The sequence below is a fragment of the Agelaius phoeniceus genome, chromosome 3 (genome assembly GCF_051311805.1).
Source record: "Agelaius phoeniceus isolate bAgePho1 chromosome 3, bAgePho1.hap1, whole genome shotgun sequence".
NCBI classification, from domain to species: Eukaryota; Metazoa; Chordata; class Aves; order Passeriformes; family Icteridae; genus Agelaius; species Agelaius phoeniceus.
In genome coordinates, this window is record NC_135267.1 from 61348044 (window position 1) to 61420132 (window position 72089).

General features: G+C 38.1%; 1 protein-coding gene across 1 annotated transcript; it reads right to left on the reverse strand.

Moving 5' to 3' along the window:
- Nucleotides 1-9573: 9573 nt before the first annotated feature.
- On the reverse strand, nt 9574-49112 carry NOX3 (NADPH oxidase 3). Its single transcript, XM_054629855.2, has 13 exons — nt 49068-49112; nt 48293-48388; nt 47980-48090; nt 46123-46207; nt 37385-37530; nt 34179-34360; nt 31285-31414; nt 28057-28149; nt 26732-26985; nt 23112-23274; nt 15322-15468; nt 11935-12059; nt 9574-9700 (listed from the first exon to the last, which is right to left on the reverse strand). The coding sequence occupies exons 1-13, from the start codon at nt 49110-49112 to the stop codon at nt 9574-9576; spliced, it is 1704 nt and encodes a 567-aa protein (XP_054485830.2).
- Nucleotides 49113-72089: the final 22977 nt, after the last annotated feature.

The following is a 72089-nucleotide window of genomic DNA, read 5'->3' on the forward strand; positions in this document are numbered from 1 at the left end:
GAATATGAGTCTGAAAAGAATGTTCCCTGCTTAAATTACCAGTAGACATCTGCAATCACTTTTCTACAGACAGGCATGGCACCCCTATGCCCTGTGCTGTGCACAAAAACAACTCGTTCACATCTGGGACTTTTATGGGCCTCAGAGATCACTCTAAAACATCTGTAAAGGAGCTTCTGCCATGTTAATACTCCCTCTCTTTGTGTGACATACCTGAAAAAGAATTATTGCTAGGGCCTCCACCTACTTTACAGCCTCCTGCAGCTTATATTGCCCTACCACCCATTTTGCCACTGAGCAAGGCCTTGTTGTCCATGTTCTCCACCAAGGGACTGATCTTTGTCTCTTCTGACTGTGACAGAGGATTGCCAAAGCCATGCTGGTTTGAATCTCTTAAACTGGCTCAGTTTGCATGTCACAACAAATAACACCAAGAAGACAATAATCCCACAAGGCAGCCTGAGTAAGACTTCCAGCTACTCCTGGTAGGAGGAAGAACTATGCTTCAATGAACAATGGTCTCTGGAAATGCTGTGCCCCCTCTTGCACTTCCTCTGCCTCTCCCTTTCCTTTGACATCTTCACAATTACAGTGTGCTGGTTCCCAACACTGCGAAAGCCCTCATGCCTTTGACATGGCTTAGTATTGAAAATACTAATCTATATATGTCACATGTTTATGTCCCATGGATGCCTGCATCGCATTGAAAGTCAATGTGATTTAGGCTCTTAACTCAATTCCTTTTGAAATGTTACCTTTGATGATCCCATGCATTTGATGAAAAATCCAGTTCTAAATATAATTTTGATGTAGTTGATAACCTAGACAACTAAATGTTATGATTTTCAGCAGCTGTAGCGTCATTTAAAGACATTAGCAGATGTGGGTTTTATAGCCATATTCATCTGATCATCTTCCAGCCTAAACACACACTGAAATCTTACTCTTGTCTATTTCACAAAGCAAAGTATCCAAACAAGAGCATCGAGGAATGCAAACGAAACATAAAGGCTTGTGAAAGCACTGTCATGGACAATATCCCAAGTTAAAGTCATTTTGCTAAATGTGAAAATATCTTGCAAATACTGTAGATTCATAGTTATTATAAGAATGGTCTATGCTTTTTCCTACTCCTAAGGTGAAGGGGTCTGCCTAGTCTAGCCTTGGTTTTTATTTTCATATTTTCATATTTAAATTCTTCCAGACATCTGCACACAAAAATCATTCTGCTTAAAAAAATTGCATGGTTCACACTGTCAATGCTGTCGTTGGACCTTGATACTTGGATATTCAAGTCCTCTACTGAAGCAGCTATGTAAGACTGAGCTGACGAAAATACCTTTTCTAGATCCTCTAAGCAGGGATGTACAAGGAGTAACTCTGTGAAGATAATTAAAGGATGTTTTTTGCAGAAAGAGCTTTTGCAATATAAAGTCATTCTGTATTTAAATATCTTAGGTAATCTCTGGGTTTAGGGAGATTTTTACTTTAATTGTTCATTTTTTCCCTTTCTATATCACAGTTTAATCATGTGCTCCATCCTTTTAAAGTGACTGGGTGGAATTTTAAGTGGCAGCATACTAAAAAAGTAATTCAGCTGTGGAGCTGCTATAATTCTGATAGTTTGGGTTCAACCCGACATACAAGCATTAATTAGCTTCAGTTCATGAAGCAGGCTTTCAATGACTGAATTTCTAGATTGATATTGTCTTTTAGAATAGTTTTCATTCCTCATTTTAACAGTATGCTCCAGTGCTTTGTGGCAGCTAGTGGAGTTGAACTTACTATGTAAGGTATGAATGTCTTCCCCCCCCTCAAATTTATTTTATTAAAAGCAAATTTTGAAAATGCATAGATCCCTTTCCTCTGATGAGCCTTGGATCTTTGTATGCTAGTTAACAACAATCAAAAGAAAAAGGATGAAGTCAGCATAATAAAATGCCTTCTGTTCTGTTCTTCCCATCACAACTGCAAGTGTTCATAAATGTTTTCTGATTAGTTCTGCAGAGGGTGAAGTGTTCTAAATCCTTCCTTCCCTAGCATCAATACAATAGAAAATACTAGAGAATAGAGTGAGAAGGAATGAATTTACTCTTGTAAATAGTATTATTGCAGACACAGCTTTAATATACCTTTAAGTTGGGCAATAACCAAAAACATTAGTCTGGGTGACTATGGAGCCAATAAGTGAAGTGATAAAGAGTCATAATGAAGACTCCATATCTGGTTATGTTAGAATTTATTTTAAGCTGTTAATAGAGGATTTTCATAAGAAATAACTGGGTGCCCCTTTGCAATCTTAGAAAATTCTGGAAGTACAGGCAAAGTGACAGAAATCAGAAAGCAAACAAATGTGGTGTTGCCTCAAAATGGTCATAGACACAATGAGTGCATCCCAGGAAGCTGAAGCAGAATGTTGCTTATTTACCTAGCTTTATTATTTTTATTGTATATTCTTGACAGGAATTGTTTAAAGAGGAGGTTTAATAATTGAAAATTTTCTGATCTGCCCTAACTGAAAATGAAATCTTGGCTTTCCTGACAGTACAATGCTGTGCTGTCTGGTATTTAGCTGGATCTTCTTATGGGAGGCAACAAGCATTTTCCTGTGTTCTTTCTTCAGAGTAGGATCAGGCTTGAGTCCAGTGTCAAAATCTATGTTCAGATATTTAATAATATTTCTTAGTAATAACCCCAAACCTTGTTTCTTTTCTAATAAATATTTTTGTTGTTTGTTTTAGATCTCCTATTTTAACACAGAAATCATTCATTGTCTTCCAGAGGATCTACTTTTCAAGCGCATGCGTTATATCACAGATAGAATTCTAGTAGTAAGCAAGTGTGAATCATACTGGTCCTGAGAATCAAAACACCTGCCTTTCAAACCATGCTGCTCAAATAACAATAGAACAGAAAATAATTCAAATCAGTTTTGTGTTTATTCAGAAAGCTCACAGATATTTTTAAGGGTCATGTCATATATATGTAATACAGTCTATAGGAGAGGGAGATTGCTGTAACAGTTCAAGCTATGGTCTTTGTCCTGAAAGCCTGTTTAGTCCTTGTCCTGACATTCTTTTGAGAGCTTGAGGCAAACCACTTAGCATTACCATGACTAAGTTCCTCAACTAAAACTGGAAGTAATAAATTTTCCACCTGGCAATGAAATTGTGAGAAAATGTACATTCAAAGCATTTTGAACTCCACTTAGACTTTATTCATGGCTATCTATATGCATAGCAATACAACAATCAGCATGTAACAAAGCAATGGCTACTTCATTATAAACAAGTCAGACAGTTTAGAATTTTTTTTCCTTTGAAGTTCAGTGTTCAGTATTTGCAATATATTATTCAGCACCAGTATTGACTAACATCCAAATTCTACTGTCCTCATTCTGGCGAAAACTCTGGTTAATTTTGTTGTCTGGACTCTAAATTTGATTCTGCAGAATGCTGAGCAGATACAGTTTCTTTTAGTTTTGCTAAAAGCATTTTCAATTCAACACCTCCCAGCAGCAGACCATTTTTAAAGCATTTTCAGGCTCCTTCATGAAAGCACAATGTTATAGAAGGATGATGGACTTGCTTAGATAGATGTTGGGTGGCCAGCATTTGTTATTATGCTTGATGTTTCTTACTATAGATACATCTTTGTAATGCCAAACACATAATAAGATAGTTGATGTACATTCCTGTCAGAGAAATTGTACTTGGGCATATTTGTATTACACAAAGTCCAGTTCAGTGAAATCTATCTGTTCTCCCCATGATTTGTATTTGAAGTAACTTCAGTGTTGACCAGTATCACAGCATACATTTGTTTGTTTAGTCCTCAAAGCTTTGATATTAAATTCAAAGTTGTCCAACTGTGCCTCTTAACTATCTTCCTCTTGCCAGTGTGGTAAGGAATCTAAAAAAGAGTGATCTTAAATGGCTCACTCTGCATTGATATGCATTCTGCATAGCCCTCTGAATTTTCTTAGCTGCACAAAAACTCAGAAAATTACATGGATATTTTACTAATATTAATGAGAAAATAGTGGGCATTCTTAAATTTAAACATTTTTATCTAAATGTAATGTAATTGTATGGTAATGTATAATTAATGTGTGTGATATGTTGCAGGTTGATTATGTGCCTGAGACCTTTTGAATTTATCTTTGATTTTTTTAACCTTGGTAAATTCCTAGATACATGAGAACAAATACATTGTGCTTGTTACAGTAAGAGGGAATTGTGTGTGTGATATCTAAAGCAGATAGGTATCTGCAAATTTCCTGTGTGCATCCACGCTGCAACTACTGTGTGTTAGCTTCGGCTTGGGCACACATCCTTATCTTTGCTCACAAAGTCCCATTTAGTTCAGGGTTTTGACAGTAATGATTTCTGTGAAGGTTTTTGCAGCCTTAGACAGCAGCAGGAGGAAAAATGTTGCTTTTGTGCAAAGAACCTGTCTCAAGCAAGGGCACAGGAGGTTCAGCGTTTAAGGCAGCGATACTGGGGAATGGTCTGCAGTATGCTGAAGACCAGGAATTTTGTCTCAGAGGACAGGCTCTTATTTGCCCCCTCTCCTCCTTATTTGCATATATCCACAGAATAAAATGTTCAGATCTGCATATTCATCATTTGGCCAAAATAAAAGAAGATAAAAGCTCCCTCCCCAAGCCCACTTTTTTTTTTTTTTCCTTAATAAAAGCTGCAAGACCATTAGAAACTAGGCCTTTTATTAGAGTGTATAAATGCAATCTTATCTGTGTACCTTAAGGCGAGCGTGAGTGTAAGTTATCTTTCATATTCAGAATTACTGTACCAGAGAATTGGTCTCTAGACAAGTATCAAGACAGTCTGGTAGTGCAATAGCTGAATAATAGAGATCAGCCTTCAGGACCCAGCCTTGAGCCTGACATCAGTCCTCTGTGCATGAGCTTCAAAGGAAACCATATTTAGTCCTCTAGGATAGTAAAAAGATTGTTTGAAGTTAGTAAAGCACATGTGTAAGTATTGGCAGGCTCAGGGCTTTTATCCTCAATGAATACAAATGTCTTACCATGTTAGAAGTCATTATTGTTTAGAGATAATAGATGCAAATATTTGAAGCAGATAGCCTTTGAAAAAATATGCTGGTTTGAGTGGTTCATTATACTATACAACTTTTGTTTCCTTCTGTGTATTCTGAAAGGATGCTAATATATCTTTTAAAGAGTTTAAGCTTTTTTTGTCCTTTCTTGCTTTTGAGAAAAAGTGTGTTTCCATGTCAACTAGCACATTTGTTCCCATATATTAAGACCCATTGTGTAATTGAGATTTTTTTTCACTGCAAGATATGACTTGTTGAAGGACAAGTAGACTCCTGTTAAATAGACCTAACTGGTTAGAGTTTTAAAATGCAAATCATCAGCCCACTCTCATTTGAACATATTCAGTAACATGTAAATAGATATTCTTGAAAAATGTGGCTGCAGCTTTAATGAAATGGACACCCATTTTTATTCTGCAGAAATGCAGAATTTCTCAGACAATTAAGTGATCACACAGGAGGAGTCAGAGTTGCTGCTGCAGAATAGAGGATCTGACTGAGGTGGGAAAGCCCCAACTGAGCCAGGTTACAGCACTAGGAAGGGTCAGGACAGCCAGTCCTTGATAGGGTGTCCTGCACTTTTTTTGTGGTCACCAAGTTGACTTCATGCATGGTATGTGATTGCCTGAGAAGTGTGAGGAGATGCAATGAAGTATTGCACCTTCCAGCCCATCACCTACTATGCTGCTTTGACCCTCAAAGGTTTGCATTCCTCCTTACTTGGTTGACTATCCATGCTTCATTTAAGCATTTTGTATTTATAGAGTGAGCTGGGTGGAAGCATTGTCACTTTTTTCTTTTTCTTCTCTCTGTTGCTGAAGAAATTCAGGTAATTTTCCATCAAGAAAAAAAAATCACTGAAATTGTTAACCAGTTGAGATTATAAATCTACCATATAATTTAGTTTATTGCTTTTTTGAAGGCAACTAAGCTGCCTTTAAGGCAGTTCTTATAAAATCTCCTGCTAATCAGAAGCACTCAAACCTTTGAAAAGTTTGTCACTTTTTTGCAGTTAACAGTATTTCCACTAAGCCATTTGATTATACCTAAAAGCAAGAAAGAAGCAGGAGAGTCCTTGTAATAGTGTTGATATGGCACAGACATCCTATGATGGATTTTCTGTTAAGAGTGGCAGTTTCTCTTCAATATTTTAGTGTAAACTAAGGAACAAATTTACTAAAATAGTTTCTACTACATAGAACTTAGGAGAAGGGGGAGAGGGGGGAAAGCCAGAACATATAAGCCCATGTATTTCAATTTACGATTCCTAGTGAATAAACTTAAATTATCATAACAAAACTTCAATCATTATAATAGCACTCTTTTTATTGTAAGAGCGAAAGTAATTAATCTGTATATTTATGATCCTTGTCTATGATTAGTTTTCTGTCACAGGATGTGGTGAGTCTGTGCTGTTATGACTATATTTTATTTAATAATATTTTCCTACACAGTGCTGAACACTTCCTGCTGAAGCAGCTGAATGGACAAATCCATGAAGATATCTTTCATTTTCCCTGACAGTGAATGATGTTTCCATATATAAACATAATAATAGAGTCGTTACATATGCACTCACATTATCATAGCTGCTGTGTGCTCAGTGTTATTCAAAACAAGGCAGGAAGCCAAATTTTCCTAGTTCCCATTTTGATTCAAATTGTATTTGTAATAAAGGGATTTTCATTCAACCTAAATGCAGTTTCATCCTCGTCCAACAAACCTCCCCAGTTTTTTTTTATTATTATTATTATTTTTCCTTTATTCTAGGTCACTCAGTCTTGATGCAAGAGAAATTCTCCTCTGGTGGTGATAACAGCAGTGCTACTCAATGAACTATAACAAGGGCTCTAAATGCATCTCCTGTAGCATACCACAGTGATTTGCAAAAGTGGGAATAAATCAAAGCAGTGAAGAGATGCCATGTTGAGCCAGAAGCTAAATGTTACATCTTGTTGCATGAGGCTGGGGGGAGAACAGATCCTGTTTTTCTGGCAGCACAATATCTTTGTGCTTGTTACCTCCGATCCAACCCCATTAAGACAATCATTCAGAATCTGCAGGAAATTGTCACCTCTTTCTTTCATGCAATGGCAGCTGTTATTGGTGCCTACACACATTTCTCATTTCCTTCAAGATTTTCAACACACATAAAAAAAAAAGCTTAATTTATATTAGAAAATGTGTCAGCTTACCCTGAGGCTCAGCATGGGCACCAGGGGAAAAAATAAAAGATAAATGCCTCTAGGTGAACTGGCAGAGGCTCTAATTCTCTCCTCACTCTACTGCTAACACAGTATGCTCTGCATTAATCATTTCACATAGGCAGACATTTAAAAAAACTTAAACTATTTTAAAACAAAGATGTGTTGCCCTAAACTTAACAATAATAATACAACTGTATATTGTGGAACAATTTCAGTTCACACACACCATATCCCCTAGTAGAAGACAAATAAAACAAATTATCTGTCATAATTTTTATTGTTCTGTTTCTTTTGTCTATACGGTTATGTCCCCTCTAGTGGGCATTTTTTGCCTGTGGGGAAGGATACATATATAATGTTGTCATCTGTTTGTCATTCAAATGCTGACATACGCAGGATGTTTCCTATCTCCCATTTTTATAATGTGGCTGGATAAATGCATTTTGTGATCCTAGTGAACTGCTACACCTCAGTCCAACTCAAATACGAAGTGGTTTTACTCTCTGTGCTGTGATAGAAGGAAATATTTTTTCTCCCTTTTGTAGCTTATGGAATGTTGTGTCATGGGAAGGGAGTGGATGACAATCAAATGAGGAGGTGGTGGACTGGAGCAACAAATAAAGTGTACAGGATAGATGTGAACAGGAGAGATGTCACAACCAAAAAAATCAGGGCAGAAGGGAAGTCTACCCCTAGGTATCCACACAAACTAGAAAGTGTCTACAGAAAAGCAGGGTGAGGAAAGATCTAACACCTCTTTTGGAAAACTCACATGACTGGATGCCTTTCTCAAGTGCATGTTCACTAATACATGTGGCATGGAGAGGACACAGGAGGAATTCAATGCCTAGAAGTTTCCCATGCAGTGTGGTCCTGTGAGAGGACCTGAGAGAAGAGGGGTCCAGGGGAACTGGAAGATTTTCAAGAATCACCTTCTGCAGGTTCGAATATAATCCCTCTTGCTGTGGACTAAGCCAAAGATGGTAGGAGATCCATAGGGTCGAACAATTCCCTCCAGACAGAACTGAAGCACAAAAGGAGGCATACAAGAGGTGGAAGCAAGGGCAGATGATGCAGGGAATATAGAGACAATGAGTGTGCAGGGATGGGGTCAGCAAAGCCAAAGCCCATTGGGAGTTAAATCTGGTGAGGGAAGTGAAGGGCAAGAAGAAGAGCTGCTGTGCATGCATCAGTAGCAAAAGGAAGGCCAGGAAAATGTTGTTTTGCTGCTGAATGGGGTGGGGAACTTGGCACCCAAGGCTATGGAGAAAGGTAGAGGTACTCAATTCCTGTTTAGCTTCAGTTCTTACAGATAAGGTTGACATTGAGAGATCCCTGGCCTCTCAGGCAAATGGGGAGATCTGAAAAAATTCATGCTTACCCTCAGTGAAGGAAGATCAGGATAGGGATATTTTAAGCAAGTCCATGGAAACGGATGGGATGCATCCACAAGTGCTGAGGGAACTTGCCATTCTTTATTTTTTAATAGTCATGGTAATGGGAGAAGGTTCCTGAGGAATGGAAGAATGCTGATGTCACTCTTCTCTTCACAGAATCAGCTCTGAGCAAGACATTTGGAGTAGAAGCCAGGGGTGCCTTCCCACCTCAGTCATTCTGTCATGAAACTTTTTCCCACAGTTTCAGCTGGATGTCTCATGAGATCCATTTGCTGAGTGCAAAATATTTCCGTAGTTCCCTTAGCCTATTAAGCCTAAGTACATATTAGTCCATGGGATACACAGACACCATTCCCATGGAAATGTCAGGTTTAAATAGTGCATAGCTTGGTAGGGCAAAACAAATTTTCTCCTTTGGAATTTGACAGAGTGTATAGAAATGGTGTTGCTGTGGTAGAAAATATAATGTGGATATGGATGTGTGTGCAGTGGGAGTGTAAAATCAGAAAACCGGGAAGGAAATGCTTTCAATGGGCATGATTTAAACAGCAGGGATGTATTGCCTGCAATCTACACAACAGCTAAGTACGGCTCTGAATATCTATTTTACTCATACCTTTTTCTTCAAAGGTTATGGTTTGTGTGTGTTTTCACACAGGTGTAGAGGGATTCACAGCATCATTAAGTAAGCAATGAAAAGGCTAAGGAAGGTGTCCAAATCTTTAGCTGCCATAGGATGGCATTTTTCTACTGAAGTCAATACATCTATTTCAATCTGCAACTCTTAATATGCGACCTGCAGAATGCTGCAGAATGAGTAGAGGATGGGAGAAGATGGGAAAAAAAATACACAGTCTGGTAATATCTATTATACAGCTAAGAAGTACAGCCTAGAAACTTTCTTTGTTATAGTGAAACTGAACTCCTCTTGGATCAACTGACGAATATGAGTTGCATGTCTTCTGCAGGATCTTAGAGAGAGCCTTGGGTCCACAGAAGAATACACCAATACTGTTGCTGGAATCACAATAACAACAACAAACGTGAGAGTAGCAGAGGAAATGGATACACTGTGCTTTTTGGCTGCTTTCAGCTTTGCATCTTTTCAAATGGCTTTTTGAGAAATACATTTGAAAAATCTTGTGTTACTGTATACTTTGTGTTATGTACTGTATAATTAGTGCTGCTATGTTAGAGTATAATAATTTTAATACTTTCATGTTTATTATGTCTCATTACATTATTTATGAGATTGCTATATTAGAGGTCACAAAATGTTTTAAATGGTAACTGTTTGGATTTGATCTGCATTGCTTTTTCAGAGAGGCAAACATACTGCTTGAGCTGAAAATTTTAAGTGCTTTTTCTCCAGCTGAGTTAATTTTTTTCCTAAAAAATTATACAAAATGCTAAGTTATTTCTGAGTTTTCTTCTCCTGTCCATCCCCCCACCCCAGCCCCCCTGCTGCCTAGTCTAACACTTTTCTGCCCACAGACAATTTTAAAATGGCTGATTTAATAACAACATTTGTAAATAGGTACTTCTTATAAAATAAGAACATGACAAATGTAACAAACAATTGCATTCATACGTGCACAAGCATATAGGGAGCTGGTAACCTGGCTGCCTGCTAGAAACTACCCAAAGGGTTTGCCTCCAACACTACACACATTGCTTTAAAACATGCATGAAGACACAGATTCACAAATGTGCTGTGCTGCTGGGGAAAGCTCAACCTGCAGAAATGCAGAGGAAGTGACAAGTGATAGAATGAGTTTAAAAAGGTTTGTTCCTGTAAAGGAGGGGCTGTGGATATGATTTTGGTGCCCAAGCCGTAGCCCCCAGAAGTCATGCCCAAATTGCTCTGCTGCTCAATTGCACCAGGTTTAACCTGAAGTGGTGTATTCCTGCCAATCTGCTAAAAGACACTGTTGCAGCCAGGGGGAACTCTGTCAACCTAGGCACAGGGACCCAAAATTTATTCAGATCCTAAAAGCTGATTGTTTCATCACACAGTAGAAACTCTTCTGTTTGACTCTTGAATCTTCTATGACTCAGAGCAAGAAAAATCAGGGTATTCTTCTGTCATAAGGAATCCTTATTTCATGCAAGGTTTTCTTTAAAAGGTTCAACATTGACCATAAACATGGATATATAAGCTCACAAAAAAAAATTTGAGATTTTTCTGTCAGTTTAGGACTGGCTTTCTGTGGAACTACCTCAAGATCCAGTATGAAAGCTAATGCCCATATCCCCCCTGAGCAGCAGAAAAACATTTTTATCTCATCTGTACTTAGAGTTGCAGAAGTAACTAATGTTAAAAAGTAATGTTTCAACTATAACTTTAAAAGCTCTGTTTATATAGTAGAATCCCTATGAAAGGTCTTTCAAAAGTCATATTTTATATTCTTGGCCTTTTTGTGCTTTTAATCTTTCATATTTCCTGATTGTATTTATTTTGACCTCCATCAAGTGAATTCTCTATTACTGTTATTTTTGCAATTTTATGGTATTCTTGTAGCTTACTGTATTCTCTTTGATCTCCTCCCTTTCAGCTTTTTCTTGGGTCTTTTTCATCTTTTAAAAGAAGTTTTCTCCTTTTTCTTTTCGTATCTCTGTCTTCCAAGTGCAAGCCTTTATTTTGCATTAGCAGGTAAATGTTTGGAAATCACAAAGTCACAAAGATTCTGGAATTTTCTACTGCTGAACACAAAATATTTCAAATTCTTGCTTCAAAGGCTTTCAGGAACAAAGAAGCTTTTCTCAGACCACTAGCAAATCCACCAAGTTCAAATGAACTGTCTTTGCCAGCAGAGATGAACTAATAACAGAACAGCATAGTCTTGCAAGAGTGGCCAAATATGTTAGGGGAACAAACATATCCTTGACATCATAAGAAAAAAATCACAGTTTATCTCTTTAATAACCATCTTCAAGGGAAATTAATGCTACTTTGTCCTTTGTGCAGAACAGTAATTGGATTGTGTGTTTCAATTATATCTGGACAAAGGCCAGGATATTGAAATACTTCTAAATATTAGATTTTCTTGTCCAAAAATTAGATTTTATTGGCATTCTCTTTCCGAGATTTCTTCATTAAAATCTTCATTAAGCATAAATCTTCTTTCCACACAGCAAAAAAGAAGAAATTGCTTTAAAAGGGTCATTTAGAAAGGTTTGCTCTCCCCTCCTCCCACTGTTTATGCTGAGAGAAGAGTCACCTAACAAGGTTAGAAACCAGCCTGCCTTACCTAGGATGGTTTTCAGCTAGTTTCTTGAACTCATTGTCCCAGTTTGGCCTTCCATAATAGGTTTTCTGTCTCAAACCAGTAATTACATCCATCTTGTCATCACAATGTAGGGCTATGTGAGTAGCCTAAAGGCAAATTTACAAAATATTAATTTTAGAGTCAAAAACATATATTCCAAGTAAGAGGCAAAAGCAGTAATGCTGGGAAAGATGGAATGAGGGAAAGGACCCTATGCAATTATCAAATGGGAGGAGAGGAGAGGGAGAAAGAGAAGGAGAGGGAGAGGGAGAGCGAGAGCGAGAGGGAGAGAGAAGGAGATGAGTATTTGAAAGTTCACAATATTACTAGAATTGTGAAGTCTTTCCAAAAGTACCTAAGAGCCTAGTCCAGAGCATTCTGGTACTGATGAAAAACCCAGTGGATATACAAGCTCAGCAGGGGTAAAAACAGGGGTCCAGCAGAGGACCACAAAGATGATGAGGGGTCTGGAGCACCTCTCTTATGAGAAGAGACTGTGGGAGCTGGGCCTGTTTTGTCAGGACAAGACTGAGAGGGGATCTCATTAATTCATGTAAGTCTTTCAAAGGCAGCTGGCCGGAGGATGGTGCCAGACTATTTTCAGTGGTGTCCAGTGGCAGGATGAGGCACAATGGCCATAAACTCAAACACAAGAGGTTTCATCTCGACATGAGGAAGAACTTCTTTACCCTGAGGGCAGCAGAGCACTGGAAAAGGCTGCCCAGGGAGGTTATGGAGTCTCTTTCTGGAGATATTCAAAACCCATCTGGGCAAGTCCCTGTGTAACCTGCTCTAAGTGACCCTGCCTTAGCAGGGGAGGTTGGACTCCAGGATCTCCAGAGGTCTCTTCCATCCCTAACAATTCTGTGACTCTGTGTAAAACCCTCCATGTTTTGAATTTTCTCCTCAGGAAGAGGTAGGTACAGGAAGTGGATCACCTCAGGTGAAGCACTAAACCAAGTGAGTTTCTCAGCTCCCAAGTGCCAGGAAAAAATTCCTTATTTTCATGGGCATTTACCGTCCTTCAGCTCCTATACTGCACACTCCTATACTGTGCTGTCTGTGTACTTCCCAGGTGCATTTAAAAACAAAAACCACTGTCACTCCTAACTGTACTGCTCTTGTGTAGGAGTAATATGCTTGTTTTCACTACAGACTATCATCATTGCTTCCACTATCAAGAAATTAACAGAGGAAAGTAAGTTAATAATGGACTTTGCATTTGGTCCAGGCCCTAGCATGGACTAAGTATCATAAACACTTTTGCAGAAGTGGTTGCTGAAATTTAGATCCATTTTGTAGGAGTACTATATATTTCTTCTAATGATCTTCCATGTTCCTTACCAACACAATTATTCTTGTCAAGCAAAGTTGTCACAAGAGGTCATGCTTCTAAAAGCTTCTTCTAGTTTGAGTCACTGTCATGAAGGATTAGGAATAGTCTAAGACCTTAAAGTGTTTGGTAAGAGTGGGAGGTAGAAAACGGTGGAATTTTTGAATTGTTTGCAGCAAAATTGTCCCGTTGATAAGATGGGCTGTTCTCATTAAGTGGGAGTTTCCCAGGATTTTTGATATTAGCCTTTTTAATAGCTCAGAGTGCTGAGGTTGCCTAGGAGTCCCAGGGGTATTGCAGGGACTTGTCCAAGCAGAGGCAGACCATGTGCCTTATCTGCTTGACCATCTGTAGCCAACATGGAATCTTCAAAGAGCTCAAAGCATCGAACAAACATGTCTGAGGAGTAGACACTTGTCAGTAAAGGAGGGTGTACTAGAAGGTTTAAAATGCCCTTCCTCCTCCTTGAGTTCAACTTCACTTGACCACTGGTCATCTATATGGTGAGACAGGGAGAGAACCCTGAGAATGTTTTGTTTTTTGCCAGGGGAGAAGTAAAATATCATTCAAGTATTACTGGTGCAGAAGCTCAAATTTTGAGGAGTGATGAACAGGAATTTACTAAAAATAAAGTCCTATAAGATTAGGGAGCTTTTTGTGTATCTGAAGAAGATGATGTTACTGAGCACAGTGCCCAGGTCAGAGTGGGAGAAATAGCCACTGAAGAACCTTCCTCTGACAGGAACTGAGAGAGATCATGGGGTTGAAGAGAGGAAGAAGTCCCTTCAGAAAAGTGCAGGGCACACAAGTGAAGAGAGGCAGACACCCACCATTGTCAAGAACCATTGTCACCCTACCTGACTTCTGGCCTGATATTTGCCCAAGAGAGAAGAGAGGTGATAGCTGAAAGATGAGGGCAGCTTTGTGGTTTTTAGGTACTCCAATAGCTTCTTTAACAGCAGGTTTTAGGTAATACCCTGTGATATTGCTAATGCAGAGCAGTAGTTTCTGTAACTGCAATATACTTCACAATGGGAGTGGATTTTTCTGAATACAGCTTTATGCACATACCTCATTACTTGACAGAAACTCTAAGGAAAGCAGAAAGAAACAATGGGGGTTTTGTATCAGCAGAGGCAGAAAAGGAAAAGCTCTATGAAATCTGTATTTTTTTCATCTCTACTAGGCAGTCCTTCATTCAACAGAGACAGCAGGAAATAAAACAGTAGAGTAAAGACTTCCCTGTTAGAGTTTTTCTGGCAGGTGCCTGACTTATCACTGCATGATCTGAGTGATCCATTAAAAAGGGAAGAGAGAGAGAGAAAGAGAGAGAGAGAGAAAATCAACACATTTGTGTTTATCTAAAGACTAAAGAGGTTGAACAATATTGACCCAGTCAAAGAATTAAGTGCCTGAGGTGGTATGATCCAATGAAATTATGAGATGGCAAATGAAAGTCAATCAGAGCAAATGTCTTTTCGAACAACATGAATTAGACCATGGAGTTAGTTGCCAAATTTTCCAATTGCAGTACTTTTCAAAAATGCACTGGATATAAATATATATATATATGTAACTATGTATATCTATGTGTATGTATATATATATATATATATATATATATATATATGAATTACTACAACAGAAGTTGTATTAAATAATAAGAGTAAATTAAACCTACACTTTTTAGACAGTCTTCAACATTTCAGCACAAAAATATCAGAATCTAATGAAAGACTAAGACATAAACAAAATATCCCTTGATCAGCTCCTGAAAGCTCTATGCACTTTTCTGTGAGACACCTGGTAACCATCTTTGCCCAAGACAAGATGCAGGATTGGAGGAATCACTGGCTTGTTTTCTCATTCCTGTTTTCCTAAATGTGAGATGTAAACAGACATCTTAGGATCTTCATATTTACAGTTATTTTTCTCTCTGCTTCATCCATCATTTATTCAGCTGTTCCTGTTCCATATGTTACCATACTGGAAAAGGAAGGTACATTAACTCTGACTTGTAACAGTTTCATTATTACCTGACTTTCATCCCAGCCAGTAAGAAATATATGATAGCTTAGAAAATCATTTTTCCATTTTTCAGCCATTTTTGTTTCCAAATGGAACAGAAGATCAGCAAACCACTCAAATGCTGATGGGTCTCGACAAATCCAGTAAAAATAAACCTGTCAAAGAAAGTAAAGGGATTTAACAAGAAGCAAACTTTTGATAAAACTTCCTAATTACTGGCTCAACTCATTAACCATATAGTGTGTGGTTTTTCTCCACACTAAACTTATAGTAAACATAATTGAACATAATTTTGATATTTTAAAATTTTGATTGTCATCTTAACAATAAGTGGATATATTAATGTGCTAGTGAAAGTAGGCAATGGGCAAGCTTCCCATAAGGCCCTGCCAGTGCATCTCTGCTTTGACTTGTAATACCTAGCCCTTCATTTCTTGCAAGTAATTTGATGATTATTTGAAATTTTGGAATTATTTAATTTCAGTTTTATTCAGCATCGAAGCAAGGATTTCCTTGTTTCTCAAGACCTTATGCCATAGGCTAACTCTTGATGTTGCCAAAAGGTACTTATGTTCTTCAAGTCATATACCCTGTATAAAACAGGTGAGAAATAGTGAGAAATAGTCCCTATTCCTTTTTCAAAAATGTTTTTCATGTTTAATTTGGAGCAGTTCCTAGGGAAACCTGAAACTAAATTTACAATTGCCAAAGGGGTAAAATGAACTGCTATCCCATGATCGGTCTTCTATTGTTTGAAACCCTCCTCTCTATCAAAAACTGACACAATTTCTCTTATCCAGATTTCACTAGTTTCACCTTTCATCTTTTTTGTTTATTGTCTATTGGGTTGGAGAGCCTGTAATCAAAGTTTTGTTCAACAGGTAGAAATTAGAGGATGAGATCAAGTCATCCTATAATTGTGTCTATGGCAAACCAAATGTTCCTGGGATCACTGCCACTGAGAGGCATCCTTTAATCATTCCTATGGCTTATTTTTCCTACTCTATTGCAGTAAATTGAAAATATAGCAGAGTTTGGTTTTTTTTGATTTTTTTTTTAAAGAAAGAAGCTAATTTATTAATATCTTGGCATAAGGTAATGCTTGCATAGGAAAAAAAAATCTTTCAAACAAGACTGTTAGTCATTGTCCATATGATGATGAGTTTCTATTTCAAGAGTCCTTCCTCTGGCATCTTCAGCTGGAACAGTGGGAGTCCACAAGAACCTTTTTCTGCCCAGTTTTTATTGCCAGCTGGCCCAGGGATCATTGTGACCATTCCTGCATGTGCATGATCTATTGTGATCTGTTGTCTTAGCTGCATATAAAGCATCTTCTAACTAATTAGCTAATTCTAGAAGGCTGTCCTATATGACCGCTTCTGCAGGAATGGTTTCTGGTGACCATTTGCAAATGTCCTGTATGTGTACAAGTTAATAAATTTTGCAGCAGGAACTGCCTCAGAACTGATGAAATTCTCTTGTCAGGATCTTATCAGTGCACTAAAACTCACTCAGGCCCATCAGGAATTACCTTAGAGAGTCTTCAACACCATCATGATTTCCCAGTTGGAAATCTCCTCTAGCACTGCTGTGCTGTGTAGAGGACTGGGACCAGTCCATCCCCTGGTTTCAGCTCAGTGCCTTGTATGAAGCCAACACAGCCCCCCCCTTCCCCCCCCACAGCATGTTTTCTTCATTCTTCCAGGGTAGGTATGACAATGCATCATACTCTCTGTGCCATCAGACAGTCCATGAAATGTAGGATAATCCTCATGATACGTCATGCCACTCCATCAAAAACCCAAACATTATCTCGCAAATGGATGATATTTGGCCCGTACACCCACCAGATACGTTCTTGCTTCAGGTACCATATAGCCCAAATGCTCCTACCCATGGCCAAGCCGCAAGCGTTCCCCAAAGACCCAGAAACTTATCTGCTATACACAGCACCCAATCTCGTGAATGAGGAATGTCCCAGTACACCTTTGAATTCCCCTAGTCTACAGGATTTGCCCACCTCCTAGGTAATATTCTCGATCTACAGCCTTCAAGCACTCCCAAGCCAGAGAACACGGTTATCTATTGATTGTGCTTCTCACAAGAACTGAGCTACTCAACGTTATGTGTGCTTTAGGTTATTGTCTTCAGGCGCGTACTTTCCCCCTAACCGCCAAGCTCTACTTGCTCTTTTGTGCTAGATACGGAGAAATGGAGAAATGGAGACAACTCAACTGTGAGTTCCTGTTCTACCCAGACATTCCCAGGGTATGAAATTCCCAGGCTGTCTGTCCAGGCACTACCCTGATGTCAGTGTGAAGCACAAGTACAAGATAAGTCTGATTGCAGTTCTTATTACTCAGATTCTGCAGCTCTTGCCGCACACTCTACCATTATTTTGACCAGATGGTGCCAAATGTCAAATGGGCCTCTGCAGGCTGTGCATTTTCAAAATTTATCCAAAGAAGAAATTCACAAACATGGAGGAAGTCTAAAAATACACAGTTTCAGATGTGAAAGGAACAGCAGGAAGGACAATATATAAGTTTATAAAAACTGAATGATTGGAACTTATTTTATTATGACTGTGATTTTTATTTTGTTGAAAAATCCTTTAGCTTTCTCCAACTCATCTCCTCTGCTCACCAGCCCCTCTGTCTTTTATTGTACTGCAATATCAAAGTTGATCTGGGAAGTATGTTCCCAAGGCAATCATTAACTCTTTTCCACAGGATCAATGGGATAAAAATGCGTATTGGACACTTCTGAAATGAAAAACCAGAGAAAGAAACCAGAAAGCTATAAAGAGATTTCCCAAAGATTTAATATATTAGGTTGTCAGACTTCTGGTAAGGTGGTGGGAGAAAAATGTGGTAATACCATGCTTCAGTGGAAATTTGGTGAAAGACACTAACAGTAATTTGAGATGTTTCCTAGATCTGAGTGTACTGTAAGAGACCATCTGTGGTTTATGTAAGAAATATAAATGATGTATGATCCCAGAAACAGAGATAAGGCATTCAGGGTTAAGTAGGGTATTTTTACAGCCCAGGAATAAGACTGTCTGTGGAACTTTAGTACTAACCATCTTGGCTGTTTGCTTTTTCCCCTTCTGTTTCAATATTTTGCCTTAAATATGACCTCATTGCTTTATGGAGGGGGGTTGCTGCTGATTTACCCTGGCATAGGTTATAAGGAAAAAGCAAGCCCACTAATATTCTAGAATTTCAAATTTGTGGCCAACAACAGCATTATTTTAAATTACCAAAACTAGGTAAGATTTATAGCCTTAACCTGTATGTAGCTTTTTTCTGTCTAAGTCCTAAAGTTGTTCTATATACTCAGCACCTCGAAAATCAGCCCACTGAGTGCTGTCAGTCTGTATCACACCATAGCTGTTGATTTGTAGTGAGAAATTTCTTCCCCCAGATTCTACTTGATCATCTTATTTCTCAAGTTTTTTTCAGCAGTGCATTTGATGGAAATGTATATTTAGTACATGTGTGTGGAGAGGAGATATGTGTTTCTAAATGAGTAAAGAAATGTTCATTGGGTAGCAACTGGGAGCATGTGGGCAGGACTGGGAGATAAGCACATTCAGGGAAGGAGGAAGGCAAGCTGGCCAATGAGTTGAGACAATACAGTCTTCAAACTGGGGAGCCGGTTTCCAGAACATCAGACTATGCATCTCGAAGGAATGCTTTTAGCTGTTTGCAGGCCTGGCTGTCACAGGAACAGCCAGTCCCACTGGTTGGAACAAGCCACCCCTGGCACACTCCTCTGAGGAAAGGATGCAGCTTTCTGAAGCTGCAAAAATTCCTTGAGCTCATCCCGCGGCACCCATTGCGTTGCCTCTGATTTTCACATTAAGAGGTGGCAGGCATTTGGTGATGAAGAAAGACTGTAATTGTTAGAAGAAATATTTTTGGCTGCGATTATAATCTTAGAAAGAAAAGAGATAGTGAAGAAGTATGGCCTATGGGTAAAAGGAATTAGTTTCCCTTAGATCAAAGAGGACTTCTAGTCTAATATGTTAAAATAAATGGTGTTTACAAAGAAGTCTTCCTTTCTTTACACTGGCTGCCCATAGCATAGCACAACATATTACATATATAATTAAAATACAATAAATGCACCAAAAAAATTAATCCTTATTAAAACAGCAGAATAAAGTAGCTCCAGTGCATTTATATAATTAAAGATTATTCTGAATCCTGTTTTTTTCTTGTAAGCCTCATACTATTAACTGACTGCAATTATTTAGGACCCTTAAAAATCTGGTTTAGATTTATGTTTCATTAGTCTCCACCCACCCTACTGCCATCAATTGCATTTACCAGCTTGATGGCTTGCCCAAGTAAACTGTCTTAAATTTTCCAAGTGCTCTTTTTGCAAATTGAGTTAGATGCAGTATTGCTATTAATCAGATCAAAGCTGGGGTTTGAATAGTTGCTTATTTCTGTAATGCTCTTGCAATTCATGGATATTTATCCTTCAGTTTCCCACATCCTGTATTTTGTACAATGGACAAGAGCAAGAGCTGTGTTACCTCTTTCCTGTAAGGTGAAAGAACATTCTTTGTAAATCAGCTTCCATCATGAGGAAAGTCGTTAGTAATTATCTGTTGGAGAGCATTCATCTGTTTGTCCCTGCTCCCTGAGGGCAGAGTTGGAGCTGCAGCTCTGGGCAAAGCCAGCTTTTGACTAAATGGGTGTCAGAGGAGGGCATCCCTCTTCCCTGACTCTTGCTGCTCTCTCCTAGGCATGAATATCCCTGCAAAAACCTACACCTGCATGTGGGCACCTCCCTGCAAGCCTCCAGTCCTTCATGCTCTTGGGTATACTGCATTAGCTGTGGGCTGTAGCATACAAAAACAAACAAACAAACAAAACAACAACAAAAATCTCAGTGGTCATGCAGGAGGGGGTTTGGCAGCCTACAGGAGGCACTGACTTAGGGTGGCAGCAAATGGCCTTTCCCATAAACGCATAACAAGGTTCAACATCATATTCCTAAATTTGAGGTAAAAAGCTTAAACTGTTATCAAAAAAGATCAGAAAGGTGGTTACATTTGACAGAAGAAAGAGCCTAGGTTTTTAGGTCTTCAAGACAAGATTTTTATGCAGGAGACTGGGGCAGATATTTACCTCAGGCGTGGAAGTCAGTTCCAAAGCAAATGGAAGAGGCTGATTGTGTTTTCCTTTCCTTGTAGCTGAACTGCCACAACATGCTATGGTTGTTTAAGGTATACATGGATTCAAAAAACAATTAGACTACTCCATGGAAGAAAAAGCCACAAAGGGATATTAAAGACAGAAGTACAGCTTTTGTATCAAGGGGTTACTGAGCTACAAGTCACTCAATGGTGAGGAAGTGTCCTGTAAAACCAATCACCATCTGATTTTTCTGGTCTGTATACTTTTCTCTAGGTGTTCATGAAGAGCCACCATTGGAGACAGGATATGGGGCTAGATGGATATTTGGTGCTACTCAGTAGGACCCTTCTTATGTCTTTTGTAGGGAAGAGAAAGTGGATGTTTGCTAACACTAGAATCTGATGGATCAGTACAATTTTATCAATTTCAGTAGCAATTGATCTGAAAAATGAAACCACTAATGTGAAAAAAAAAAATCGTATTATGCATAACTAGAGCCAGTAGAAACTTTCCAGCCATGCCTGGTAGTACATACAAAAAATGATGGGGAAATGAGGGCTCTAAGGCTTTTTAATTGTGAAGAATCAATTAGATAAATGTATACTCCTTTTGATTTGTTGGGTTTTTTAAATTATACAGCTGCAGACATTATGGAAACTATGAGTATTTATATCTCAACCATATGTGGGCAACACTAAGAAATATTAGTTCAATAATCGTAATGATAGCTGTACTCAAATCAAAACGAAATTGTTAAAAAAAAGAAAAACCTCTTATTTATTTCCTTAATAGACATTTCTATGGTACTCATCATGGCAAAAAGAGAGTGCTGAATACTTTGAGGAAGATTAAATTATTTGTAATTATACTACAAGTGGAAGCTTTTAACCAATGGAAAAAAAAATTGGAGCTACCCTGAGATTAATCGCTCTCACTGAGATGACTGCTAAATTTTTTTAAGTAATGCTGTGAACTTCCCCATGACCTTTCATCCACACTTTCAAAATATTTTACCAGCACTGATGAAATTTAGCCTCATAACACCTGTGAAAAATAAACATCGCTATTCCCACTGCACCAGTAAGGAAGCCAAGATATAAAGAAAAGACAAGTAGAAATCCTAATAATTTTGTATTTCACAGGAATTCAGAAAAACTATAGAAAAATATGGAAAAAAAATTTCTATTGCAGAAAAGCATGGCAGAATGCACGATACATTTATCTTTGCAGGCACACTTAGCCGAAATTCTCCCTAATTCTCCCTATGAATGAACACCCTCAAATATTCTATTGATGCGTAGTTAAATTCTGTTCTTTTCCCCTTAAGATAGCAACAATGACAATAATAACAACAACAACACTTTTACTTGTATACATGTAGAATATACATAATCTACGTATAAAAAGTTTGTATGTATATGAGTAGCTCTCCTTCCAGTGAAAAAGATCATCCTGGTACAATTGTAGTGTTTGCAAATACACTTCTTTTCTCAAATATCATGTATTTCCATTTTTATTTCCCTCCCTTCTCAGTGCTTTTTCTGCCTCAAAGATCCCCCCTGGCAATTTGAACCTGTCCTCAACTCTTCAGTTACTAAAATCCCAGATTCTTTTTCAGTGGCAGCTCGTCATTAAGATGCCAGTTTTAACACTCTTTCACTTAAAAAGATCAGCCCCCTGGTCCTGCAATCAGCTCCATATGTATTGACCCCTTCAGAGATCTGTCCCTTCCAATGCAATTTCAATGTTTGTCCTTAAATGTGAAATGTTGAAAGTTCCTGATTCAGCTTTTAAACTGGAAAATGGCCTAAAAGCTGTAAGGTCCACAAGCTACCACTTGCCATGATGGATACGGAAGAGAATGTTTAATGCTGATTTTTTTCTATGCTACCTTCTTGCCCTCACCCCACTTCACCTTTTATCTCTTCTTCACCTATAGTCCCCAGTGCTGCCTCACATGCCATTAGCAGAAGGTATGTAACAGGTTAGAAAATTAAGAGTATGTTAATTAATTTGGTGCCATCTTTACCTTATAAATCTGAACATATTTTTTCAACAAAATAATTAAAGTGCTGCGAGGGAGTAATATGCATCTTGATATATGCATCTCATCCGGAGCTTAAATGCCTTTTATATTCCTTCTGTGCTGGTTAATATCTCAACTGTGAGAATGTGAGAAAAGCAGCAAATGGTTGCTGAATGCAGCCTTCTGGACCAGGACATGCTGCTGAAGGACCCTCCTGAAACTTGCACCTGGGCAAAGAGCAAGTGCTGCCCTTCACTTCTGATTGAGATGACATTGCAGGATTTATTTTTCATAAGAAAGAGGCTAAGTTTCTCTTGTAGCTCCCTAATTATCTCTCTAGCTGTGAAAGACATTCCACAGTTATCTCCAGTTGCTATTGAAAATCTGATCCTTCAAATTTTACTAAAAACATTGCAGCTTGGGCTACCTTCTTTCTTGGAGAATGACACTGACTGCACCCCACAGCAGTTCCTAAGGCAACTGGAAAGGGAGTGCCTGCTTCTCAGAGCGAGTCAAAGCACTCAAATGAGACTCTAGCTTTGAATTGCCTCTCTCCCCTGGCTAAGTAGGCTCACTTGTGGAACTTTTTAATGAAGCAGTAAACTTTTCCACCTACCTTCTGCAGTGCCAGTACTGTGTTAGGGTTGCAGCATTTGTACCAAATGGATTTTAAAATAGAGGCAAATGGTGTGACTCCAATTCCTGCTGCAATACACACACTGACTCGGTAGTGGAAGATGTCTGTGGTTGCAGATCCATATGGTCCATCCACAGCCAGTCTACAGCAAAAAAACATTCAGTCAGGAGTCAACAACACATAAAGTGACAGAAAGGTTAACATTTGTTGGGCTACACATTGTCAAAACTGAATTTCTGTTAAAATAAAAGAGAAAATACATGTCTAAGGCAGCACATAAATTGCCCATACAAATACATTTAATTTTCAGTGAGTGCCATTTAATAGCAAAGCAACTGTCTTCTCTGAAATGAGAGAACAAGAGCACCCATGTGGATTTGGGGCCTGGCCATCTATTTAAGCATGCAATTGCAATTTTCTGGCTTTCTGAAATGTGATTAGTCATATAATTGCATGTCCAAATTTAGCTGTGGAATTTGCATATTTAATTATGAATTACTGAAAAGCATCCTGTTTTAGAGCTTTATTTGTTATATTGTACATATCAAAGTAAAGAGGAACAGATTATATTAATCATTTTTAGAAGTTCTGTATTTGAGTTAAAGTAATAAAGGAGAAGGAAAAAAAGGGTCATCATATGCAAGGGAACTACTATTTTCTCAGCTCTTTCTGAAAAAGCAGTATTTCAGGAATATATATTTGGCATAATACTGTACTTAGTATCTGATGTAAAGGCAAAAATGTGTAAGGAGACATGCTTGTTGATATTACTGCCTCCTGTAATCAGTGTTGCTGATGCCAAGAAATTAATTTTGGTCAAAATTTGAGATGAAAAAGATTGTTGAATAATCAGATTAATTCCTTTAGCTACATGAAATGTAAATACACACAGTACTTTGGAGTGCTCTTTCCAGCCCTGTCTTTATATAACATACATGCTTGGAAGATGGTTTCACCAACACCCAGTCCTTATGGAAAAAAAAGGCTTTTTCTTCCTTTTAGATTTTCTGCTGTTTTGTGCTCTTTACTGCATGAATCATCATTAAAATTTATCCTTAAATAGTACAAATAGGCACACATAATTAAAATGAAGTGTCTTGACAAGAAGAGAAAGGGGCATCCCCAAGCAATGCAACACACAAATATGGGGACACAAGGGTATCTCAAACCTTATTGTTACTTTTTTAAAAGTCCTAACAAACATTCACCATTTTATTTCAATATTTAAAATGCCCTGCAAGTGCAGTAGCAAACAAAACAGCTACTCTGGCATAATTGCTAGAAATCTGACCCTAGACATAAAGAATTAGGTTTTTTTTAAATATGTGCAATTATTTAGATTATTGCCCAACCCAGTATTTTTTGAGCACTCAAAAATTCCTGCAAAATATGGTTAATTTATGGTATATAACTATAGTGCCTAAGAACAGCTTTCAGATAAGCCTTCTATGTAGTTCAATGTGAGGCTGGAAGCAATTCTCATTGTTGTCAGCAGATTGAGAAAAAATTGATCTGGAAGAAATTTCAAGGATTCTCTAGTCTGTTGCTGTGCTATAAGACAGGTTCAATTATTTCTGAATCATCCCTTGAAGAGATTTGTCTTGTCAGTCTGCTCCTAAATCCTCAGGTGACAGAGATCCCATCATTGGTTTGAATGCTTTACTCAGCCAGAGATACACAGCTGAGCCAAACACAAAGCCTCAGAGAAGCAGGGAGGAGAAAGAGGAGAAGGAGAAACTGAGCTATGCAACTCATTCATTTCATCTAGACAGAGTGGACAAAGGTAGGAAGATTGTAAACAAAGTGCCAAAAAAAAATTATATTTGCATTTGCCAAAGAGATGTATAAAATAGGGCTATGGACTTTCTTACTGTGGTTTGGATTGTCCATATTCTTCCTATCCATTTCACTAGAAAAGAAATTAGATTCATGGGGAAGGCAGGAGAAATATTTCATTTTGAAGAAGTATTATTAACAGATTCTGTGATTATTTTTAGAATTTAAGCATTTGCTGATCACCATGATGATTGTGTAGTACTCCTGACTGTGAGAGCAGTTAGATTTTGGGGCAGTGTATTAAACCAGCAATTAAGTCAGCCAAAATCCTGAAGAGACATAACATGGAACTTAATTATTTTCACATTAATAGTCTATTCCATGGCTTTAGCTCCAAAATTTGTCAGAAATCACAACTCTCTTTGCCACCTATATATATGTATGAACATTTATTTTAATCCTCTTTAAGAAATTAAAAAGCACACATTTTATTCTTAATCCTACCTTATTATTCAGTTGCTATGTCTTCTGTCTTCTGCACAGTCTTTGCTATATGTTACTTTTTTAATATAGTCAGTCACCAGTTTGGTGTATAACTTTAGATATTGAAACTGTGAAAAAGACCTGTTTTTTGCTTTATTGCTAGTTTAACTATTGAAATATTCTTCTTAGTATATTGCAAGAAAGAAACTGAAGGATGTCATTAGGCACCCTAATGAGATTAAAAAGAGGAGTGTTTATATATGACAGTACTGTTAATTTCAACCCTGCATTGTGGCAAGCAACATCTGATAACTTTTTTTCTCTTCCTCATTTTTTACACTTGCTGTCAATCACTTTGAACAATTTTTGCTCCAGTTCTGCTGAAATGGCATACTTCTCATTCCATTTGACTTTAACAAAGGCACTGATTTCATTTCTAATTCTTATTAACTGATACAATGCAAGGACTGGACCGGATTTTCCTGTCTGCACCCAACCTCTAATAAAACCCTGCAGCTCAGTGGTGTCTATGAGCTTTCCAGGGAGAAATCAGTCCCTGCAGTCCCAGGCCCTACATACTCCACTAGAATTTAAATGATCCTACGCTGGGCTCTTCTTTGCTGAAAATCTCCCCTATTCCTGCAAGCAGTGCAGAAGCAGAGCTACGTGGTTTGAATCCATTCAGTACAGAGCCAGATCCTTGGCTGGAGTAAGTCAGGATGGCTCCTTTGACTTCAGAGGATCCCTGCCTGACTTGGAACAACAGAGAATCAACTTTCTGCTTGTATTAAGATGCCAAAAATATATAATTTGAACACAAATAATCTTTATAAAGTGGAGCAGGGTTTGGAAAATAGAGACAAGGTCAAAGGAGAAAGAAGTAAGGTTTAGGCAGATGTTTCAGGGACCGCAAAATATCTAAGTAACTGAAAGGGAAAAACTAGAATTTTTGGATATTAAGTGATGGGTACCATAAGCATAGAGGCACAAATCTAGCAGATATCTTCCAATGTCATTTATTAAACAACTGTCTTCCAAAATAGATATATTTAGGTGTAGATATAGGTGTTAGAGATCCAGATGGAAGCAACAGAGATAAAGATATTGATATGGACTTTAAGTCTTGGATTAGTCATCACCTCCTCTTGGTAGCTTCTGGTCCTAGTTCATGCCTAGTAGTTTGTGGTGTTTTTTAGCATAATGTTGAATTTATGAATCCAGAACTACAATCTAATAATGTATCATAAAAAACATATGCAAAATGAATTAAAGGTAAAATGTTAGCATTTATTTTAAAATGTAGAAATAACATTTTAAAATATATAGTCTCTTATTCAAACCTTGGTAACATCCACAATTCCTTCAGAGCTTTTTCCTCTGCTCCAAAGGCCTTGAAGAGGGCTGCAGTCCAGTCCCCAACGAGCCGTATGTGGACGCTGAAGTAATCCTCCTCGGGAGCTGAGGTGAGGGTGAAAGGGTGCCACTCCAGCTGTGAGACTGAAGGGCACTGTAGGAATATATACTGGCCAGCTCCCATTTTAAAGCCATGTTTCTTCATGTGGATCTCAAGGACTCCAGAGGAATGTGTCACCACCTAAAGAATGATAAAGGGATAAATTTTATTTTCATTCAGAAGGGTTAATGTTTGTTTTCATTAGGTCACAGGTATCCTAACCTGCGTGTTGCAGTCTTGTTGCCCAATGGCTTGAGAGCATGTACAGTGTTATATATATTGTACATGTACAGAGCATGTAAAGTATGTATTGTAGGACAGCTTGGCTTCTGAGTGCAAGACACAGAGAAAAGGCTGTAACAATTCAACAATTTGTCAATTTTCTTGGTATAACCTGTGCAAAATATAATTCTAATATAATTAGAACAATTCCTTAATTCCTAGTTTTGCTCTCATGTAACACTGTTTACTCTGTGGGATTACAAAGAAAAAAGCACAGTGAGCTCAATTCTAATACACTTTTATAAAGAGGTAATCTCAGTTAAGCAGCAGTTTTGTATGTCACCCATAATATATTGAGATTCTCAGATCACAGCCACTCTGTGAAATCAGCAGCAGGACTTATCCAACATCCTGTTCCCCTCACACAAGATACACCTGTTCCTGATCCCTGGCATGACACACGTGGACTCATTTGCTTCAGTAGCAACATCCTCAGTCTATTCTGGTGTGATTTAAATAGTCCCTTGGCACATAGCTGGGGGAAATTGTTACAGTGGTATTAGTGGAGCTTTGACTATATATGCTAACTGATCATATAACCCTTCATCTCCTTGGAAGACTACAGATTTTACAGTAAAAACTGTGTGCTGCTACTGAAGTCAAGGTAGTCTCTGGCCTTAACTGCAGTGGGACATGGTTTTAGTTCATTAGAAAGGGAGATCACAAACAGATGTTTGTGTTATGGTGGTGTGAAGTCCGGTATTCATTAATCAAGTTTGGTCCCATATGGAATATTCTTATGGATTTGCTATTGGAATAAATGCAAAATGTAAAATCAATACTTGGCTGAAAACATGGTAATGATTGAAAAGTTGCTGAAGCTAGGAGTGAAAAATGAGGTCCCTAATATAGAGAGGTTAACTAAAAACAATAAAAAACAATTGACATAATGTTTTTTTTTTTTGCAGATATGCGAGCTATGTTACATACCTTAGTAATTATGACTTTCTGTCGAAATCTCCAAAACCTAACAATTCTTTCACAGATGTACAACACCATAGGACTTAAAACCCACTTCCAAGCCTGTAGAAAATTCCATATTAAAAAGCAATGTTTATTTGAATGTCTACAAAATTACTTTGCTTTTCTGGTTTAAATCAGCAGGTAGCCTAAAATGAAATTACTTGATTTTCTGTGATTTTTGGTTTATCTTTCTCAAGAGAGTATTTGCGTTGCTGCTGTAGCTGTTCTGGCTTTCTTGTGGAATAGACATATGGGACTCCCTCACAAACACAGTCCAAAAGCAGTGCTAATATCTATCTGTACTCTGGCATAGAAGAGTCCCTTAAAATGTTTTCCTATTAAAAGGTAAAGGATTAATCTATTTAGGTGTTGTTACATATAGTTGTCATTGGACCTGAAGCTGTATAGATGCATACAGTTATACAATATTACCCATAGACTTACCTTTATTTTTTTTGCCCAAAGTCTAAAGTATTTCAAAGCAGGCAGATAGGAGTAGCTGTTATTGTCAGCTGTGAGTTTTCTGATGGTGCAGGAGAAAACATTAAGTCTCGAATATTCAATTAGAGAAATGGGATACATTTCCACTTAATCCATTAGTCAACTCTTTATCAATAAATGGGGATTTTTTTGATCTGGGATACTGAGTTGGTCATACTTTTAAGTATAGCAGATGATTGCTGCGCTTGTACTTGCTAATCCTATGTACTGATCTGTAACAATCAGAGATACTTGGCTATTCAAGTATACGAGCTGATCATTTCACTGAGTTGCACTGATAGCTAAGATAATTAGATATAATTGAATCTTCATGATTTAAAAAGAGTGTGTTTTTTTTCCCCAGGAAGAGACACTGTTTTATTTCCACTTTCGTTAATTACACTGCTTATTCTAGCAAACTGAATACTCCACAATCATGTGGCTTTTAAAATTGCCAAAGAGTAACTTTACTTGCTGAAACATTGACTTTGCTCCACAAGCTGGGTAGCGAGGGTTATAAAGTATCTTTTATGAGAAGCAAGCCATAAAATTATGTGACTTCCTTAGAAAGTGCTAAGAGGAGGAATGGCAATTTCCCAAGGTTAATTCTTGAAAATTAAATTTAAAAAAAAAAAATCAGGATTTAATAATGGGAAGAAACTAGCATAAGCCAGAAGATTCTCAGCTAAAGCAGAAACTCAACACATCCGTTGTCCCTAAATACTACAGGTGTCTCTGCGCAGTGGGTAATCTCATGTCTTGAATACATTTGCATATATCAAGGCACAATAATGATGAGATCTGTTTTTCCTCCCTTCCATTTGTGCTACCTGTAAATAAAAGCATGTGACAGGAATGATAAGGTTGCAGGCTACCCTGGGTGAGAGCTCAGCTGGGATTTTAAATGTGCCATCACTCCAGTGCAACGGAGCATTCAATCCAAAATGTCTCTTGGCTGGGTTGGGACAACAGGGCGTCCACCATGGGCTCCTAAGCTACATGGCTCCTGGCTGGCTAATCAGGGCATCAGTATTCTTGCCCCAGCAGTGTTTCCCCCTGTAATGAGAATGAACTGAGATGGGGCAGTGATGGCCCAGGTGAGGCTGTGAGGACAAAAGTCCGGACGCCTCGGGTGCAAGGGAGGTGCTCCATCATCCTCAGCAGAAGCCAAACTGGGCTGCTTCCTACCTGCTGAAATATGGAGCAGGGGAGCAGGTGTGATGGGACTGAGAGAGGGCTCTGTTGTGGGGGCTAGTGCCCTCTGGTCACTTCACAGTGTCCCAGCCAAGCACAAGGCTGTCCCCTCCCTGTTCCAAGGCTGTCCCACCTGCACCAGCCCCTGCAAGCACTGCACAAACCTCTCCATGGCTTTTTAGCCTCTGGGTGAATCTGTGCTGTTTGTCTGTGGTGTCTAGCAGGTATCACACCATAGCACATTAGACATCCAGCAAGGCACTGTTCATATACATGATCTATATGCCATATGGTATTATCACAATTCATTTAAAGTAATGTGACTTTGCAAGTATGGCCCTGGGTATGCAGGAAAGTGTGACAAAATAGGTTTAACACAGAGAAGTGGAAGTTCTTTCCGGTTAGTTTTATGATAATGAATGTCAAGACATGCTGGTGGAAGCAAGCTTGTGTCTGTATTCATGGTGCGTAGCCATGTATTGATTTTTATGGTGACATTGTAGCTGAAATTTTTAGAGAGGCATTCATTTTCTCATTAATATGCAGGTTGGATAGTGGCTAACAATAGTTTAGTTTAAGAAAAATCTATGTCAGCCATTAAAAGAGCTACCAGACACTGAATGCTAATTTTTCTCCTTTAGGATTTCCTTTGGTATGCTTTTTTCTTTTTGGAAGAAACAACAGAAACTTGCATATGAGCAACCTAAATCTTGAGCTGAAAATGTTAAATGATTTTGTTTGTATGCAAGACATCTGACATACTGTACAAGTCTGCTACTTAATTACCCCCTGTGGATTTGCAATCTTGTTCTAGCAAAATCACCCTTCCGTGGGACATTTTTCCTGCCTTTTGCCTTTCCCTTTCATAATTCATTGTTTCAAATTCTCTCCTTTTTACCTAACTTAAGACATCAAGACTGGACAGTATGAAGCATGTGGCCCAAAGCAAGGACATGATTTTCTCTGCACCTTATTCTCCCTTGGTATTTAAACTACCCATACTAAAGTACTGTTAGTTAAAAGAAAAATAATAATATTAATTTGCATCCCTAGCTTTACAGGTCTATTGTATTTTCTGTATCTCTACCCTTATAAGGTTTTCACTTGGAGGATCTCTTTGTGCAGTGAGCACATCAAGGTGGTGTGATATTGGTGATACTGAATTATTAAAAAAAAATTATGCAACAGATCAGAGAGAGTACAATTTTGATATTCATAACCTTCAAAGAGAGTGTTAGTTAGTGTTTTCTAACTGAAGGATCTTCCAGAAATAAAAATTGCTGTTAATGACACCAAAATTCAAGTATACAAAATTCCTCACCTGCACTGATTACAGAGGAGTTTGGGAGAACTATCTTAATGCACAGGGAGAGATCCTGGAGCAGGGATGTGAAGCTCCTCTCTAAATATGACACTAAGTGCCAGTCACTGGCATACTCACTCCAGCCCCCGCTCCCTAAGACATTTGGCCTCCCAAGAAGGGCCAATGTGTTAAAAGCAGAAGACAAGCATCACTCTTACCACAGGTTTGTTGCCAGAGAACTCTGGCAAAGGGCACTGAGTGGCGTTCTCCCATTCCCAGTAGTGATCTTTACAGTAGGTGACATTGTGAAGCAGCAGACTCTGGGGTGTCTGACCTCGGACAAGCTGACTTAAAACAAAAAAGTTCATCAATGATATGTTTCTTTCCAAGGTTTCTGTGTTTCTCTAGGTTTTGCAGTCATAATCAAATGCCAGTTCTGAGATAAATGAAAGTTTGAGAATTGGCCATTTCATTTCAAACCTGTTCTGCTCTCATGTTCAAATTATCTTTCCTTTAGTTTGCAGTGAATTTTTGACCAAAGGCAAGAAGTGTGCTGTAGTATTGGTGTCCATCAGTGCAGCTGAAATGGAGAGAGCCCTTGCATAGAAAGCATGCATTTTACTGTATGTGGCAAAATTTGATTTCCAAGTTCTTTGCAGTAGGCTCTTTGACCTCCTCTGTATTTGAGCATCTGGGAGTGTTTAGTAAAGTGATAAAATTTAATAGTGACAGACCTTCTCTTTCCTTTACTGCTTTCTAAATGTATTTTTAAAAGCTATGAATAAAGTTGGAGGAGTGTAATTAGATGTATAATCTCTAAATATACTAAATTCTAGCTTGCTTACTTCTGAGAATGTTAAGTATGTGAATTTTTAAAAATATATCAATCTTGACTGTTTAGTTTAAATATGTTTCGCCTGATGTTGATTATGGGCAGAGAAGGAAGATTTTTATGGGGAAATCCTGTTTGTTTCATATTGTTTATCTGAATTTTCCCTTTCACACTTAGTTTGCCTCTGATGCTTGTTCAGACAGAAAGAAAAGGAGTTAGTTTTGAGTGAGGTTTGTGCAGCCACCTGGGAAGGAGGAAGAAGTGGAAGGGGAATGAAACCTTGGGGTTTGACTCTTTTTTCATTAGCAGGGGTTGTTCTGGGGCAGGAGGAAGCTCTGTTGCAGTGCTCTCCCAGCCTGGAGCAAGCAAAATGCTCATTGAATGGTATTGACAGGGCTCTTCAGCCAGTGCCCCAGTTCTGGAGCAATTTCTGGCTGAGTAGTGCTGGTCAGCTGGCCAGACAGAGGGAGCTTACAAAGCTGAAGGTATCAGAGGGTTCATTAGAGTTGTTTGAAATTAGATTCTAAAAGTTTTGCCAGAGAGAAGAGGGCATTTTAATCAGTCCAGGATAAAGTCTATAGTGTTTGCTTGCAGCTCTGTGTCTGTAAAATGGGACTAATTAATTGGGCCAACTTCAGGAACACTTAAAGCCAAACTGGATGTGGCAACTCTCAAACCACAAGGGAAGAGGTGGGGAAAGTAACACACAACAAAACATTGCCCTGGCCTGTTCCCTGCCTCATGATGAAGCATCCATGTACATCCAGAGAACAGGCACATGCACATGCTGCCATGGGCTAGGAAGTTCCACTCTGTCAAAGAATCCTGGTCTGTACATACTTTAGGGGTGGGCATTAGCATCTGAATATTTTATGAAATAGACATAAAAAGTGTATTATGATCACCAGCACAGGCTGGTAGGGGTTTTAGCAACCTGGTCTAGTGGGAGGTGTCCTTTCCCATGGCAGGGGGGCTGGAACTAGATGGTCATTAATATTCTTTCCAACACAAACCATTCTGTGATCCTGTAAACACCAAACGACTGTCTTTGGATCCAAAAATCTTAACTACAGCTTGCGGCCATGTGCACACAAGCTAGCCAGCAGGAAAAGATCCATGGAGCAAAGCAATCTTTGTTGAGGGCCCTTCACAGGACATTATTGAGGGCTACCTATGGCTTAGGACCAGGTCTGGCTTGGTCATGTGAATGGATCACTTGTTAGCTCTTGGAACACAGCAATGTGTTTCTGTCACTGTATTTCCACCCTAAACACTGGGTTGTGCAGCCAGGGACTGTACCATGGTATGAGCCAAGTCCAGGGGGTGAGGAAGAGTGTGAGATTTACCTCAAAACTGCACTCCCTGAATGAAAATGTGAATGTAGATTAACATGAATGCTATCATGCATAATGAGAAAAGGAAGTGGAGGATAGCACACAAGGGAGAAGAAGATGATTGCAGTGGAGCTGGAAACAGAAGATGAAAATGTTTTCAGCTCTAAGCACCTTGCTGCTCTCACTTTGCATTGACAGAGGATTTATCAGTCCCTGAGGTTCTCAGGGAAGGTCCCATGCATCTGCTGTCCCTCACTGTAAGAACCAGAGTCCTCTACTAAGATGACAGACCTTTCTTTTGTGCTAAGGAACAGGGAGAGAAACAGCAACCAGGCAGTCATCTCTGTCCATAAAAGTTATCTGGCTGGGCTAATCATAAGCCTGACTTGTTTGTTACTGTAGTGCTTTAAACCTGATTTGTAGTATAGTACCTAGCACTACTACACAGTATGTCTGTATGGTGAGGAAATTTGGGGTTCTGGTCCTTGCAGAAAAAGGTCAAAATCACTTTACATTTATGGAGGCAGAGGAGAATGGCCACAGAGACACCTACCATAGGGTAGATGACATGCTGAAAGCTTCTCAAGCTTCTACAAGGTCTCTTGAAAAATGCCTTACAAGAGCTATGAGCATAAGGTCCATCCCTTACTAATTTGAACCCACAAAGTTTTGATTCCTGATCTGTAATGTCCCCAGTTTCCAAGTATGAAAGTTCATTCATTGATAAGGTACAGGTTGTAAGGTGGTAGAAGAGTGGCTGAATAAACTGAAGGATGCTTTAATTCCTCAGAAGAGTGATGTATTTTAATTTCAGAATGTTTTCATTTTGCAAACTCCCCAAAGATCCCAACAGTTTGTTTGTAGAAAAGCATGGGATTGTAGATTTGGATGGTGTTTCATCTCAAACTCTGTACATATACCCCATGTAGTTTACACAAACACTTACCCCATACCATGGACTATTAAACCAATGAAGAAAACCACAAAGAGGTGGTGGGTGTACCAGAAAACCTCATAGCATGACCTTCTGATGAGCTCAGTGGATGAAGTCATGATCAGAATTAAAGCCACAGTTATCACAAGTCCAGTTATTCCAGCTATTGTGGTCAGTACTTGTTCTATTGTGTTCTAGAATAAGAATACATTGTTAGTATTAGTATTAGTAGTTAGTGTTGTTATAACTTCTTTTTCTTACTATTTCTGTTACTTCTATTATTGTTACTGTTTCTGCTATTACACCTGAAGCCAAAATCTTCAGCATAGGAACAAAACCAGAACAAGACATGGAGGCAAGGCAATCCTTCATTTTACCACAGAACGGCATTGAAAGACATCCCTCTGCTCTGTTTCTACTCAGGCTTATTCCAAACAGATATTTAAACATTTGCTGCCATTTACTTGTTTCAGGGATTGAAAGAAAGAAATTAGACAGTCTCATTTGTACTTTGATCAATTTTACTTACTTGCACACATAATGAAAATGTGCCACAAATAAAGAAAAATGATCAGAGAAATGAGGAGATTAAACCTAGAAGTCTAATAAAGACAACAGCACTAGAAACCAGCTTATTTTTGTGAAGTGATAATGTGAGGTGCTATGCACCTGCAACTGTAAAAGTGTGGAACTCTTTTGTGCTTACTTTACTTCAAAGTTTGTGGAGCTGTAGAAGGCCTGAAATGGTACAAAAAGATGGCATACTCTCATTTACCTAAAAAATATATCTTGTTTACCTGTTCCTTACATTTATTTGAAGATACACTGCATAACACTTGGGTTTATTTTTTAAAATACATATTTAAATTAACAGTTTTATACTTGTCAATGAAGAAATATTTATATGCTGTCAGCACAGGTCTGGTATATCTGTCTAAACCCACCAAAATAAACTGAAGTGAGAGTGAAGATGTATTTTGAACACAACTGTCAGATGTTGATTGCAGTTATAAAGTGCAAATCGTGAAGAACAGCAGTAAAAATCTAACACACAAGATGAGAATCAGGCTAAATATGCCATCAGAGTGTAAATGAAGTCCCCATTTGTCCTACAAAGAATCTCTATCTGTCTTCCCAGTGCTGATACACAGGAATGAAGCAGCTCAGCATGTCTTCTGGATCCTGATTTGGTTCTACACCTTAATACACTAGGAGATAAAAAACAACCCTCTATTGTATTTGTAAAGTGCACTCATTTGATATGGAAATCCTAGAAGTGATAAAATTCCACAATGCCATTTTTACAATCACTTTTTACAGTAAAATCGTCTTTCAAATGCTCACACTTGACAGCACACAGTACATTTTCAAATGGGTACCTGTGAAGAGCGTGTTCAGATCTCATTACATATTAACAGGATTGATCTAGGTGATATTTTGAACATTTCCACTACAGTGGCTAGTTTGGATATTGAGAAAAAAGGCAAAATGTCAAAGACAATACATTGCTTCAATGGCAGTAGGATAACACTGAAAAGAAATCCTGAATTTTGATCTCAGAACTTTCTTCTCTGAAGTTAGAAACAATCTTTTGTTTGCTTCCCATCATTACTAATTCTGAGTTTAGCTACTGAGACGCAAGTGAGTGATAAAAGAAAAATAAATATTAGAGGTTAGAGTAAAATCTAGGCTGCAAATTGAAAGGTAATTGTGGAGTGTATTGCTGTGAGAAATCTGAGAAAGAAATTCAAAATATCCTAACCTTCTTCCTCAAGGGTATTTAGAATCTTAGTGCTAATTAGAGGCCTACCTCACAATTATATCACTATGGAAATGCTTAGTGGAGAAAAAAAATGCTTACTGAAAGATGGTAAGTTCCTGTTCAGAGCTGGGAGCTTTGTTCTGCTCCTGGGGATCACCTCATGGCCATGCAATGGAAGTGGCCACTGGGTGTACTGAAGGACTGGGAAGCTGAGCCCTTGGCTTGCTGTCCTACTCTGATGAACCTGACTGCTTTGTCAACACTAGCATGAAGACTTTTGCATTCATACCACTGACTGCATCAATTTGCTTGATTTTCTTCAAATTTGAAATTGTTTTCTTGTTTATTTTGAAAGATGAAACCCCATGCTATCTAAACTGGAAAGGAAGGAAGAAAAAGCAGGATAAGCCTTGCAGCTTAAAAGCACTGTTGAATACTATCAATGGTTCTCCAGCCATCCTCTCACTTGGGTTCTTGTTTCAGTGGAGCACATCACTGTTCCAAAGAGCACCAATCCATGGTGTTCAGGCAGTCCTTATTCCATGCTGACTGTGTGGGCATTTTCTAAAGAGCAGAACAATGTGCATAGGAGTCTCACCGAGGCCATTTCAGCCCTGGAATGTGTAACTATGAAACAGGATACACAAGGAAACATCTAGCATAAATGTGATGTGTGCTACAATGGAATATGGGAAAAAAAGCTGATTAACTTGTGCATGGTTTACATGCCTTCTCTGAATGCTCAGCTTTTCTTTATGCCATGAATATTATAAGGGAGAGCTTATAATGCTGTTGTGGCTTATCCAAGAGAGTGGACAGGGGCACAGTCCCTTTTTTCCCCAAAACAAGCAGAACCACTTATGGGTTGAGGATCTTGTATCTCTGCTAGTCTCTGAAGAGCACGCAGCAGCTCTAGATTCCGCCTGCACTGCCTCCTGTGTGCAGCAACGCCCTGGATGGTTTTGAAGGTGCTCTTCCCTGAGCAGCCACAGTTGACATGTAATGAGGCAGGATCAGCTCCCAGATCAGGAAGGTGCTGCACCACCGTGGGGAGAGAAAAATAGCAAATGCAGAAGCAATATTGTGATGTGCTATTGCTGTTTGGTTATTTTTCTTTCTAAAAAGAAGTTTCACTTGTTCCATGTATTGATAGTTTAGTTCTTAGGTTTTTTAAAATTCTTTGCAGGTTTATTTAATTGCCTACTCTTCACAACACTCCTTATCCTCCCCCCACCAGCTGTCTCCTGACAAACTAATTAAAATACTATAGACATTTCTTTGAGCTTAGTAACCTGAAAATTGCAGCTCTGAGTAAGTGTTTTCAGCTGAAATTGAGGTTAACCTTTGGCAGCACCTTCTCGCTCTGGTTAAAAGGCTTTGAAATACAGTTTTACCGGCAATAGAATCCACAGAGGAAAACTTTTTAGATGAGGAAACCTAAAAAGTGACATCTTACTGTTTCATAGGTCCTGATTGGGTTCAAGTAGCTTTCATTTGGGCTCTTGCCAAGACCAGAAAGTTTATTCCGTAACTCGCCAGCTTCTTTTGACTGGCTGGAATGATACCGCTCGATGTTGATGGAGTGGGCAACAATATGGATGGCTGCAGGAGAGAAAGAGTGGTGTGAAATTACAGGCACACTTGCATATGCCCACAGTGCCAGAAGGAACTTCATTACTCACACTGTGAACTATCTGAAAAGCTCAGGCATAAATTGAGAGTTTTGCATGGATTAAGCTGACAATAAAAAAGAGAATTTTATCAACTGCATGTCTAATATGAAGTGACTGCTTCACAGTAGAGAGGATAGGAACAGCAGCAGCCTCACCTCCCAGCTTTACAGTCAAGTGCCCTGCAGTCTCCAGTGTCATCTAAGGAGGACATCTTGAGAGCTGATATAAAAGTGTATGCCTCTGAATTTAAATTGTTCAAAATTAGTTAAATTCATTAAAATTCCTATTTTTAGTTAATATACTAGGATGTACCATGGTTTACCCTTGCTACACAGGACACTAAGTTGACTAGTTTAAGCAAGTTTTCAACTTGCACTAGAGATGCTTTCAAAATCTGTCCCCTATGAACAAGCAGCTGTAGCATTACTTTATGCAGGTGGAGCCTGGGGAAGCCACAGGAACTATGATTTAAAGGGAGAAGAGCAAATCTCAGTGTTAGATCTGATTTGTCCAGAGTATCATATATCACCTCTACTTCTGGCCTGCCTCCGAAAGGTATATGAAATGGTCAGTTTAGAAAAATTCATTAGCTTGAAGTAAAAAAAGTCCCCTGCAATTATTTTCTTGGGTGGAAACAGTATAATTTCAAGAGCTGAAAAGGAAGGACTTTGTTTTATTATTGGATTACATAGATAAAGTTGTAATCAAGCTAGGTGCAGAGTTTCATTTTTCAATATGAGAGACTCTCAAATCCATTACATGCAATTTGTAATTAATGCAAGATATTAAATGCCAAAGGATGAAAAAATGACAATGAAAGATAATGATATGTTTACAGCACAGCTATTTCTAGTTTTTATAATTAGCTTCCTGTTATCATCTCTCCTTCAGTGGTTATCTGTTTCTGTCCCTGACCATTTAAAAAACCTTTCTAAAAGGCAGTATTTGTAGTAAACCAAATATGATCTTCTTCTCTGAAAAATAGTCTCCTAAAATTTTTTTCTCTCTTCTCTTCTCTTCTCTTCTCTTCTCTTCTCTTCTCTTCTCTTCTCTTCTCTTCTCTTCTCTTCTCTTCTCTTCTCTTCTCTTCTCTTCTCTTCTCTTCTCTTCTCTCACCTTTTTCTCCTCTTTTTTAATTGTGACTATGTGGATGAAAATAATGTTTTACTATGCTAGTCACTGTTTAATCATAGATGTAAACACAGGATTATATGCATAAGGACCTTTGGTATTGTTGGTCATTTATGTGCCTATCTACTCTAGTGGGCTCACTCACTCACTCCATATTCTGAAGTCCAGCTCCTCTTCAGCACCTGGGGACAGCTGTGTCCATGGGAGCATGAGTTAAAGTAAGATGCTGGCCATGGAAATGGTTAAAGCAGCCAGTTCAAGAAGGTAAAACATTCGCCCCAACAGTAAGTTATCCCATGTGTCCACACTGGAGAGGGGCTATTTTCACTCTGTATTTCTGAGGTAATCCTTCTAGAGCAGTAGATGTGCTGTGGTTGGTTGATTGTCAGGATGCACTTCATTCAAAATGTAATGTTAACTTAGGGACTCCCCCGGCCACTTCTTGACACCTCATTGCCTCATGCTTAGATATTCACTGGGAGATGAAAGACCTATTTAAAAATCCCTGTTACATTAAATTTAAAGTAAGGCTTTAAACCAAATCACATGTCCTAGTCACTAGGTTGACTGGTTATTCTCTTTTGAGCTGTCTCTTGATGAAGCCCTTAACAAAAATAATCCAATATTTATTGACATAGGCATCCCAGGTGAGTATCCTGAGCACCCAAACTGCAAAATCAACCTCCCATTTCTCCTGAATCTTTGTCTCAATGAATAATAAATTATTTGTACAAGCTGGAATAGCTTCAGCAGGATGGAGACTGAATCCAAATGGGTATGAACTGCAGAGAGATAAAGTGAGCCTGGAAATTAGAAGACAGATTCAAGCCATCAAAGGAATGAGACTCTAAAATAACCTTTTGATAAACGGGATAATGGGATCAAGCAATCTAAGCAGCTTTCAGCCCAAGGTTGGTCATTTTATGAAATGGTGTGCATGATATGACTGTGAGCATCAGAGGGTGCTGGACGCTGGCCTGGCATGTCCTGCACGTGCTGTTATGGGTTAGGTGCTGCATGTGAAACAGCCTTGCCAGCATCAGGTGAAAGATGCTTCCTGGAGCCTGTGCATGAGAGTGTGCTCCCAGCACCCCAGCAGCACTGGGAGCACTGGAAGGAAGGTGGCACTGGACCACAAGCAGCAAATGAGATGTGTGGATTTAGACTGTCAAAACCCAAGAGCCCAAGCTCTGAGCTGGATGGTTTAGGTGGCAGCTGTGTGGGGGCTGTGGCAATCTGTTCCCCAGTGTACAACTGATGCATAAGCAGTATATAAACACTGTTTATATATTTAAGTGTAACAGCACATTGAAGTGCTGAGTGGGAAGGGGGAACTGTTCCTACAAGGGCCTTTCAGAACAGATGTGTTGGCCTGGTAAGGATGCTATCTGATCCAGCTGGAGGGGAACCAAGTCGCTGCTTGATGAGGACCTGATTTCTTTGACATCTCAAAAAGCTCACTCGTAGGACAGGAGTGTGGGGTAACAGATTTATGTCTTTGGTAAGTTGTGGAGTTACATGCAGCACATTTTCTGGGATGGGCTCAAGGAAAGAGGAAAGAAAACTTTCTAAGAATGGAAAACCCTGACAACGAGTCACTAAGTGGACTTCTACTAAGTAGTTTTATTTTGGCATCAATGAGTAATTACTGTAATTGGGCCTCTTGCTCTCTATACCTACAGGATGCTCTTTATAACTCTGGTATGATGTAAGAGTCCCCATAGCCTAGGGACCAGGAGAGTTTCACACAGTTAGGATCCATAGTGCTGTTACACCAGAGCTTGCCTGCAGTCTGTCAGCTGCAAGTTTTGGATTATCTTTGCTCATTTAGAATTGTGATGTTGACGAATTGTGGAAGTTTGAGTCTGTGTTCATAGCAAAAGGCACTTTCTACTTTCACCTTCAAAACAATAGATTTTTTAAAGTGATACTGCAGACTATAAAATATTCACATGAAATGATGCCATTTCTGTTGTTTAGAAAGCTACAAAAATCTTGTACTTTCCCCAAAGTGCAGGATTCTACATGATTTGCACAAGTTCTAGTCATGTCAGCAGTGACAGGATACCTAATGCTATCTAGCAAATGCTGAGTGTTGAGAGGGAAATGAGGTGCTAGTTTTCTCCAGACAGGCAGAGGTCCACGTTTCCTAACAGAGCATTTCTAGTCTTGGACAGAAGAAAAATGGGTTTAATGGATATAGTTTCTCAAGAAGGTCTTGAGACTATAGTTGATGAGGAGTACTCATGTTGCAACTCTCCCCTGGAAGGAGAGATCCAGTTCTGGCAACCTAGCCTAGTAAGGTTTATCTGCAGGCTATCAGAGCACATTGTTTTTTCCATCTGCACATTGTTCTGTTTCCATGTGTTTCTGTCAATGGAAGCATCATCATAGATTCTTTGGGATCTACCACACCTTCCTTTCTGGTGATATTCTCTCCAGCTTTCATCTGATAGGTAGAGGATAACTCAAGTGTAGAAGATTTCCATAATGAACAGGAGAGCTGCTGTTGTTGTTTTTATTTTCTGTAAGCTGTTCTGTGGTAGATGTTAATGTAGAGAGAATAATGATACATTGAAAAATATCACATTCAGACTAATGATGTACTCAATATGTTGGTTTACCTGGGTCTCCCATGATCTTAGATATTGCCTGGAGTATTATTAGATTAATACTTCTGATGTTTTTGTTTTTTTTTTTTTTGTGCTGCTAGCAAAAAATGATGCAATCTAAAAATGAATTATAGCTGGATGGTAAGAGTAATGCAAAGATCTAATTCCATTTTCTGTGTGGTTCATTTAATGTATAATAGTTGTAGCAGAATAAAAATTCTGGCACCAAACACATCACCATTAACTAAAATATTTTACATCCCTAAAGTGCATTTTCTGAAGGTCTTTGCATCTGCAGTGTATAGAATTTACTAAGCAATTCCAAAATTACATATGCAGATTTCTGAAATCTCAGCTTACCACAGTTGGTAGCTATTTGCTCTGCACCACTTATCTGAGTTAACCATGAGGGCAAAGTTTGAGGGACTAATCTCAGAATTTTCAGTTCAATTTTTTCCTCATTCTGCATGTCCAAATATAACATATGGAATAAATCACCCAATCTGTTAAACAAATCTCTTTTTTATAACAGTTTATGAAGAATGAAGGATTTTTGTTGCTTTTAATGACATCTGGAACCTCTGAAGCACTTAACATACATTAATTTGTATTTGACCCTCAGATGTTCTATCTAGTCCACCTCTGAGATCAAATAAAAAGCTTTATTGGAAGGAGAGAGGGAGGAAAAGGATTGATATTAGATCATGGTGTTTACTGTACATATCCTTAAATACAAAGAGATATAATTAAATTATCTTGAAAGTATGGTCAATTTAGCTACTCTTATTCAGCCAATTGTGCCTTCAGTGAAGCATGCACAATTCTTATTGAACTAAACAGAAATTTCATGTGTTTATCTGAGGACAAGATTTAACTCTCTCTTTTTCTGCATGCCTGTACAGGATAATAATCAAATTGGAGCTTGCTGCTAGCAGTTTAACATTTTGATTAACCAGCCTATCATGATAAAGTCAAAGGGTCAAATCCTGGCCTTTCTGCCCACAGCAAAGAGAACAGCTTTACAGGCAGATAACCCAGAATTCTGCCCCTCACCAAGGCTGGGGTTCTTTTTGCCACCCATTGTCTTGTGCCATTCCTAGTTATTCAGAACTCCTAATTCAACTTCATGATGTCTTTGTGGACTAAAAAGGTCCAGGTTGTATAAAAATTAGAAGAGTGACCACACATGTGCTGGCATTTTATTTTATTTTGTTTTTAAGAATGGTTATAAACATCAAAGAAGAACCTGACTTGGACCATTTTTTATCTTAGCTGGAAGCCTACAATCTTCAATTTAATATTGTTTCCTTCCTAGTACTTGCATTAAGACTGGATTTAAACAATCTGACTAAAAAACAAAAAAGACATTTGATGGAAGTTTGATTTTCTGTAATTTCTGGAAGTACAACACTGAGGTATCAGCTAGACCTCTTTTGAAGATAGGCATCTGCTTCCTTGAAAACTTAATAATTTACACAAAAATGTGACTCAGGTCACCAAAACCATTCACATAGTTTACCAAAAATGGGTTGAGAATGGAAAGGTTTCCTAGTATTTTTTACCTATAGATTTTTCAGTGCTTGTCAGAAGCCAAACACGCCTGGCATCACTATACTTCTTTCTGCACTTCGCATGTTTTTAAAGAAGAACGCATTGCTGGAGTTTTTAAGGAGCAGGAATCACCATTTCAAACAGGAATCACCATTTCAATCAGCCTAACTCCAAGCAACCTGGCTGTCCTTCCCCTGTTTTCCCTTAATTGCTTAAACTTTATTAATATCATAATTCAAAGGTTGATGGATCAAAATATCTATATGACCTTTCTGCAAACACCAGAAAAATGCAAGCAATTTCTTCTTTAAGATAAGCCCAACATATCAAAGTAAAGAAAGAAAAATGCCCCCAACACTCGCAGTTCAGAAAATGTATGAATATGCTTTTTTGAGAGGGTAAAAACAGTACAGTAAGAAGTAGGTGCTGTAGAAAATATTATTACTATCTCTTGTGGTGTCTTTAAGTTTCAAGCCACTGTGTCTCAACTGAAAAGGCTCTTTCCAGTACAAAGCACAGAATTATTTGCACTGATCAAACTGAGAGTGCATGAAACTCTGATTTTATTCTAGCAGAGTTACAGGTCTATAAGGAAGATTTATTAGTGGCTGAATAACTCCCAGACAGCTCTTATCACAGACAGGCATGCAGAATGCAGGAAGCCAAACTAAGCAGAATTCCCTTTACTGAATTTTCAATGATGCCCTTGATTATAGATAGCATTGTTTACTCTCTCTCTTCCCTCCAACTTCCCTCTTCCACTAGTCTCTAATTATATTCCTTTATGACCTGACCAATTAAAGCCTGCTCTTGAATTTGTATTAGAAATGATGAAAAATTAAAGGTACATATGTACTCTTTCCAAGGCCAGGCACACCTCAGCTGAGCTAGCTGCCTGTTAGAAGCCAGACAATACTAATGTTGCACTGATATTTTTAGCACACTATTAAATAAATATGCTGGAATAACACCACCTGGCAAGGCAAGATGAATACACGTTACTTTAACAATAAAGGAGTTTACAATTTTATATTGTGAGGCTAAGCTTACTGATCTGATCTTCAAATTGGTTTAACTTCTTGCTACCACATTTAGTCTATTGATCATACAAGGTTGTACATCCATTTAACTGAGAATTACTAAATTGCAATGGACTAATAGGAGTTGACTATGTTTTTGTGTAATAAAAGGCAATATAGGTAGTACTAGGATAAATAATGTGTCAGTTGAGAGGAAAATGGCATCTATTTACACATCATTTTAACACTGCTAGATTTTATTGAAAAGGATTCAGTGTACTTGTGGGTACCACTCTGAAGTGTTGCTTTTCTGTCACAATGTGTTCTGTAGACTTTATTTTTCTATGAACTTAAAATTGAATTTCAGGAAATTGACTTCCTGGTCATTCTTTACACAAGTCTAACGCTATTCAGTGATGTAGTGCTTTTCCAAATATGATAAATGTTTCTCACTTGACTGTTAAGGAAGCAGGAATTCATAGGTTGTCATGCTTTGTTTATTAGACTTCCTTGTGTTCTGTTTTCTTTCTCAAATATCTCATCAACTATTTTTCCATTTTATATTTTAGGAAAAAATAAACCAACCAACCTAAATAACAACCCAAAAATGAACCTTTGATTTCTCCCTAGAGAGTGATTTAAATGAGAATTATATGAGCATGCTTTCTGTCATTTCACATTGGCTTCTGTGTCTTTTTCCTTGAAATTAGTGAAACCATTAAAGTAATCACTGTTTTGATAGACTTGCACTTCCCAAACTGTCAGCATTAATGCACTAGCAAACATTTCAATATTAATGTAAAAACCAAAAACATAAGAGGTTTGACTGTGAAGTTTTGCTTTCATTTTGGAACATGACCTATTATACACCAAGTAAAATTGGTTAATTTATATTCCTGGGTTGATTTATTAATTAAAGAAGCAATGTTGTGCTCTGTAGGAATCTGTACTGTAGTGAAACTGAACTCTGATGAATGAGTGGACCTGACAGATAAGTAATTCATCATAATACACTGTAAGATGAATGTTTATATCCCATAGCTTTCCCCTTGGAATTCTTTAGCATGACATACAGAAGACAAACTTTAGCTATTGGATCCTGTTGGCAAAGCTGACTTCAAATTCTTGTCTCACGGCATGAGGACATTAACAGCCTACACACACAAAAGCAGCTCCCTCACACAGGCTGAAAAAAGATATTGGGACCAGAATTCACCCTGACAGCCTGGGGGTAGAACAGTTACCCTGTGATGTCTCATGCTTGCAAGTAGTCCTGATTAATTCCTCTGTCTCTTTCCCTTTTTCTAAGAGAACTGTCTGTCTGAGAGAACTATCTATCTATCTATCTATCTATCTATCTATCTATCTATCTATCTATCTATCTATCTATCTATCATCTATCTATCACAGATACCTCTCTATCTCTGTGTCCTCATGTCCTTCTTCACACTGACTTTTGTTCATTCCTCTCTGTTCATCCTTTTTCCTCAAGCTATCTCTTGTTCCCCTCATGTTCTCTGAATTCCTACAAACTTCTCCAGGTCCTTTTACTACTTAGAGAACAGGAAAGTGCCATGTCTTTTTCCCAGCCAGGTGAACAAGCACCTCAGTAAGTCACTAGGACCAACAGAATAAAAAAACTTTGATCTCAAGTTGCTGTTTTCCCCTCAAGGGGGCCATTAGTTTCCTGGATCAGTCACCTACTAAAAATAAATATCTAGAAATCCATTGTTTTTGAGACACCTGCCTCTCTCAAATTCAGACTAAATTTATTACTTGGTTGAAAAATTAGTGAAGATGTATTGGTGGGTAGATTTGTGGTGTGACTCATAAGCATATTTCCTTACAGAATCAGACAGTAATGCTATGTCATCTCCCCAAACATCTGCCCTCAGGGATTCAATAAAAGTTATTTACACTAAATTTTAAGGGCACAAAAATTGTTCAGATTAACTAAGTGGCAACTGGTGTTTACTATTCAGATTGAAAGTTTATTTCCTTAACAGTCAAACTCTTCTCAAGCAAAAAAGATTACAAATGGTTAATCAGATGGGACTCCTACACACATTTAAAGCTGCAGTCAACAAATGATTGCACTAAAATATCACATCTCAGAGCTGATGGGGATTACAGCATTAGGCAGAATCACTATGAAATTCAAAACAGTTCAAAGACAAAGAAGAAAAAAATAAAACCAAAAAATCTTACTTGCATTTAACGCTATTCCATAGGCAACCATCTTGTGAAATGTGATGTTTTTGTCAAGCTGTCTCCTCAGTGCTCCTCCACAGTACTTGGTGAAAAAGCAGAACTTGTTTTATATCATTCCTATTGGTGTTTACATCTCACATTTTGGAGAGGAGAAGAGTTCAGTACATTTGAAAATGGAATGCTGAAGGAATTCAGTGGCAGTTTTGGGTTAGTTTTAGGACTCAAGTAACTTTCCTGAGTGGCACCCCACAGTTTCTGAAGCTATTCATCCTATATAGGGGCTCAAAAAAGGGTTTGATAAAGCTCTGCTACACTTTGCTGTGATTTGTGAGTGGTTTATCTGAGCTGACATCAACCCATTTGCGGGTGTAAGGACACCAGGCTGGGCCACCACTGCTTTGTCAGCTTAGCAAAACAGAACTGAAGTGCTGGCAAAGCCAGCTTGCAATGAAAACATTTTCTCTGCTTTCAGGAAATGCACACCCCAGGAGGGTGAGGCTGTCTAGACCTCAGGTGGCTGCATGCTGATGTGTTCCTGAGCCATGCTCCCATTATTGGAAGGGCTCAGCAGTGATGTGCTCATGGCCAGCTGGATGCCCCTGTGCGGAGCCAGCCTGGGGCCAGCTGCACTGAGCCAAAACTAACACACTCTGCTGGAACCCAGACAGCACTCATGGACAGGGTTCAGGCTCTGAGTGGTGGTGTGGGTGTCTGGATTGCTCACATGACCTGGCATGGCGCCGTGCCAAAGATCCTGGCATGTATCCACATTGTTTCCCAGCTAATAAGTCTTCCAAAAATCTGGAGCACCACAGGATGTGATGTCAATACACAGCACCTCCTTGGAGAGGCACTGGATCCAGCCCGGTGCTGGCCATGCTGGAGCAGTCAAGTTGCTCTGTACCATGCTCCTCAAGAGCAGAATATTCTCCAGAAGAGCCAAATATTATCTGTGAGAAGAGTTCCAGTTCTCTGAGTTCTTACTCAGCATCTAAATGGGTGTGCATATATTCTGTGCTGATTCACAAACTGATTCAGAAGCCCAGGACACCTTTCCTCTTTTTTTTTGTAAATGTTCAACTTATTATCTCAAACAATTATTTAGGTGTTGATTCTCAGCCTAAAGACTGCTTAAAATCCAAGCCTAACAATCACGGAAACAAAAAAAGGCAGAACTGAAATAAGAACCATCTTACTATAAAATAACTTTATCTTACCATCTCTAAATTCCTGTTGTTCCTGCAGTCATGAGTGATCAGTGATTTTTTTCCCCACATGTGGCATTGGAATTGCACTGACTGTAGTAACTCAAAGCAAGTTGAAGTTATAGCTAAAGCCTTATGTACTTCCTATGCATGATTCCAAGGTAATGTGAATGTCTGTTACAAAAATGCATTTACCTCAAATGAAGACCTGGGTTGTGGCCACTCAGAGAGAAGCATTTAAACATGTTCACTATTATCCTTAGAACATTTTTATCTATCTGAACAGTTTATTTCTGATTTTCACTTTGCAGCTACAGAGAATACACATGATGGATATGAATTTTCTCCATTTGGCCAAGTGGCATTATTATGTCCCTATTTTGTGGCTTCTCACTTTTCTCTTCATGACACCATGCTATGCAGCAGCTGCCAAAATCAGTGTTGCATTTAGAGCACTGTGTTAAACAAGTCATTTGTTTCTCTTCAGTCATGAATACTGACAATTTAAATGGTAATAACTAGGCAATAGTGTACAGGCTTCTCTATCAAAAATTAAAATTCCTTGGAAAATGTTTGATATGGATAATACTGCTGAACTACAGAAATAAAAAAGAGAGAATATTATGGCTATTTGAGAAATGGTACTTACAATGCTTGCTCCTCTTAAGAATGAAATAAGGTTTCTACAGACTGGTAACAGGATTAGCATGCAGTTAAAATTAAGGCACGTTGCAGAAGCTCTTGCCCAAGCCAGGGTTGACTGTACATATAACAGCATAAAAAAATTAAATTACAAGCTTGGTATAGAAAGAGCAAAAGAAAGAAAATACTATATTAATATAATGCTCTTATATGGGAAAATTACTGTTGAAGCAGCAAAAGTTTTATGAAGGATGTAAATAAAATCAGACTATGAATACATTCTTCTTGTGAAGCTCTATAACAATCAAACTCATACTTACTCCCAGCATAATCCGTGTATAAATGTAAGCATTGTCATCTTCATACCAGTGGAAGGTATCAATAAACAAATAGAAGTTCAGTCCCAGCCACACCAGCTACAAAGCAGACAGGCTACAGATTAGTGACATTTACAGTATTTTTTAATGCATAGAAAACTGGCTATGGTTATAGTTTTAAGAGAATCTGAGAGATGTTTCAAAATCAGTGTGCAATACAGTTCTTGATCACAGATGATAGAAATCAGAAATGCTTGCTGAAATGAGGCTGTATTTTAGCAAATTCAGGGTTACAGTCCTGCCCCCAGTCTTGAGTAAAGGATAGTAAAGGATATAAATGATGTTTACTGTGTCATGGTAAACTTGCTTTTAAACACAGGCCTTAACCCGGTCTCTAAAAAGGAAATAAATGCTAAAATTTAAAAAAATCACAGAAAAAGAGGGAATTAAGAGCTAAGGAAATTCCTTTCTCTGCTCCCCATATACTAATCACCAAACTGTCTGAAAATAAATCAGAATATAATTTCAATTATAATTGCAAACCCCTGTTCCCTTTACCTGAGGATTAAAGTACATTGACTTAAAAATAATTAAAAATAAAACACTAAGACTTTAAATTGTTTTTAAGACTAGTTATAAAAAGGCTGCTGAATATTTTATAGCAAGTTTTACATTAAGCTTGGGAGTATTACTGTAAGCAAACCATAAAATGTCTTTTAAACAAGCTTAAAATATTTATATATATCCAATTAGACTTTATAATGCTAAAAATACTCACTAATAACAGCACTGAGAGTTTTTCATTCAAAATCCAGCATCCCATCCTGAGTGTCTCTCCCTATGTTAGCAGCAGCTGACTCTTGCCTTTCAATGTAACCTGAGTTTCCTGTCCATTCCTTGAGCTTTTCTACTGACTCCTTTTGTCTTTAGTTTTTAATAAGCACCTAGTGGGAGCATGAGTTCTCTCTAGGAATTTTCTAATTAAAGACTGCCTGACAAGAACAGATCACCTGAGTGACATGTCTCATGATCTGTGTAAAAAAAATGCTGGTCATTGTCCAGTCCTTTTTCTCTACAGAGTTATTTCTCAGCAAATGAGAGATGCTGTCATTAAATTGTCCTCTTGTACCAGCATGTATTTGGGGTTTTTTTTTCCCCTTTGTTTTTGTCTTTTGAACAGGGTGCAACATTTCTTCATTATTTGTCTTTTAATTCAGTAGCACATGGCAGCATCCCTGATGTGTGTATAATATGAGAATATGTCCTGGTGAGGGCACTGCATTTACCCTTGGTTCCCCTTGCCAGAAGCTGTGCAAATTCTGCCTGTAGTAATCTCATTCTTTCTCTAGTAAAACCATTTCCTTAAGGCTTTCTTGACTTGCCTGTGAGGGAGACCCTTCTGTGACAAAATAACTGAAAATTTCTGAAAGCTGAAATGCTATCAAGCTCAGCTACATTTTAAACCAGTGCTAATGGCCTTTAATATGAGTTAGCAGAATCGTGAGAGTGTTGTTACAAATGCTTTGAATGCAAACATTTACGAGGGATTTGCTTTGAGCTTTATTTTCCTTGGATGGTAAAATTAAGTATTATTTAACAAACTTTATGACATGCCATGTGCAGTAATTGGCCCCTGTCCATTATGTAACTCAATATAGGCTGTCCCCCCAACCACCCCCTTTATTGCAGCTTTGGTAGTGCAGGGGCTAACAGGCTAGTGAATCTTGCTGTGTTTTTCAGAGGTCAAAAGATGAGGAAATAAGGGAGAAGGGAAGAAGAATGTGCAGATGGTAGGGAGAAATACTAGTAAGGTCAGATGCCAATTTTAACTACTTAGAAAAGAAAAAAAAAAAGGAGGGAGAGAAAATCCACTATCTGGATTAGCTGTACTTCAAAGGGAAATGCAGCACTGCGATGTTCAGCTTTGAAGTTCAGCCGATCCAGACAGCAATTTTCTAAACTGAGTTAAAACTGGCATCTGAAATAGATTTTTTTTCAGAGTACAGCAGATTCATATGCTGGTTTAGGCTCCAAAATTTGTCTGGATCAGCAGCTGTACTTCAAAGCAGCACATCTCAGTACAGCATTTGACTTTGAAGTGCATGTGCTCCAGATGCCAGTCCTCTTAAAGGAGCCAATGAATCAACTGCACTTTAACTTTTGTCTGTTGAAACAGCTATGCTTTTTCTCAAATATAATGGTAATGTGTGTGGTCTCGAGTATGGCATCTCTCAATAAAAACATAAAGTTAACAGAAAAGCTCTTTATTGCCTTATTTTGTACAAAGGACCTGGTCAACATCATTTTATTATACTGATTTGCAGTGATCTCAGCCAATTTCTAGCACAAACAATTCAGAGAAGACTCAGGAAAGGACACTTTATTGATTAAATATGTAATGGTATTCCATTTTGTTGTTGTTTTATCATTATGAGCTACAACTGTCCTAAAAAGACATAGAAAAAGGATTAAAAGGGGTTCATTCCAGCATATGGGTAAAAAGCAGTGCTGGCCATGCTGAGTTCTCATGCAAGAGACAAGCAAGTCTGTCATTAGCTTAAAAGGTCAGTTTTTGCATGGAAAGAGGTTTATGAGGTGCCAAATTGTTCCATATCAGTATCTCAGCATTAATGTCAATGTTTGTATCAATTACTGCTACAGACCTCAATCACTGTTAATTCTATTCTATTTGACAGCAACCTCTATCTGAGATTGTTAGTAATTTTTTCAAAGTACTTTGAACAGTGCTTACCCTTTGCAAGACTAATTGTTAGCATGAGACTGCACACACATACCTATACATATTTCATTTTGCTAGGCTATCCTATTTTTACTATTAGATATGCCTGCCTTGTTTCTCAAAGGCAAAATCATTTCAGTTGGCTCTGAACTCTGCCCTAGCCCTTTCATAGTTTTCCTGTGCACTTGACTTTATGTCTGTGAGCAACCTGCGTGAACTTTGTAAGCTTCACTCTGCTACTTTCAGAGATGGATTTAGGTAAACAAGCAATCCTGAGATTCAGAGTGCTGTAAGTTTGCAAACCAGCTGAAGCCATTTAATTGCTGACTGTATCAGAGGATATGCTTTGTATCAGTCTGTACAGAGTGGCAGCACTGCTGTGTTTTCTGATTTTTACATTATCTTGGCTTTATATTTCCCAAAAATGTTCAAGAAGCAAAAGACAGTTTTGTCTTTGATGAATGAAAAAGATAAACAATATATTGGATAAAACATTCACTTCTGTAAATAGAGAAATTGCTAAAGTTAATTAGAGATCTAGAGATCAAACCCTTTCCTTTTTTTTTTTTTTTTTTTTTTGTTTGGGGTTTGTGTGTCTGGGTTTTTTATTTAGGTTTTGTTTGTTTGTTTGTTTTCCCCTGTGAAGACAACTTTGAGGGAACAGAGGCCAAGGTTCATCTTTGGTTATTCTGTAGTGCTGATTCTAGCTTTACAAAAGAACACTGAATTTCCATAAACAGTGGCTGAGTGACTAGGAGCATTAAAAACCAGCTATATAATTTTTAGAGATTTTCTCATAGTGGGGCTTTATTTTTATATTTAACTGCCTCATTAATGTTAATGGATTTTTTTTTTCTTTTATAAACTGCATTCACATTATGGATGGGGGAACTGTTTTGCAGTTTGAGAACATTCATAAAATCCCCAAAGCTCTAAAATACTAATGTAATTCCAGCCTTGTCAGAGCCAGAGATTCAAAAATCATAAGAATGTTCTAAAATTTATGAAAGTAAAAACTAAAGAGTGTGCAGTTTGGGGGACAGTACTGAGACTTCAAGGGCATCTGGCTTCCTATTTACAGCTTTTTGTCAGTAACAGTGTGTTTATTTTTTAATAAAATATTAAAAATCTTGGCCCTAAGCATGGGCTTGAGCAACAACAAAAAAAATACAGTTACCAAAACACTTGTGATGCAGCTGGCAGAATTATCAAGAGTACTGCAAGTATTGACTACATCCACAAACTCAGTCATTTGTCAAAAGGCACAAAATTGAGAAAAAAACTTCTGTTTCTATCCAGAAAATCAAAACAAAGTTTCATAAACCCTTTAAAAATAATAAGAAGAAAAGAGTTCTGGTTGTAGATCCAGCTCCTCTTGAACTCCATTAGCCAGTGCAATAAAACAGGTCCTGTCCCTCTGTTAGCAGACCTGATACTGGTATTAGGGATATCTCACCTGATGGGCAGTGCCAGGATCTGGAATCACAGTGTATGCCAGGGATGCCTTCAGAGTCAAGAGCAGGAGTCAATAGCATAGCAAAAATGCAAAGGGTCAAGGATGAAAATTGTGTTGGAGGCTAAAAGGGAGTTTGTCACTGACCAGTGTGGGAACAACTATTGTTTCTGCCTAAAACAGGGCTCAGCACCCTATTTGCAGACTCTAGCACATTCCTCAAGCCAATAGAAAGGTTTATCAATGAGAAACAGAATAGTTCTGTCTTGGGAGATAACCAGTTCCCAGCAAAAAATATTAATATTTGAATTCAGATATTTTCTCTCTCAAGGGACTCTTTTATTGCCATGCTTACACTGTAATCAAAATATATTCAGGAGCAATTTCAGATGTTCAAAAGCTATTTGTTTCAGTAAGTGCCAAAATCTCCCAGCTCTTGACTGTGCATCTCCAGAAATAAAGTATCATACTTTCCTAATTACATGTGCAAAATTCTAGTTTTCCCACAAGAGCAGTTTTACACCTTAATAACAGGAAACAATCCTTCAAAGCAGCTGAAATCTTATACAAATAGATGCGTCCACAGGTTACTCAGAAGAATTTTCCTCTTACCTATTTTGTAGGCAGCATACTGTGGAAAACAGTTTGAGTTTAGAAAAGGGAAGAACAAGGAGCAGGAGGAAAAAGGGATGAGTAGTATCCATGATTTACCTCCCCTAGAGCCAGAACATCACCAACACAATGGAAAAATTATTGAGAGAGACTCCGTATGGGTATAAAAGGGTTCTGGTTGCGCATCAGCACACAACCCATTCTTTAATACTACTGCACATATCTAATCCTCTCCATGCTCTCTAGTGTTGGTAAGATTGAGACCTGGTGGCAAAGAACATGGCAAAGCTGAGGAGTTCAGACCATTTTTCGCCTTAATTTTTACTGCTAAAACTGACTTTCAGTTATTCCAGGCCCCTGAAGCAACCTGGAAAGTCTAGAGTATCAAAGTGTACTTTTGGTGAAGGAGAATCAGGTTAGGGAACATTTCAGCCAACTGGTCCTATGCAAGTCTTCAGAACCTAATGGAACACACTCAGGAGTGCTGACCTGGCTGTGTCACTGGTGTCACTGTGACAACACCCTCCATCTCTGAAAGCTCAAAGCTGCTGGTGAGCTCCTAAGGGCTGGAAGAGGGCAAGTGTCCCTTGCTCCTGAGAGAAGGAGCATCTGGGGAACCTGAAGTGGCAGCCTCAGCTCAGTCCTGAGGAAGACGATGGACTGAATCTACCTGGAAACCATTTTGAGACAAGATGGGAACAGTCAGCATGACTTTACAACGAGCTGGGCTACCCAGTGTTTGAAAGATGTGCACTTACTGGAATGAGTCCACTCAGGGCCACGAAGATTATTAAAGGTCTGGAGCATCCATCCTTCATGAGGGGAAAAGCTGACAGACCCTTCAGCCTGGAGAAAGAACAGCAGCCTCAGGGGGATCTTGTTAATGTGCATAAATACCTGATGGGCAGGTCCAAACAAACTGAAGGCAGAGTGTTCTCAGAGATACTCAGGGTCAGAGGCAATGGGCTCAAAGTAGAACATGAGAAGTTTTGTTTGATCATCAAGAAGCTCTTAATGTGATGGTAACTAGCACAGATTGCCCAAAGAGGTTATGGATTTCCCCTCCTTGGAGACACTCAAAAACCATCTGAATGCAGCCCCAAGCAACCTGGTGTAGAGGACCCAGCTCTGAACTCTGAGAAGGGAGGTTGAACAGGGAGATTTCCAGTGGTCCCTTTCAATGTCAGACATTTTGGATGTCTGAATTTTCCATTTAGTTTACCAGAACAAAGTAAAGGGAGTGTTCTGAAGTTTCTTACCCTAGACTATGTGCATATTTAATTTAACTAAATTAATTTGTCTTTCGTTAAAATTTTCATGAAGAAGTTATTAGATTAGTCTGATTTTATTTCTGGCTCTAATTCAGAACTTTGTGATCTCATTAGCAGTCCGTTTTTATGAGGAGAATATGTTTTGGAGTGCTAGATAGAGTATTTTCAGTGGAATATTTTATGGCAATTTTGGTTGATGCAGTGTTAAATTTTTCACTGGACACACCAAAAATAGTAAGAAGGACACAGAGGTATTTAAGAGACTTCATATACCTTTAAAATGAACATCAATGACACAAATAAAGACTTCAATTTAACTAATATAAGGACTTGTGTATAGGTGTGTTTTTATGACTCTGTGGTACAAATCATTTTTCAAAAAACACATAATCATGCAAATTCCTTATTTGCATAGTAGTAAAATTACCAGAGTTGATAAAATGGTATGTTATCTGAATGGTTTTCAGTGAATGATTTCTCCTCATTTAGACTTTATATTTTTTCCTAAATTCATTCTGAGATTATTATTAAACCCTGTTTCATGTTAAATTAAAAATGAGATACAGGTTGCCCAGCATAGGAGCATTAAAAGGTCACTCCTATGTACTCCTTGGTGTCAGTAATCATATGCACATGCAGGAAGAGTAACAATATGTACAACCTTTCCAGATGGCTGTTCACAAGTGCGCACAGAACAGAGGTCAAGAGCTAAGAGTTCACCTAGTTGAAAGCATTTTTCTAGGATGTTCAAAGTGGAAATTGTATTTTAAAGTAATTACAGCCCATCATTTTTAACACTGCAGTATAGCAATGTATAAAAGCATAAGCTGTAAGTGTTCTGGACTTATTTCTCTACCAGTAAAATGTTATTTGCCTCTATTACCTGAAATTCAAATATGTCGGTGGCACTGTCTATAAAGTATCTCTCTGTTGTGGGAAGAAGCCATGAAGAGGCATAGGCAGAGGTGAGTAATGAGGATTGAATACATGAAGAAGAGGTGAAGAAACAATGAATAAAGAAAAAATGGGAAGATGACATATTTAAAAAGTATTTTCATATTTTAAGTAACAGGGCTCTTGTAAGCAAAGTTTTCCAGTGGATGCCTTTCTCCTTTCAACATTTTCTCCCCACTTATTTCTCCCCTAGCCTAAATTTATTCTAAAAGCAGTGTTTTTACAACAAAGAATAATCAGTTCTATGCCAGACTTCTCCAATGTCTCATGCCAATGGGCCAAGTAAGTAAGAAGCCTTGCAATTTGGGGCACATTGTTTAAATCATCTCATTATTTTGTCCTTGCATTTAAATTGTGAGTGGCTCCTTCTAATGAGACCCTGATTTCATTCATTTGCACCTGTAATGGAGTAATTCCTAAGCAGTGGGGGCATAAGGCTAAGCATGGAAAACGAAGCAGCAGATCTGCAGTGGACCAGCTCAGGCTCTTTTTTCACCTCCCTTCCCCTTTGGGGGTGGTGTGGGGACTTCTTCCTCCTATCCACAGCATAGGCAGGCTGGCCCCCTGCCATGCTTTATTAAGAAAGGACACAAGCAGCAAAATCAGCTCCCATCTCCTCCAGCTGGTCAGTGACCAGCAGTGTCCCTGCTGATGCAGCACCTCCAGCAGCAGCCCCCCACTGCCCTGGCCCCATTTCCCCACCCACACCTGCCCTCCACGGGCATCCCCCCTCACCAGCATTCCGGGAAGTCACCCCTTACATCATCTTGCTCCTTATTTAGATTAACGTTGCAAGTTCTTCGAGGCCTTGAGATGCCTGCAATTTCTGTGGAACTGTAAATTTGCCTTATTGTAAGTATGAACATAAAGGTAATGGCAAGGATGTGGTGATTATAGTATTTAATCTATGCCTGTTTATACTGTAGTTGCAGCTTAAGCTAATGAATTCAAGTTCTTTAAAGGTTTTCCCAACATAGTGCTTTAAACCAGAAGAGATTAAAGTGGGTTTATATTCAGATATTGCTCATTTCAGATCTTATAAAGGTTCTAACAACTGCCTATGGTTTGAGAATAAAAAAAATTAAAAGACACTTAAAGGACTATAAGTAAACTGCTACTAATTTAAAAGTTGAGTAACATTTTTATACTGTATTTTATAGAAATATAACCTTGAGGGAAGCCTATTTACAAATCATGCTAGTTTTAAAATTGTTTTAACAGCAATTTGGTTCCACTGTTCTGTTTCATTTGGTTCAATATTCATTTCATTGTATTTGAATTCTATGCACTTTATTATATAATTTTGAATTCCTATAATAATACAATTTTATTATATAATAATGTATTTTTCATTCAAAACATACACTCATTTTTGGTGGCTCTTGCCATGCTTAAAGTGCTGTTCAAATATTTCTATTTAGTCTTAATATCAAACTCTGTAAGACAAAGATGTGTTATTTTTTAAAGAGAAATCAGAAGGGGAGATTAAGTGACTTTTTGAAGAGTAACAACAACTATGAACAGGTTGTGACTCATGAGCAGTTCATAAGTCTTTTTGCTATTTGTATGCTGTTTTGAAAAAGCTGAAACATTTTTCATATGTGACATAAAAACTCCACTCTCAATTGTTATAGTAAAGAAAATGGTAATATGTAATCACTAGACTCAAATGTTTGTTAATGTGATTAGATAGATCACTTGAGAGAATGACAGCAAGAAACAAAAAGCGAGATGACAAGAGATTTATTGCTTAATTTATGATTTGTCTTCTAAAGATTTTTGAGCCCATGTAGTATTAATACTTTTTAAGTGGGAAACTGCTACCATAGCTTGTGAGAGCTGCTCCAGCATCCCTGACCTGACATTATGTCTGATACTGGCTTTGGAGACTGGGAACTTTCCCTGGAACAGGTTGTGCTGTGTAGGGAGTCTGTCCATCCCCTGCCCAGCCTGGGGAGGAAACACCAGACACATTCACACGCTGTTTAATCCTGCAGCCTGGGCCATTTCAAACAAAATGCACTCTGAATGTCTGTTTATATATGTAAGAATAAAATTGTATGCACAGCATGAAGCTTTGTTTCCTGGCATGCAGCAACTTGAGAAAAGTTTGTGGTTTTGAGCAGAAAACTGACTCTTTCTGAATTCCTATTACAGTGGGTGAGACAATGGCTAAATGGTTGTGGGAGTCCTGAGCAGGAGTAGGAATATGACTTGCTTTATAGCATTGGAAAAATCAGTAGAGGAAAATGCACCAGAGCCAGTAGTCAAAAATCACATAGAAAAATTGGTAACAGTAGAGAAGATGGCCGCAAAGATCAGGGCTGAAGACATTGTCATCCTTTGAAAAACTTCACTTCCAAATATTTTTCACCCTGTTCCCAGGAACAGTGTTCAAGAATGTCAGCTTTCAGTTGACAAATAAATGAACCACATCCTAGACCTTGTTGTGATGACAGCCTTGAGAATATAAATCAAGAGTAAACGGATCTAGTGATGGTTTCCAGACCTTAAAGATATCATGGAATGATTGCTGAGGAACATGAAGTGTCCTACATATATGAATGAACTATCAAACCTACAAAGGACAGCCTATGGTACATTGAAAACTGAAACTGCATGGACAATATGCAATAACTGTAATTTCAGACACACCATATAAATCATACTGTGCACAATAGTATGTACTACTATATTTAATCAAATAAAAAATCCTTAAAAATAAATGTTTGACATAAAATTCTTACTGTATTTCTAAAATCATAAGTAGCTTTCCTCAGATCATGCTTCCAAGACAGATTAGTCAGGGCTGCAGTAGTGAGTGGATCTTCCATCACAGCTGGCCTAAGTTTAGTGTCATCACAGAGTGGCAGGCTGTAAACTGAGCCTGTCAGAGAATGGGTGTATTTATTAAAATGCAGTTTATCACTGAATGTAGGTGCTGAACCAGACTGGTGTAAATTGAGTGAGATGGAGCAGAAAAGCCTACAAGAGAAAAGCAATGATGAGGGTAGATAATTAAAGTTCTAAAGGAACAGATTTTGACTTACACCATCCCATAATTTGCTTTTCCTTTAATGACTTCCCTCTGTCTCCCATACATATAAATTTCACTATCTGAATGTCCACTGAATACTAAATTGTACCTTTTTTTTTCTACTTCATTCTCTTTCATCCAAAATCTGGTTCTCAAAGCCATTAGAAAGTTTATTGATTTTCGATTTTCCACCACAGAATAATATTTGGTCGAGTCTGTATTGGTCAAAATTATGGCATTATGTTTGGCAATATTTGTTCACACTGATATTTTATATTCAAAACCAACTAATGTTTTATATTTTTTGAATTTTCCATTTTTATTTTTCTCTTTGAAAAGAAAACTGTGAGGAATTACATTAAAATAGTCAAACCCAGATGCTTATATTTTGTATAATTACAGTAGTTTAACTGTCTTTAGAAGCTTTGGAGATGAGTTTCATGAAAATTGTTTCTTCACACCATTTTGAATATTAAACATTTCACAATCTGAATTTTTTTTGCAATGCTGTTTATATACAAAGAAAACTGATCATTTGATATGATTGATAATTATAATGCCTCTCACTAAAACTGTGTGGTACCTATAGTCATCTGCCTGATAAAGATTTCATAATTGTGACTCTATTTTTGTTTATTAGTTTTGGCTTTTATCCATGAATTTTACAAATATTTTGATGATCTTTGTAATTTGAAAAATACATGCAAGAGGTCAAGACAGGTAGTTATTTGTGTCTGGTGTTGATTATTTTCCTGTTGATATTTAACTGATCTTAGACTTTCTGTCTAAAATTTTCTTTATTTTAAAAGAATGGGCTGAGAGTGACTTGGTTTGTACTTTATCTACTCTCTGCCCAGCTCTCAGTGAAGGATGAGAATCCGACCTCACCCTGACCTGATCGGTGTCCTGCTTGGAACAATTGTTTAAGGAACCTGCCTATGAAATGTTCTGGTTTTGTCTGGTATGGAGGTGGTTTTCTCCCTAGTAGCTGGTGCAGTGCTGTTTTTTGGATTTAGGACAAGAATAACACAGTGGTGTTTGAGTTGGTGCTGAGCAGTGCCTACACCAAGTCTAGGACTTTTCAGCTTCTCATAAGTGCCTTGCCAGCAATTAGGCTGGGGGTGCACAAGAAGCTGTGAGGGGACACAGCCAGGACAGCTGATCCCAACTCACGATCGGGATGGATATTCCACAGATATGGTGTCATGCTGAACAAAAAAAACTGGGAGGGAGCTGGCTGTGGGGGGTGTGTGGAAACCTACTGCTCATGGACTAGCTGGGCATCAGTCAGCAGGTGGTGAGCAATTGCACAACTTGTTCTGTACATTCTTCTAATATTATTATTATTGTTTTCTCTTTCTTTTTCTGTCCTAATAAACTGTCTTTATCTCTACCCACTGGTTTTACCTTTTCTTCAATTCTCTCCCCTTTCTTACTGAGAGGGAGTGATCATATGACTGTGTGGTGTTTAGCTGCCTGCTGGGATAAACTGCAAAAACAGTTTAGGAGTTAAGGCTGTTGCTAAGAATTTTTCAATATATTAACTTGAACATAAAGCCAGTTTTCTGTCCTGAAGAATTAAGATCAGAAAGTTTCAGCCATCTTTTACCTAGGCAAAGAGCTGTTTGTCTGCACAGCTCCTCTGGGAACCAAAATGTCATTGTGGGAGGAGGAGCTCAAGTTTTATGAATTTTCATTACCATCCTTCTTACCCAATACCTACCTGCTCTAGGACAACGGGGGATGGAGTCAGACTGCAGGGGAAGTTGGCTGTGCAGTGGCACAGGAAAGATGTGGGCACTTCCACTTTCATTTTTACATGCTATTATTTTGACTTCCATTATTCTTTGGCCAGAGAGGAATGCCTTAGGTTCAAGATTGCCTTGTAATTGAGCAAAAAACCATGCAGCTGATAGGCCTGAATTTGTTGTGCAAAAGAAGACACCTATCTGAACATCCACCATGACCTGAGTGCTCCATCAAGCCTTAGAGAAAACTGGAAGCACCTCATTGACTCCCTGCAATGGGAGGAGGTCTGTTAGTATCTGGCCAAAAATGGTGCCTCAAAGGGACTGGGTTGAACTAAATGCAGCACTTTGAAAAATAGTCTCGAGGTGATGGAGGAGTAAGTTGGAGAACAGGCCATGCAGGAAGAGTTTGACCTTTGTTTTTTTTTTTGTATTAAGGTGCAGTTCTCTTCAAAGACAGGACAGAAAAGCCATGAATTTCCTGCATGTATTTTTAAACATGAATGGATAAATTGAGAAGGCTAAAATGGCCTAAGTTATGCTGTTTTCTGGTGGGTTTGTTTCTGAATGACTTGTCAGCTTTATCTTTCTGAGTCAAAAGTAACGATGCAAGCAAATGTAATCTATTATGGCAATCTGTGGTGCATCTGTATCTACCTGTAGCTTTATTTCTCTATTTTCTGTGTGTTTATAGCGTGCCTTCTAGACATCTGAAGTGGAAATCAGTCAGCTCACAGGTTTGACAGGAGTAATGGGAAAGGACAAATTTGTATTATGGTGGAGAGTGATAAAACAACGAGGTGATAGGAACAAAGCAAGGGGACAAAGTGTCTCTTTGAGGGCAAGCTCTGCAGAGGCCCCTAACCAGCACATCAACAGCCCCAGGATGAGCAGGGGCAGTAAAACACAGACAGCATTTGGCCTCTGTTGAAGTTCTTGAGGCTTGAAATATTTGGGTGATGGAGTAGCTGCTCTCCCTGATGGCAAATGGTTGACAGGGAGTAAGATTCTAAGCCAGATTCTCCTACAAAGGAATGTTTTCAATGTAATAGCTAGAATGGTGCCTATATTTAATTAATGGGTACTGTTTCCAAGGTTGACAGTGAACGCACTCTGTAATCTTTACTTCTGTGCCTTTCATAAATATATTGTGAAAAACTTGCCATAGTTTTTTTTTTTTTTTAGATCAAAAATGGCATTTGCATTTTACTTTTTAAAACTACTGTCTTCTCATGGGAAATTCTGGAAATATTTTCTATAGAAATAATTCTGTTTTTAGAGCATATATGTTTTTTTATCACATTTCCCTATTGATTACAAGATATATTTGCATAAAAATATGCACATAGGAATTTATCATCTGCTGCTGCTTTTTTCTGACTTGAAATAAAAATCCCTGTGGAACAAATGTACTCCTAAGCAACAGAAATTTTCATAGGAGTATTTCATTTTAAATAAAAACAAGCAGGGAAAAAAATACCCTGAAAATATTACTTGCTACTTTAGGAAAATAGTTTTTACTAATGGCTTCCACAAAGCTCTTAATACAATAATCATGCTTTAAAAGTTCTCTCCTAATTTAGTTGCAACCAGCATAGTATAATGCAGAAAAATTGATAGTCTATCCCATATTAATATTGTTGCAGTCTTTTCAGAAAATCTTGCTCTATTTGCCAAGATGCTATTGCAATTAAATTTTGTCTTATATCTAAAGGTGGTCAAAAGAGTAATTTTGCAAAACTACCCATGCTGGGTGGAAAAACAGAGTTATGTTTTGTGTATATTTTCCTGTGGTATATTTTTAGTATTCTCATGTAATATGTAAAGGCAATTAATTAAGTCCATATATAATAATTTTCTTGTCTGAGTGGACCCAGGCCTTTCTGGTTATTTTACATCTGTTTCTTTAATAATAATTAGCAAAATGGAGACTCTTAACTAGTTATTTTCAAATCCTTTTCCCCTGTTACAAGGTTTGGTTTGGTTTCGGGGGTTTTAAAACTCTTATCCTAAACAGCAAGATCCTTATTCATAGCCTGAGACACACAAGAAAGAAACAAATTCAGCAAACATTTCACTGTGAGGATCTCAAAGACTTTAGAAAGAGGGCTAGACCAAGCACTTGTAGCTTCATGTAACCTTCCTGACTTTGATTTGGCAAGGATTCTGCTTGCTGGTATGTTCAGCAGGGACATTTTGAAGAACTGTTCCTTCTCTCCACCCAAGCCCCTGTGTGATTTCTCTGCCAGCCCACCCTCAGGGCTGCTTCAGGGGCAGCCTGAAGGCACAATTAGAGGACAAAGTGTAAACGTCACCTTCTGACAGTGTGCATGATGGGGGAATTAACACTGGTTTGGCACAACTTCTCCAGTGAACTTCCATTGATTAGAAATGAAAGCTGAATCAATAGAACACTCCCTAACTATCACAGACATGATGGAGTTTTGATCATAGCAGAAATTTCATCTGTCTTTGGGAAAGTCTGAAGAGTAGAGCACACCACAAATAAATAGCATATCCTAAGAAAGATATTTTTACAAGAAAAAAGCACCCCAAGAATGTTAATGACAAGAGAGCCCTCTTCAAGTTTATTTCCAGGCTCCAGAACTCTGAAGTAAGAGCAATCAGAAATCATTTGGCTGCATAATATCAAGTGGCACCTTGGAAAGATTACCAGAGTGATACAGATAGGGAATGTCAGCATTTTTATGTTTAAAATTTTTAATTTTAAAAAAATATTTTCTGTTATTTACTGATTTATGGTATATTATGTTAACTTTAGAAAAGTAAATCCTTCTTAAATTATTTATTTTAGAGTATGAAATTATCTTAGATTTGGACACTAACAGACTAATCAAGGAGTTTAATTTAAAGATTGAGGATGTGTGACACCATAGATTAAATATGCTTAAGGCAGAAGTACACAGTGGGAGCTTATGCAGCAACTGTCTTTGAAAGTGGTCTCCAGAAAAGAGGGGAAACCAGCCTTGTAGTCCTAGCAAGGAACAGTCACCCTGGAGTGCATCTCTGCCAACAGACCCTGAACCAGAACCCCTTCCTGTGGTTTCTCTAGAACAATGTTACTCATTTTTAGCTCATCCTTTTTTTGGAACAACTGATTACAACTTTTCCCTACTTCCAACTCTTTGATGTACGAGGGAAAAAAGTAAAGAAAGTGAGGAGGGAAGAAAATTCATCTGAGATTCATCCAAAAGCACAGACAAAGGTATGTGATGATTCCAGCTGTACTGTAACTGATGGAGCTGAGCTACATCAGCTCCTTGAACTGCTGCAAATGTCTGCTGTCTCACTCCTTCTTCCCCTAATGTTTCCAAGGGAAATGACAGCCCATGGATACTTCTCAGTGTGCACCCCAGTTGGTGACAGCAACTGGGGCTGAAATTACTTCCTTGCAAGGAATCACTTGTATGCTGAAAGGTGGAAAGGTATCAGAGCTCTTCCCTAGCGTGCTGATGTAACTTTAAAAAAGATGGATTAAGACTATTAAATGAACTTTTCTGTATTAGGGAAAAATATTACAGAACTTTCAGCACTTAAGAACAGTACAGGAGCTCTTATTTTTAATGAATTCTAAAGAGAACATTGATTCGCTTAATTCCACTTACTATTGAAATAACTAAAGGTTTTTATATGATTATTAATTATATCTAAAACAAAGTGTAATTACATTTTGCAATTAGGTTAGCGATAAAAATACTTTAATTTGGTGATTTCCTTCTAAAAGGACAATATGTAATCTTTTTATATTCAAGTGAGTAATAATGGGCAGCTTTGTAACCCATTCTTCAGCATAAGACCAGTTTAAAGTATCTATAAGTAACACATGACCTCATATACTGTTTTTATCAGAACAGAACCTCGATAGGATATATTTGGTGAATTAGTAAATGAAACAATTTCATCCAATTTTCCAAGATTCTACAAAGTGGAAAATTTAGTCCTTGATATGACACTTATATCGAGTACTACTGAGGCAGTTTTTGTCCTCTATGGCATCTAAAACAAAATAAAGCCTGAAATATTAAAATTCTGCAAGAAATCTTATGGAATGTCTTGGTACTCCACCCAACAGTCCATTAGTGGCAGTAAGATGTCCACAAGAGCCTTCCCCCCACAGAGCTTTTTTTTCAGCTGCTGACAGCTCTGAAATCAGTCATACAATAGGCACAGGGCTGACTTTGTCTGAGTTAAATCACCCAAAGTAATCTTTAATCTCTGTAAGTGTCTAATATAGATTCAACAGTTTAGAAATACAAAGATATTTCTCTCTCTATGAAACCAATACGTAATTCTCTGATGTCTAAAATCAGACAAGAAAGAACACACACGGTATATGTAACGTAGAGGGTTTTATCCACTGATACCTGATTTTGTAATCATTGAAGTATCTCTCTGTCTTTTTACATTGGGATAAAAAGCTCATAGTAAAATCTCTAAAGAACTAACAATATACAAGGTGCAAAGTCAAGCTACAAGTATGCACTACTGACTTGGCATCACTCTTGGTAAGAGAAAGATTTGTAGTTAACCAAGGTCTAAATACATGATTCAAATTGTTAGTTTAAAACAACAATTCCAGTTAATCAGCTTTCACCCAGGAAAAGAGAAAGTACTTACTTGAAGTTGGAGTTAGGAAGTTATTTCTATCAGTATAAAAGATTATAAATTTGTCTCACAACCTTTCAGCAATTTAGATGTGTAATTGGACCTTCAAGACACATTCTGCATTGACATGTGTAATATTAAATTTCTATCGCTGTGATTTATGCACCTAGCTAGTAGTTCTGAGAGCTACTAAGTATAAACATTGAGTTTAAAAGCATGCCCTTACACAGGGATTGAAATTCTGTTCCCTTTATCATTGACTCAAGCAGAGCAAAGTTTTCACAAGGTGGTTTTCAACTTGCCATGAAGGTATCGGGGCTTTAAGAGAAAATCTAATTACATAAAACTAGTGAAGAAATTGCATACAAAACAGCAACTATTTCACTACCCATTATAAAAAGTGGCAATAAAGGAAAGGAAAAATGTAAGAAGCAGCATTTTTAAGCCTCTTAATTTCCGAATTGTAAACTCTTTCAAGAAAATTGGTAACTAAAATGTACTTGAGACCATCTCCTGAAATCTGATAGTCAAGTAATTCAATTGCATTCTTTTTCACAGAATAAATCTGGTAGATAAGGCTCTGCCTGTGTTCTTTCTGCTTCATACTGTGTGCCATGTTATACTTTGGGTCTGGCATTTCTGGTAGTCTGAAGGGTAGTGTATCATTAGATTAAATTATGTCCTCCTGAGATAAATAAAACAAATATTGTTTAAGAAACCCATAACAATAAAATATACTTTTCTAGCCATAATTCTGCCTTTAATGCAGCATGGAAACATGGATTGCAACAATACAGAGCTTATTCCTGAACGCTTTTGTATTTTGTATTCTTTTTTTGTTAGATATTTTCAACATATTAATCTGTGTAAACATCTAACTGTATCTAAATCAGTTAGGATAATATTCAAATGTTTAAATTAATTCTATGATGGCTATTTGTCTGAATGGGCTTAATGGTTATCATGATGTCAACTCACCTGAACTGAGCAGCAATAACTTGATAGAATTTGTCTAGGAAGGTTTTTTTTTCCTGTCCCAATATTTAAAAATATGATGCAAGTGCTTTCCAATAGCAGAATTACTTTGGGAATTTCCAGGGGACACTGCTCTCTCTGGGAAATAGGTGGGATATGTGGTTCTTGAGAAATGCTTCAGGAGCTGATTGTGCTCTCTGGAAAGGTTTGGGGAAGCTATAGTGAGATTTAGATGTGCTTCCCATCTTGTGGAGGGAAAAGAGGAGGAAGGAGACCAATTTAGGGCTGTTGCTGGCACAACAGAGTTCACCACTTCGAGAAGGAAATAGTTTCAAGCTGGGGCTTGCTGTAAAGTAACAGATTTTTCTGAATGACCTTTAAAGTTCATTTCCAACCTAAACTATTGCATGACTCCATTAAAATGGGCCCTCAGCCTTAGTTTGTGAGTTAGGTACCATGATATATTTGAGATCTAGAAATAAGTGTTTTATGTGAGTACCTCCAAGATGTTTTCCCTCATGAAAGTGAAACCATTTTACAGAGAAACCACATACTGACAGAAAAGAAGGTACAAAATGCTGAGAGGCATCTGCTTTGCTTTTCATCAACCTCACTGCCTTTAGCTGTTCACTCTAAGTGAAATCAGCACTTTTGAGAAATTATTAACAGTGGTAACAGAATGAGGTAAGAAAAAGAGCACACACAGTGCATTGGCTAGTAGAACTGCTCAGAGTTTCTCAGAAATTACGAATGTTGCTCAGAAAGGTTCAGATCAGGAGAATAAACTTCTATCCAGCACCACTCTTCCAGACTTGTGCTTCCTCTGGGTTGTATTTTATAGCCTGTGATGGAGGCAGCAGGCTGTGGTACGTCATACCCAAAGGAGAAGGCATCCCAAGGGTGTATCACTGTTGTTTGAAGATGCACACTTCCACTAACTGGAAAAGTTAATATTTCTTATGATAAGCTGCCCTTTTGAATAAGTCTATGTGAAGTGGAATTAAATTGTTAATTTTACTGATAATGTGTCTATATAAACTTTAAGTCTATTTATTTAAAGGGCAACTGGTTACAGAATCCCATCCCTGGCTTGTACCACATGCTCCAAATTAAGATTAAGATCAGTGCCAAATATTGTTTGGAAGTGATTTTGAATTTCTTTATCATTGATCCCTTGGGAAAAAAAAAAATTTAAAAAAGAGAAAGACTGGTATATGCAATTTCACTATGATGGCAAAGAGTATTTTAGTGAATAAGCTTGAACCTTCTTGCTGCCTGAAAAAAATAATTTGTCTTTAGGGCTCCATCTTTATCCATGCAGTCATTTAGAAATAAACATTTTACTTCTCAAGTGTCTTGAGAACAAAAGATCAAGAACTGAAGCTCTACACAGGGGGTTTCAGAAGAGAAAAATTATTTCATCTGCTTCTCCCACTTCAAAAGTAGATCCTCTCAGACACCAGGTTATGACTGAGAAATTTGTGGAGATTTATGGAGAGCTTTATTATATCTTCCCTCTTACTTCTTTTTAAGCACCTCTGGACAGGAATTACAATAGATGAGTGGGCATTAAAAATAATCCATAATACATGTAAATTGAGTCAAAGCCTCTGCTTTTCATTGCCATTACAGAATATGCATATCAACTTCTCCCATGTAAGAATAGATTTGTTGTTTCTACTAACAGAAAAACAGAAAAGAAAGATTTGTCACTGATTCCTCCTGCTCAGCCATTCTTTTCTCCACTTAAAAAATGGAGGGGAACTCAATACATATATTTCTCATTGATGACCTACATATATTTCATTACTCAAATAACTCATCTTCCACGTGGTCATTCCTGCTTCAGTAATGACCATTCTGTAAACCATAAATTCATTGATACCAACAACTGCATTCACGCCTCTCTTGTTAATAACAAGTCATTTGTTTAAACTGACAAATAATAGTGCAAATTACCTCCAACACACTTTGTCTGGCTGCTTTGTGAAAATGTCACAATTTCTTTATAGTGTAAATGGTGCTGTTTTCTTTGCTAGGATTTAAAGTCAATACGAACAAGTCACATACAGTACCATTGCAACTAAGCCAATCTGTAAAATAATTATAAATTACATTGGCAAAATTTCACATTCACAGAACAGATTTTAGACCATATGTCTGTTGGTGATGCAACTGAGAATTCATCTTTAGTTCTCAGACAAGGTATGTGTAAAAGTACTGTGTCATATGGCTTTTTATGTTAGGCATTTCCATTACAACATTGTCATGCCATCACTTAGATGCTTTCAGTCACAGGACAAATTTGTCTACTGACCATGCATTCACAGCAAGATATATAGGTGCAAGAATTGCAAGTCCGAATCCTACAATTCTGTAAATATTCTGTGTGGAAAAATGCACCCCAAAAAAAAAATCTGACAAAAATCTTGGTGCTTCTAGATGAGGACTGCACAGAGAAGAGGGATGTTAGGATCAGCCCCAGGAAACAGACCACTGAAGTAATTGAGCTGTAGTAATTTAACTCCATTTTGTTGCTCCATCTGGGAAAATAATTCAAGTACTTAAACAATATAATAATGAGGTACATGAGCTAACAAAGAAGGGTGAAGTAGTTTGACTTACCATACCACTCTCCTTCAGAATTAGTAAACATAGGACAGACTTGCCGTTGGCAGAGAAGCTACTGCGATCTTTAAGAAAAGCAGCATTCTTGAGAAGTCTTAGAAATAATAAAAAATAATTTCTTACGGTGGACAGGTGTTCAGAGTCCTTGAAACCTGTGGCTAAATGCCTTGCCAGTCACTTTTGCTGGGAAAAAGGGACCCTTTCATCTCTCCTTTTATCTCCACTTTCTTTGTGTTTTGTGGGAAATGGTAGTAAACTATTCTGCTCCAAAATATCCTAATTGATTTACATTTTTAGACCTCACACATTTGTCTAATCCTAATTCTGTGGCAACAAAAACAATTGATCTTTGAGACCTGGGAGATAATTCTATGCTTGCAACCAAGTTTTCTGCACCTGTCTGTAGAGACACTACATGGTCATGACTTGTGCTATACAAATGTCAGCCAACTTGGATGCAGGTTCTGTGATCCTCATTTTCCTGGCAGCTGGAAGAAAACTGATTCTGTTAGCTAGCAGTCTGATCTTCCTTCTTCTGAAGCCCCAAGTTATGCTGTCAATTTTATCAAAGACAGCTCACATTCTAGAAGCTAAATCATTAGCCATCATTTTCAGCACTTAATTTTATATATTCTTGTGTGCAGTACACTGTAAAATGTTTAATGTTAAAGAAAATTCCTGTGTTCATCCAATGAAAAAGGGAAGGATTGAGCTGCTGCCTATTTTTGATTTTTGAGATTTTTCTATAATCCTATTTATCTAACATTTGGTTCACAATTGTTTCTAAATACATGTATTTGGAATGCCATAAAAACTAGTTATCATCAGTTCACTAACAAAGGTAAAAGATTACTTTAATGTTTTTCCTGTTAATTATTAGCAATTCAGAGTCATTTTACTAGCATGCATTTTAACTTAAACAGTACAGCTATTACTGGGTAAATGTACTCAAAATAACCACATTTGAAAACTGGTAATTTCTTTGCACTTAATAACTGCTTTGCTTGATCGCTGAAAGGGATCTAAAAGTAAGATGTTCTAGGCTCTATTTATAGCTGCAGCTTCATAACTTTCTTATTTATTCACTGAATATTTTTCCTGGTAGTTTCTGAAGTATGGCATTTTGTATGAGTTTTCAGAGGGGGACACTCAATGTATTCTAGTGCTAATCAGTCCCAATAAGTCCCTAGTACCTCAGTGAGGTAGACCTATGCATCTAACTGAAAAGAAACCATAGAAGTAACCTTTCCCCTTTGTTAGTGAACTGATGGAAAGTAGTGGGTTTTAAGTCTATCTAAAATACAGGCATAAGTCTATTGGCCACTTTTCCTGTTTATTTTATTTTAAACTTTTGTCATGACCTCTCTCCATGGTATGTGCCAGATAGATCTGAAAAATATTTCTGCCCTTATTGTAAAAATAGATTGATTACCCATTTATTTTCTGTTACACACAGAGAATTTCTTTTTGAGCAGAAACTCAGGTTAAAGTGGTTTTATTTGCTTACATATAGCTGTCTGCCAAGGAACTACAGCCTTTTGTTATTATGGGAATTTTTACTTTCAGATGAAAACACTGAGTGTCCAACAACATCGAATCTGCCTACACTGCAATCCTCCTTGTGTCACTTGCACAGCAGCACAAAAGAGAGGCAAAACTGAGAGCCACTTGTGCAGAAAAGATGTAGCACTGGCTCCCCTGCAGCCACTCTTCCCTGCTGACTGTGAGACAGTGGCAAATTTGGGCTTGGGATAGGCATTCTGTGGGGTTCCTTTCCATTCCTTCCCTAAGAGATGAAATTTTATACTCAAGGGTCTTCTTTCTTTTCACTGAGTTGTAATGCCCAGTGGTGGACAAATACATTTGAATAATCATTATTTTGTGAGGACTGGTGTGAAGGAAAAAAACCCAGAAGTCTCTTCAAAGCTCTTTAGGTCACTAAAGCCTTCAGGAGTCAATGGAAGTTCAGGAGCTTGATATCTGAAGATATTTGAAGATCTGGGGATTAGTTTCTAAGTGAATGGCCTTTGACTACAGATTTCTGTATGTATTTCAGCGTTTACAGAGACTGGAGATAATACGGGCAAAAAATTATGTGATTTTAAAGGAAAAATGGTATGAACATTTCCTGACTGCCCCTTATATAGTGAAGGGCATTGCTGTGTGTTTTGACATACCTCCAGGAAATATAATGAGATAATGTCTGGATATCAGGACTCCTGTAGCTCTTCCTTTTAAGTTCAACAAATGCACGAACTTAGAAGAAAATCTTTAAAGCTTTTTGATTTCTTTTTTTCTGGTATTTAAATTAAACAAATTTAGCAAACAAATCATGATCTCCAAAACTGACACAGATCAATTATTATGAGTCAGAATTTTTTGGATATAAGCTGAGTGGTTATTCAATGTATAGACATATTTTAGCAATCTAGAGCAACAAACAAGTCTACTCAAAAGGGAATATTAAAATAAGCGTTGCCTAAGAATAGTTACAGCACTCAGATAGAAACATTCTGTCATGCAGGTGCTCATCCAAATGTTGGCAGACATTCAGTTTAGTACCAGAGGAATCCTGAGGAGGAATGAATATCAAGATGCCACCCACCCACCTAATAATGTGTAGTTTTTGCTGTATAACTTGCTATAAGCACTTTGAGGCAAAGAAGGTGCCCCAGAGGTAAGGACAGGAATGATGGCCCACCTATTGTTTAAGAAGCAATTACATTGTCTAAGCAAAAAATGCATGCTGCTAAAAACCCTTTATTGAAAGGGCTTTTAATGGTAACAGAGCTCCCAAAGTCTCCTTTTATTACATTTAAGCCTGCAATATTTATCCATGCTATTTTGCACCTCCCGTTACAACGGCGATGGTGCACAGGATGTGTGCGGGCACAGCATAGTTTTATATTCTCTGCCTTGGCTCAGCTGCATTCAATGCACAGAGGAGGCTGGAGGATGCAAATTGGCCTCTCCTGCTGTGCCCACAGCCCTGAGACAAGCCGTCACTGCATTGCTCCCTCCAGCTGTGGAGCTTTCCTCTGGAAACATCCCCTGCGGGGGGCTGCGGAAGGAGCCTCACGGCCCCCGCTACAGCCGGCCGCTCTCCACGCGGGCAGGGCAGGCGGCTGCCACAGGTGCCAGAAATGCAGCCCAGCTCTGGATCCATCAATCATAAACACTTAATATTTGCTGGTCCCCTCAGGTATAAACCACAAATTGTTTGCGGAACCTCGGCCAACTTTAGCTGTCCTCAGAATTCAGGTAGGCAGCCTTCAACTTGTCCTGAAAACCGATTCCATGGGAAATATGAAATTAAGGGCCTCGATTCATCTTAGTACAAAATCTAATGTGAACTTGCTAAAGAGCAGGAGCATGAAGGGTTAAATCAGTGTACTGTTAGTGCAGCAACAGAGAAACTGGGATATTCTACCTAATATTTTATAGCAGGTTACCCATTTGTCTTTTGAAAATAATAAACCCCTTTTTTTCTTACATTGGGATCTTTCATAAATGGTTACTGAATATCTTACTATACTGTTTATATTACAGCCCATATTCCAAGATGTGTTAAATCTTCATCACATTTTGCAGCAACACCAAAAACTCCACATTCAAGTTACAATTGATACCCTGTTCATCTCGATTAAGTAAGATTAAAGATTGCTTCTGTATGGTTAATGTATTTGCTAAGTACTACCTTTACGTGGTTTTTCACATTTCAAAGCACAGTCAGTACTTTCTGTTGACTGAAATTAT

What these genes read in the sequence shown, in the direction of transcription:
- NOX3 (XM_054629855.2), bottom strand. Translation starts at nt 49,112, where the DNA reads ATGGGATGCTGGATTTTGAATGAAAAACTCTCAGTGCTGTTATTA. An exon ending in TGGAATAGCGTTAAATGCAA is followed by an intron (nt 37,531 to 46,122) that starts GTAAGATTTTTT and finishes TCTCTCCTGCAG; the next exon opens with CCATCCATATTGTTGCCCAC. An exon ending in CTGGCTGGGATGAAAGTCAG is followed by an intron (nt 12,060 to 15,321) that starts GTAATAATGAAA and finishes ATTTGCCTTTAG; the next exon opens with GCTACTCACATAGCCCTACA.